General features: G+C 29.2%; 4 protein-coding genes and 1 pseudogene across 4 annotated transcripts; 2 read left to right on the plus strand and 3 right to left on the minus strand.

Moving 5' to 3' along the window:
* Positions 1–14,592: 14,592 nt before the first annotated feature.
* On the minus strand, positions 14,593–16,181 carry LOC133700252 (uncharacterized). Its single transcript, XM_062123804.1, has 2 exons — positions 15,432–16,181; positions 14,593–15,010 (listed from the first exon to the last, which is right to left on the minus strand). Exons 1-2 carry the CDS (start codon positions 15,700–15,702, stop codon positions 14,835–14,837), a joined length of 447 nt encoding a protein of 148 aa, XP_061979788.1. The 5' UTR covers positions 15,703–16,181; the 3' UTR covers positions 14,593–14,834.
* On the minus strand, positions 15,838–20,357 carry LOC133700097 (protein PTST, chloroplastic-like; annotated as a pseudogene).
* An 18,409-nt stretch (positions 20,358–38,766) lies between these two features.
* Positions 38,767–41,487, plus strand: LOC133699346 (protein C2-DOMAIN ABA-RELATED 4-like). The gene is made up of 3 exons (XM_062122583.1): positions 38,767–39,115; positions 40,083–40,178; positions 40,794–41,487. Exons 1-3 carry the CDS (start codon positions 39,005–39,007, stop codon positions 41,082–41,084), a joined length of 498 nt encoding a protein of 165 aa, XP_061978567.1. The 5' UTR covers positions 38,767–39,004; the 3' UTR covers positions 41,085–41,487.
* A 5,793-nt stretch (positions 41,488–47,280) lies between these two features.
* On the minus strand, positions 47,281–48,094 carry LOC133699347 (calcium-binding protein CML24-like). The gene has a single exon (XM_062122584.1). The coding sequence runs from the start codon at positions 47,967–47,969 to the stop codon at positions 47,496–47,498; it is 474 nt and encodes a 157-aa protein (XP_061978568.1). The 5' UTR covers positions 47,970–48,094; the 3' UTR covers positions 47,281–47,495.
* Positions 48,095–56,359: 8,265 nt separating this feature from the next.
* Positions 56,360–60,711, plus strand: LOC133698386 (probable fructokinase-6, chloroplastic). Its single transcript, XM_062121285.1, has 7 exons — positions 56,360–56,797; positions 57,389–57,597; positions 58,339–58,551; positions 58,657–58,854; positions 58,988–59,125; positions 59,673–59,789; positions 60,296–60,711. Exons 1-7 carry the CDS (start codon positions 56,653–56,655, stop codon positions 60,428–60,430), a joined length of 1,155 nt encoding a protein of 384 aa, XP_061977269.1. The 5' UTR covers positions 56,360–56,652; the 3' UTR covers positions 60,431–60,711.
* The last annotated feature ends 237 nt before the right edge of the window (positions 60,712–60,948 follow it).

Consider the following 60,948-nt stretch of genomic DNA (forward strand, 5'->3'; position numbering starts at 1 on the left):
AAAAACATGTCATTTCCACAGCAATAATCATTCATAAGATTTCAAACATGTAATTAAATTCGCAAAAGTATGTACCATATGAATTTCTTTAGATGTTTAGTTTCCAGTGTACAATAATTTCTTAATTGATCATAAACACGTGTCATTTTAACATGCACACAAATAATCAAATTGAAAAATGTTTTCCTCTATTTTCTTGTTTGGCTAAAGGTTTTAAGGCCTTGGTACCCATCTTTTTCTTTAAATATTTTTTAACACCATCATATCACCTTCACTCTTGTTACACAATCTAACCTTAATTTCCATTTACCCCAAAATTCCCTCTAAGAACCTTAATATAAGAACTTAAATTTCTATATAAAACTTACCTAAAAATGTCAAAAATTGATCTAGAAATGTGTTAATTTGTTCCTAGCTATGTTTTGTTTTTCTCCCCAAAAACTCCTTCTCCCTCAAACCTTTTGGTCTCCCCTCATTTTCCTTCTGCTGCCGCCAACTTCAGCCCTCACTCTCTCTTTAATTTTTTTTGGTGTTAAATACTCACTTAAGTCTCCTAACACTCTCAAGAATTGATTTGCATATGTTTCTCTCTACAATATCTTCGAAGGAAAGTGACAAGGAGAAAAAGTGACTTACCTCCCTTTTGTTTTTTTTTTTCTACCATCAGCCTCCCTTTTCTTCCTAGGACTGACAAGTTTTCTCTTCTTCTTTTTTGTTTGTTTTGTCCCTCACTTATTTATGTCGTACTAATTTAGTCTTTAATTCTCTATGTTTATCACATTAAACCCTACTCTTATCGTTATAAACTTAGTTCTTTTTTTGTTTATGTTTACTGTCACACTTCAAGTTAAGAATTTTATGCCTCACTAATGACCCTTTCTTCAATTATTAACTAAATTCATTCATTCCTTTTCTTCTTCCTTTTGTTTTCAGTCTCTTCCTTCCAGAGGCTTACACATTTGGCCTGATTAGGATCTTGTTTTTTGAACAACAGATACATATATAATAGGAAGGGTTTTTTTTATTGTGTAACTTAAAATTCAAAACAACTCTAAATAAATAAGAAAAAATAGCATAAATTCATGTATTAAAAACTTTAATATCATATTTTGTATTAGTAATTCATTTATAAAAGACTATAATTAGAGTATAACATGCAGTAGAGATTATAGTTATAAAACATGATTTGACCTGAAAAATTAATATGAAAAATTGTAGGTTGTAGAGCTTGATATAAATCTAGTTACTAGTTGAAATGATTAAGATTTTAACCTAGCAAAATTCATTTAGTGTAATCAGGATTTTAGTACTCAGAGTGGCCTAGCCAAACTTGGTCCAAGCCTAATTAGGTGTAAGTTAAATTCTTTTCTCATTTAGTTATCTAAAAACTTAATGCATTTATTTAACCAAATTATATTATCTAAAAACAAGAGAACTTGTGTTTTTCTAATTATGGATTACAATCGTTGTCATGTGAATATTTCAGACTTTAAATTTGATTTGTAATTTGAATATTTGAATTATATTTTTTAATTTAAACTTCTAAATCTTTAAATTGTTATTTACTTTTTGGATTAATTAAAAATTAAAATTAAGATAAAAAAAATTGTGTTGTAATTAAATTATGCTAGCTTATATCATCATCATCATCATCATCATCATCATATATATATATATATATATATATATATATATATAGAGAGAGAGAGAGAGAGAGAGAGAGAGAGAGAGAGCTGGTTTATCTAGTGATCCATGAGTTAATTCGATGACTCAATAATCTAGATATTTTCCGAGTAATTTTCCTGGCAGCGAGCAGAAATTTTATGTGCAAGGTTTCACAACAGCCAATCACATATCAAAAATAAAATAATATATATTCCCTTTCTAGACAGTGCCTGCGTATTACAATATGATATGACTTCATTCCACTATTTCTGCTCTTAATTTTTTATTTGGTATTTACAATTATTTAAATAGCTAATTAATGCTATAAAAAATGCCAGGTGGCATTTTTTTTTAATGCAGAAATTAATGTGGGCCTTGACCTGGGAAGCATTTACTCTAGATAATGTGAAGTACAGACAGGAAAATACATCTGAATTATTGATAATCCTTAAATTTTGCACATGTTAATGTCTTTAGCCAATTTATTGATCACAGGTGCAGGAAACCTCCATCAAAATCTTGGGTTTTTAAAATGAAAGAGATTAATTAACTAAAAATTATATAAAAAAGACCACTAATCAATATTAATTAGAAAAAATCGATGGGCTTTAAAACTAAAAAATAGCCAATTTAACCATTTGACTTGTCAAATAAACATGTTTTTATTTATTCAGTAACAAAGATCATTTCGGACCAATTTGTGTCTTAATAAGTGGTTGATTTCTCGCACCATTAAGGAGAAGCCAAGTCAACAAAAGATGGTGGCTGAAGCCGTTCACATCATAATTAATTACTGTGAAATAGTGCTAGCATTAGCCATTTTAAACTTTATATCTAAATATAATTCTAATTTAATGGCTCTTGGGTCAATATCTCATTCAAATAAGATGAACCAACAATTTCATGGTGTTGGGAGTTCGATATTGACCGGAGGTTCCATGTGTGATCTTGACAACCTCCACCAACAAGCACTACTCCACCTCTTTAGACCAACACAAGGGACCCTCATTGCATGAGACTAGCTTTACACCTCCACACATTAAGTGCTAGGGCTTTTCAACATCCTGTAAAATCTTCCTTTTTTCTCGATTGTTGAGGTGAACACTTTTCACCAATCTTTGCGAAGATTGCCCACTTTGATTAAAAGATGGGATTAGTTTTTTTTTCAATGATGTTTTAGAATTCAAAATATATAATCAAAAAGTTACTTAGTGTTTGAGATAATGGTTAATTAATATATTCAAGTGATTATATTTTTTTCTTTTTAATTTAAGGAATTTTAAGTTGATAATAGAAGTTTAAATACCTGAAAAAACAGTCTCAATTGAAAGGCTTAAAAACACTCCGATAATAAAGTTAGTATATTTATAGTAAAGATATAAAATGAATTAAGATAATAAATTATTTAAAATAGCCTTAAATTCAAGAAACAAAGATGTTTATTTTTGAGTTTTAAGTTGATTAATGCTCTGAAATTTATGTATATTTTATCTTAAGAGATGAAAAGTTATGAATCTTTTAACTGCATGGTTCAAGGGGTATTTATACCCCTGAACCTTGTAGTTTTCAAATAAGATAAAGACTGGAAAGTTCTCTATTTTCGACAACATTAAAGAAGACATATATCTATTATATATAATTAATGAAATAGTAAGAATAGTAGGTCCCTTAGAAGACTTTGTATACACCTATAAGTATATGAAAATTATTACCATGATATGAATAATTATTCTAGATGAAGAGGTATGATAGTTTATCACGTCTTTAATACTTATATTGTAAAAAATCATCCAGGATCATACATATAGTCTTAAAATTAGTTGATTGTAAAGTCTAAATTTTTTAGATCTAACATATTTGATAGACTCATTTTATTTTAATTTTTTTTATAAATAAAAATCTTAACAAAAAAAAATATCTCATAAATCAAACCATGCCGTGTAAGGAATCTATATGTAATTAAAAAAGAAAAAAATAATGGCGAAGGTGGTTGGTTATGACAATTGCCAACTATTTGATTGGGCAATAGCGATATTACACAATTAATAGCTTGTCAAATAGAATTGAGCTGTTATCATTAAAATCCGAAGCTTGTATGGAAACAATGAAGAGTCATAATCAAAGTTATTTAACCCCGGCTTGTTACATGAACTAGGACTTGGGTTAGGTTATTACATGGACATGTTAACCATAATTGATAGTTGTCAATTTAAAATGCATTGTTTGTTCCTAGATTATTATTTTTAAAATTAAAATGATGTTAATTTTTTTAAAATAAAAATTAAATCAAGATTTTACAAAATTAACCGAATCATGAATTAACTTGTCAGATCAATAAAATTAATTCCCAACCAATTTAATTTGAAATACAATCTAAATTATATTTTGAATCAGCGAACCGTTGAAATATTAAAATAACATATTATTTTTAAAGTTAGGAATAACTTGGAAGTTGGTAGTAAATTATTTTCTAACTTTTCTTACACAAATGTGTTTATTATTGATAAAAAAAAAAGAAAAAAAAAAGAGAAAGAGAACATGAAACAATTTGTCCCTCATCACTTGAGTGTCCTGAGAGTCATAAGTGCGTGACATGTGCGTTTTTCCATAAGTCATATACGTGTATTAATATTATTGATGAAAAAAATATCGAATATATATGTTCATAAAACTATATACTATCTAACATTAAAAAATCTATATAATATGCTTCCCTTCTTTAGTCCCTCGAACTTTTTTTTTTTTAATCAAAGAGGAGGTATACACTCGAAGAATTTTGTTGCATTTAATTAAGATTCAACTCTAAATCCAACCTCTGTGTATAAGACTGAAGCCCCCGGCCGGTTGTGCTTGAGCAAAACTGAACAGGATTTATTTTACTTCACAAAATAGGATTCAACAAAGAAAAAGACAGTGAATTTCGGATTAGAGGTGGGAATTGGTCTCAAGACCTCACAGAATGCTACTTCTCTGCTAGGAGCTTGTTTAGCTCCTGCTATGTTGTGTTGCGTTGTACAGTAAAATTAAACATATTAAATTATTTGAAAATGAAATGACATTTTTTTTATGATTCCAAACAGCGTTTTTTTTTTATTTTAGATTTTTTTTGCTTAAAATTAATTTTTTTTTAGATTATTTTAATGTGCTGTTATAAAAAATAGCTCTTAAAAAATAAAAAAATATTATTTTTCATGTATTTTTAAGAAAAAAAACACTTTGAAAAACAACCCCTACTACACTCCCAAACAACTCTTAAAATCATTCAATTATTTGATAATATAGTGCTATAGTGTTTAAGTTATAAATACAATTAAGAACAAAAGTTAGCCAACCAAATCCTCTATCCAATTGTGAGACCATGATAAAACAAATTGAACAAAACTATGTAACTCAATTCTCAAGCAAACTCAATATTAAAGGGGGAAAATGGAAACAAATCATTAAAAAAAATAATGAAAAAAATAACTTAAATCAACTCAGATTAACATGTTAAGTTAGCGATCTAGGATATGATACCAAGATAATCTCAAAGAGAGAAAAGTGAAAAATATCATGAAACCCAATATCTAATCAATCAATGTTGAAGGATGAAATTAAAAAAAATCAATTTTAAAAAAGATCGAGAAAAAAATCAAAGTCAACTTATGTTAATCTTTCAAACCAGTGATTCGGGTTATGAGGCGAGACTACATCATATAAGGCAAATCCAAAAAAATCACGAAAGCCAAGTTCCTAATCAACCAAATATCGAGGAGTGAAATTGAAATAAAAATCAATAAAAAAAGGATCCAAAATAAAACAAATAGCATTAGAAAATGAGGATTAAATTTGACATAAAAATAAAATAAAATAAAATGTTGAGGGATGAGATTGAAAAAAACAATTCAATTAAAAACAAAATAAATAGCAACCAAATAAACAGGAATCAAATTTGATATAAAAATTAAATAAAATCAAGTGCCGATGGATGAAAAAAATCAATTTTAAAAAATGATTCAAAAAAAAAAAAAGAATCAGATTTGATTAAAACAAAATGACAAGAAACTTTCAACTTTGGCAGATTAATGCTACTTATGAAGAGAGGAGAGAGAAAAGAGGAAGGAAAAGATTATCAGAGACTCACTATTACTCTTTCATGAACATGTGCCCTACCTTCGGATAGATCTCACTGAGCGGTTCTAACACAATCATAGAAGATAGTGTGGAGACACCGGAAGAGGCTGCACACACTGCCAAAGCATGACAACCTCTTCCCACATGCTAGCATGTATGTTGCACGTGTTAACAAAGTTGCTTTGCTTCTCTTTTTCAGTTCATGGATTTTTTAAAAAAAATTGATCTCTCAAGCCTTAATTGTTTTATATCAATATAATTGCATTTTATTTTACAAAACTGAAAACACGTGTCAAAATTTTTTTCTCAACAATGTGGGATCCTCATATTTAAACAAAAAAGGGTCAAGTCCAATCTAAAAAAAACTCAATATGAAATGATCAAATTAAAAAAAAAAAGAACCAAGAAAAGAAAAAGGGTTGAATCTCTCCCCTGATCGTGTAAATTCAATTCTTGATATTTGCAAGAAAATGGGGCTCAATACTTGTTTAGTGTTCAAATTCGGCTCCATAACTTCAATTGTTTTAATTCAATTCAATTTCATTTATTTTTTTCCATAACTTCAATTGTTTTAATTCAATTCAATTTCATTTATTTTTTTCCAAATCGAACATCAATCAAGAATTGGTTTCATTTCTCAACACCGCAAGCATCCAATACTGAGCTAACAGAAACAATTAACAAAAGTCAATCTTAATATAATCTAATGTAAAAGGTTCAAATTAAAAAAATCGATCATCAAAATAGAAAAAATAAGCACCGAAAAAAAAAGTGTGAATCCATTCACACGACATTCTCTTTTACAAGCTATAATAATTTTCTAATCTCTTTTAGAATTTTTTTTGTATGATATATCTTTTAATATGTTTCAATAAAAATTACATTTCTCTCTCAAAAGAGTAACTGATTTTTTAAATTCTTACTAAATATTCTTCAAATTTTAAACAGGATTTCAAAAAATAAATTCACTCTACAGAAAATTGGTATCGACAACATATTTTCTATAAATAATACGGTTAGGATGAAAAATCTTTCGGTTATCCAGACACTTTAAGCGTCGCCTAAATCAGGAATAGGAATATGACTTGAAGTAATTAAGTAACCACCTTTTTTCCAAGGTAGGGAGTGAATTATTTGTGTCACCAATAAGTGATGGCAAAGATGACGAAGATTCCAATTGTCATGGATTTATGTTGCGTCTTGTGAAATGTTATGGGTGTTTACGGTCTGGTTCGGTTCGATTTTAACTTAAAAATTCAACCGAACCGGAAAATAGTATTCATTATTAGTATTACCCGGACCGAACCGAGAACCGGTTCAAACTTAACCGGTTTTGTTCGGTTCGGGTCGGCTTTTTAGCATAAAAAACCAGAAAAACCGGATCGTGGTATTTGGATAAGCTAATCTTTATTACTGAGCTAAATTAAAGAAAAATTCGATATCAAATATCAATCTGAGCTATTAATCAGAGCAACCACTTAGAAATTCAAGAAAAGCAACCAGCAATCAAAATCTTCCACATTAAGACTGGGAAAGGGGAAAGAGGAAGGGCCAAAGGGGGGAAGGGGAAGGCTAGGAAGGGGGGATTAGGGATGGTTCTTTTTATAGATTAGGGATGGTTTTTTTATAGCTTTTTTTAAAACTAGTTTGGTTTGGTCTGGTTCAATCGATTTAAATTTTTTTATTAGTTTTTTCTATCATTTCAGTTTTTTTAGTTTAATTAGTTGATTGATTTTTTAAAACACCCCTATAAAATGTAGCTGACACTTGCTATTCTCTTTCTAGCGACGCCAAATTCTGAATTCTAAAAAAATTCTTGATAACCATTTATAAAACTGGAAAGGGAAATAGTAATTAAACCTCTTTACCAACGTTCCCAAAATCTCAAATAAACATAAATTAAGAGAGATAAAATATATTTGAAAGCTGTAACTTCAACTCATTATTTTCTCTGAAATCAATCATTAAAGGTTAATTGGATTCGAAGTACATATGAACATTTTATTATCATATAGACTAAAAATAAAATTAAGTGACCAATGAACATCATATCATAATGCTCTCTTTTCGACTGCTCGTCAACTTTTCTTTTGTAGGATTATTGATCCAATAGGATTTTGGGCTGGATTAATAAATAGCGATCGATGGACAATAAATACTAAATAGTGATAGACTAATACAAAACTTTTTTTTTTCAAAAACTTGTAAATTGGATTATGGATTTTAGTGGAATTATAATTTTTTAAAAAAATTACTTGTTATTTAACTGCATGATAAAAAAAAAATGATTGCAAAATAAAATAACAACCTAATACTGAAATGCTGTAAAAAATTAAACAACAAATGAAGATCAAAATATTTAAAATTTCAATACCAGTAATTTACTTTATTGTTTTTAATGAATTTCTTAATCAAAATAAATTTGTAATAGAAAAATACATAAAATTTGTAATAGAAAGTGACACCCACATAAGATTTATTAATAAAAACAAAAAAAATGTAAGGTTGCACATATGAAAAATCTTATAAAAATATCAATATTAAAAAAAAACAAATTTAATCGATAAAAAATTAAAAAAAAATATCACAAATAAATTATAACTACCTCTTTAAAAACAAAACACACTCAATATTATTAAAAACAATCATCACAAACTAATTAAAACATAAACCCAAAATTTATTTGAAAACAAATATCAACTAATGCATTATTTTTTAAAAATCAAAATTAAAAAAAATCAGGGCAGGCGCTGCTAGGCCTCGTAGGTTAGGCCTAGCGTCTGGCCCCATCAAGAAACGGCCTGTGCACATGCCTATATTTTTTTTAAGTTTAATGGGGCAGACGATGTGTCATCCACCCCATGCATAAAAAAAAAACTTGACATATTGCCTACATCGGCAAACGACACATCTTCTGTTTATCCCTTAAATCTGGCCACTATGATGATCGGAAAAACATGTTCCTTTGTTGTTTTACCTAAAAACTCATTTTAAACCATTTTTTTGCCCAAAATACATAGGAAAGACTCTAGAGACCTTATTAAACCAATTCATAGCCACAAAAAACATAAAAAAACCTCTTGAAATTCACTCGAAACAAAAAAAAAACCTCAACCTTAGATATGATTTTTAGGTGTTTTCAAGGTAAAAAAAACACATAATCTTAACTCTCACTATCATATGGAATCATTTGACATAAAAAAATAAAAAATAAAAAAACATCTATTTTTTAGGTGTTTTGTTGGTTGAGTTCCTCACCAACTGACATTTTTTTTTCTAAGTCAGAATCTAGCGATCTTTTCTCTCTCGTCAAACCAAAAAAGAACTAAAAAATAAGTAAAATGAAGTTTAGTATAAAAATTAAATTTTGTAAATTTTAGGGACTGGTCACTTAATAGATAAAAAAAATGATGGACTCAAATGAATTTTTGATAGAAATTTTCAATCTGCCACCTATGTTATCCGTTTTTTTCACTTCGGTCCCTTTTCTTTTAATTCAACCCTCCCTTTCAATAATAATAATAATAAAAGAAGCAAATGAGCTTTAATTTGGTCTTAAAATGACTCAATTTTGCACCAAAAAAAAAGTTTGAGGATCAAATTAAATTTTTTTAAAAATTTCACTATTGTAATCCATATAAAACACCAAGGTGAACAATACTTTTGTGAACAGTAAAAAACACCACACATTTTAGTTTTATGTATAATAAACACTGTACAGGTCTATCACTCAAATCCAAATATGCATTAGCCGTGACAAATAAATAGCAAAAGGGAAACTTTTTTTATGAATATATGAATTTAAATATGGATATGAATGAGTTATGTAACTTGAAAACACGGCAAACCATGGCAGATGTTTGGTGGTTGGCCTTTGCTGAGGCTGTGACAAATGATTACCATCTAGCACACACAACACCTCAAATATTATCACCATAATTACTTCTACCAAGAGTGAGTCTCATGAATCAGTTCTTTGTCAAATTTGCTATATAATTATATAAATTATATTTTAAAATCTTATCTAACAACTTAAATTAAATTTTGACAACACCCTTTTAGTGTTATTAAACTTTAATTTTTAGTAATTTTCAATCAAATCCATTTAATACCTTAAGTTAAGGCAGCACTTTTTTTATTGTTATTGGAATTTAATTTTTAGTAATTTTCAATCAAATTCATTTTAGATTATTACTTGGGTTTGTCTAGTAAATAACTTGGATTTAATGACTATGCCAAAACCAAAAATCTAATTAATAATAATAAAAATCATAATAATAATAAGACCCACGTTCTTTAAATATGACAACCTCTTCCAGACATAAATAACTCGGACCTGGTTGTCCTGTCAGATCCAAATATCTAATAATAATAAAAAATAATATTAATAATATTAAACTTGCATGATCCAAGTACTTATAGTTTTTAATCTCTTAAATTAAATTTATGATTTTTCTTTAATAGTTATAATATTTTTTTAATTTATTTTTAATAATATTAATTTTAAATTTTAACCTTCAAATCAAATCAAATATATAGTTGTTTTTAGCCTTATGTTATAACAACAAAAGGTTAAAGTAGGATAAAAATATGTATGGTTAAAAAACAAAGAAAAATACCTTGTAAGAACAAGGATATTTTTGCTTGGTGGAAAAAATAGAGAGGCAAATTTATGGAATGAAATTGGAAAATAACAGATAAATGCAAAAATGTTAAATAATATTATTCGACTGGTAAATCTTCTAACTAGTCCTTCCAAGGAGACCCATCTTAATTGTCAATGACGAACATGTTAGGTCATACCTCTTAATTACTTGTAGAGTCATTAATTTGCATCGCAAGATTTCATCAGTTGTAAATCATTATCCCCTGTCAATTTTAATTAAGTTGATTTGGAAATTAATCTCTGTCTCGCTGGGAAATTTGTTATAGAATTCAATCGACGCATCAGTTAATCAAGTTCGCGGCAAATAAATTAATTGATTGTTTCCCCGTCAATTCATCAAATGAAAAGATAGACTTTACAAGAGGTTGTTCGGTATTTTAGTTTAACAAACTGAGTATTTTTAAAAAATATATTTGGTATGAAATAATAATATTAAATTAATATTTTTTTTATGATTTTAATGTATTAATATTAAAAAAATTATTCTAATAAATTTTGAGTAAAAAAATATTTTTGAAAAATACTCTTAGAAGGCTACAAGCCTGAATTGACAATTTATCTAGCAAAACAGATTAAAAATTGACCCAATAATTTACAGATTAATCCAACAACTTAATAATTTTAAAAAAATATTTTCGAGTCGGTCCAGACAACTATAATAATGTGTCCTAACTTCTAGACATTGTTAACTAGAAAAGACAACGAAATTAAACAAGGTGTAACTAATACGGTGTCGAAGTCTGAATACCAGAGATCTTCTTGTAAGATTTCGTGAACTTGGATTTGAGGTTGCCCGAATGTGCCTTTCCTCGGGAGACTGCTCCTCGAGGCCTTAAGAGACATTAATCCTTTGCCTCCTCAACTTGTTCCATTATTTCCTAATTCCTATATTTAAAGATGATAAAGAATATCAATATATCAAAGTTTCTATTCTATCAGATTAGATTTAGATTAAATTTTAAATTGAATTTGATAATATCTATACCTTATTCAAAATCTATCATATAAAATAATCATTAAAAAAAATCCTAACCATTCAATTCGGGTTAATAATATATCCATTTCCTATGACTTTGGATCCCAGTTTTAAACCGTTTGGGAACGCGGTTAAATCACGTTCTAAAAAATTTTAAATTTTTTTTATTTTGCTAAAATTTAATATGATTTATATGTTTTGGATCGTTTTGATGTACTGATGTCAAAAATAATTTTTAAAAAATAAAACATGCTCTTAGAATATGTTTGATAGTGTAATAGCAGTTATATTTCAAACAACTTTTTGTGCCGAAATGCATGCCAATGATTTTTTTTATTTTTTAAAAATTATTTTTGATATTAACATATCAAAACGATTCAAAACATACAAATCATATTAAATTTTAACAAAAAAAATTAAATTTTTAAAATACAATTTGCATCGCATTCCAAAATAATTTTGTAATTTGCATAACATTTCCCTGGGGATTGAGAGGTAAAAACAATTTATTTATCTGCACTACGCCCACAACACCAAATCCTTAATATTTTACTCAGATCCTTAATTACCTGCACCAGGTAAAAATTTGAACCTGTCAACCTTCACCATGTACGAATGTTAAAGTAGCTAGGTTCTTCTACTACTATGCCATTCTTTATATATTAATTTTATTGAAATTAACTGCACAATCCTTTATGCTAATTAAAAGCTCAAGTAACTGCATCTTGTATTTTATTTTCTTATGATTAGATAAATTTTAGAGTTCTCCAAGAATAGTCACCAATACTCAATCTAGAGACACGAGAAGGAAACAAAAGGAAAAAAAATTGAACCTAAAAAAAAATATTTTTTTTATCATTCGTGCAATATTTTAGTGTTAATAATTGAATTTCAAATAAAATTCATTCTTTAAAAATAATACAAAATAAATTAGAGACCAACCCATTTGATTTAAGAGAAGAAATTTAATGTTAAAATTATATTTCTTAAAATACTTATCTACACCTCTTTTATTGAAAAATCTTTAAAGAAATAACATGATGGTAATGGGAGTAAATATAAAAACATAAAATGAATTGAATTATGATATTTGAATTTAATTTAATTATTTACTGTTTTTTTTTTCAAAATGAGTATAAGTTTAAGTTATTATTCTCGAGAATTTTCCATCAAGTACAACTTTGAACCTTAGCTTGTGATTTAGAGCTTGTTTAATGTTGTGACAACAATTATTTTTAAAAGTATTTTTAACTTGAAAAATCATTAAAATAATTTTTTTATTTTTTAAATTTTATTTTTTATTTTAATATATCAAAATAATCTGAAAACGTCAAAAAAATAAAATAAAATAAAATTTAAATTTTTTCAAAACTATTTTTGAAATACAAAAATAAACATGTTCTTAATAAAGTCACAATTAGACCATTAAAATTTAATATATTAATATTAAAAAAATTATTCTAATACTATTTTTTAAAAATACTCTTAGAAAGCTACAAGCCTGAATTGAGAATTTATCTAGCAAAGCTATCTAGGATTTTAATTCGAATAAAAACAAATATTAACTTGATTAAAGATGATTAACGTGATAAATTCACTGTAACTTAGTTGACTTAATAAATAATTGACCCAATAATTTACAGATGAACCCACCAATCTAATAATTAAAAAAAAAAAAAAAACATTTTCAAGTCGGTCAGACAACTATAATCATATGTACTAACTTCTAGACATTGTTAACTAGAAATTAGATAAGATGTGACTAATACGATGCCGAAGTCTGTATATACACCAATGACCTTCTTATAAGGTTTCGTGAACTTGGATTTATTATAGCTTTTGCCCGAATGTGCCCTTCCTCGGGAGACTGCTCCTCGATGCCTTGAGAGACATTAATCCCTTGCCTCCTCAACTTGTTCCATTATTTCCTAATTCCTATATTTAAGTATGATAATGAATATCAATGCAACAAAGTTTCTATTCTATCAAGTATTTATTATTCAATATATCAAGTTAGATTTAGATTAAATTTAAAATTGAGTTTCATAGTATTTATACCTTATCCAAAATCTATTTTATAAAATAATCCTAAAAAAATATCCTAACTATTCAAGTCGGGTTAATAATCTACCCATTTCCTATTATATAATAACCAAATTGAGAAGTGTAATTATTTATTTTTTAAGAAGTAAATAAAGAGTTTGGGTTACGTGGATGGGAGATTTCTAAATCATATTTTAAATTTGATTTACATATATATACATATATATACATATATATATATATATATATATATATATGTATATATATCCAGCCACTTAACCCACTACGCCCACTACACCAAATCCTTACTATTTTACTCAGATCCTTAATTACCTGCACCAGGTAGATTTTTGAACCTGTCAACCTTCACCATGTACGAATGTTAAAGTATAGCCAGTTGATCCATAACTTCAAATAGAATTTAATTTTAAAAAATAATACAAAATAAATCAGAGACCAACCTATCAACCCATTTGATTTAAGAGAAAAAAATTTAATGTTAAAATCAGTTTTCTTAAAATAATCATCTACACATCTCTTTTATTAAAAGATCTTTAAAGAAATAAGATAACGGTGATGAGAATAATATGAAAATAAAAAATAAATTAAATTTTATTTCTTTCAAACATCTTTTAAATATTTGAATTCAACTTAGTTATTTACTATTATTTTTTTTCAAAGTGAGTATAAGTATAAATTATTATTCTTGACAATTTTCCATCAAGTATAATTTTGAATCTGAGCTTGTAATTTAGAATTTATTTAATATTGTAATAATAATTATTTTTTACTTGAAAATTTATTAAAATAATATTTTTTTATTTTTAAAATTTTATTTTTAATATTAACACATCAAAGCGATCAAAAAATATAAAAAAAATTTCAAACTTTCTAAAAAACACTTTTAAAATACAAAAATAATCATGTTATTAATAAAATTACAATTAGAGCATTTAAGTGATATTCGTTCTCTCTCTTTTTTTTCTCCTTTGTCATTATTTATGTAATCCACTTAAATATTTTCCTAGCTGTCTCTTTTAAAAACAATAAAAATATAAAAAGGATCACTAAGATACCAATAATCAAAATTCAAGAGTCAAGATTAGATTACAAGAACAAGCAAGCATGATGCCAAAGATGCCATTCGTTTGCAAATAATGAAAACGCACATTATTTGATTTATACATAGAGAACATATATATGCTCTCATTTTTACAACATATTAATAATATTGTCTCTAGTATATGCTCCAGAAAAGCATCGAACTAGTAGAGACTTGTGAGGTAGAACTCACACCTGACCAAAGTCATAATCAGAGACATAATTAAGCATGCTGGATACTGATATTTAATTATTGTATAATTGACATTTTCAAGTACCAACCAATCCCCATATGGGAAGAAATGCAGTCATCAATGCCTTCCACCCAGATGGTTTTTTTGCTACGATGTCTGATCTCATTTCTGTCATTTGTGGTTGCAGCTGTTTCTTGCACAGCACAAAATTCCTTCCCTCTTGGGAACCTATTGGCTCCCGTGGATTCAACGCTACATGAAAAAAAAAAAAAAACGAAAATGATTTTACCCGACCTACCAATTAGTTTATTTAACATAACTACTAAAGTATATATTAAAATCTTTGAAAAAAAAAAAGCTCTTGGAATTGAACAAGTTAAACCCAATGAGATCTGATAGATTAAATCGAGAAATTTAGACTTGAAATCTAACTCAAATCGAGTTTGTTTTTAGTTTATACATGAAACTCTGTTGATCCTATATTACAATACAAAACCCAGTATTTTTTTTCTTATCAATCCTAATCGTAGATTAGTTTTCACAACTATAATTAAATTATTACCTCAATGATCAATAGTAATATCAAATAAAGAGAATAAGGAAGGAATTCAAGGCAAAAAATAAAAATAAAAAACAATTGTGAAATTTTCAAGAAAGGGTAAAGTGAAAATACCATCTGAAGGTGGATTAGCACAGTAGAGAAGGAATTTATTGACATCAAAGCCAAGAACTGGGAGCCGGCCTCCACGGGCATACGTCTTCAAAGCAGTGTCAATGACCCCAGAAACAAGATCATCCCCATTAACCACAAACCTTATAGGCCCTGCACTCCCAAGAAAATTGACACTTACCAAGAACCTATTCGTTTTGTCATCACCTTTCTTATTCTTTATCTGCTTTTTTAACATCATTTTCTCGCTCACATTTCTCTTCATCTTTTCCATTTTTGTAGCCTTTCTTTGATGAAAAAGCAAGATATATAGCTCAAAGTAAAAAGAAAAAAGAAGCTGAGGGTTTCAATTAAAAAAACAAAAAAGAAGAAGAAGATAAAACAACTAATTAATCTTGTGAGGTTTTCTTTAGGGATCAAGGCCAAGGCAACGGTAGCACCAGGCTTGCTTGCCAGAGCCAAAGTGGAAGATAAGCCCGTGAAGAGAACGAGCAAAACCTCTCTGAGAAGAAAGAGTAGAGAGAAAGTGCATCAAAAAGGTTATAGATCTTGTTTCAAACATCCAAAAAGGAATGAAAAATGAAGAAGACAGGGAGATATGCGTACTGAGGTTATCGTTTAGAAGAAGAATATAAGCATAAGAAGTGTAGGGTTTATTTATATAGAGACAAGAGAGTTGTTTTATTTGCTCTTGCTGGTTTACGTGAATCTGTTTTTGTGGCCTTTAGCAGACTATATACATTTGGTTTCGGTGAGTGTTCTAAAATAAATAAATAAAGATACAAAAACATGAAATAAATCTTTCATGTTTTAGATAGTAATCAAACATTGCATTTCCTATGAAAGAAGTCGACCGATTTGTGCTCTTGTTTAGTTACCAGCACTACTATTTAATTTTTGTGTTCTTAATTATTTCTCTTTCATTCTTTCGACAATTTAGTTAATTCTTCCCTTGATAACTATTACAACACAAGTGGACATTTGGGATTTTCCTTTTAGTACAGAGTGAGTTCATTTTTATATGTTTTCCTTAGTCGTGCTAACTACAAGATGACAACATGCAAGTTGTTCTAATTAATTGGGAATTATTATGCTAAATAGTAGATAATGTAATCTATTAACAGTAACTAACTAGGAGAGGATCGGAGGGCAAATGTAAGCTATCCTAGGCCATCCATGCCATGTCCAGCAAGCTTTATTTAATTTGTGTGGCCATGGTGCCGCTTTGCAAGATTAATTAGTAACCTTGGCATCCATCGGGAATATTACTTCACACGCAAGACGTTGCATTTTTTTAATGTCATTATTATGAGATTGTAATTAAAAATGCAAAAAAGCATAGTTAATAATAGTAAGTGAAAGCTGAAAACTTGTATATTGAATAATTGTTTTAGTATTTTTCAGCAAGTAACTACACACTTTCTTATAAAATCTAGCTTGATTAATGGTTAACGAAGTGAATTTCAACTAGAAACCTTAGCTTGTACTGAGTTTTATTTTGAATTGAATTCTTTTTAAAAAACCTAAAAAGATAGGTATTTTTTGGAGACAATTGCCACCCTCCATCCACCAAGAGCATTCATGTTGTTGCGAACTTAGTGAAAGAACCATCATACTCAGGAGATAAGTTCTCCCCTTCACTCCAACCAACGAAGGTGCCCATTTCTTGTACACTCTGAAAATAGATGAATCTTTATGAGAAGAGGCCTCCCCCAACAAATTCTTTTACATTACTCAAAATATCTTGAAATCGAAATTAGTCAGCAAAATGTCTAAGGAATATAAGGAGCTTTCTTGCATTCCTACTTCTCCCATGCCACACCAGAACGTACAAGGAAACCTCCTTGGATGGTGGTGCGGTATCCACGTCCTTTGTTTGTTCCTTCAATTTTTCTTGCACAGCTTTACAGCAACACATATACCAGTAGAACTTTTGTAAGGAAAATGATGGAAAATCGTCAGTAAAACAATAGCATCAAAAGAAACACTAGAATGCAGGCAAAGCCACAAGCAAACCATAAAAAGGATTTTTTGATGCAAAACTATATCAGGCTTTCATAAAGAACACGCCTAACCTTTCATGTATACAAACCCGTCGTTTGAGAACCCGGTTTCGCTGATCGGCTTCACTTGGTTTTTTTGAAAGTTTTTCTCTCTGAGAATCGAGCAGCAGTGCCTTCAACTGTCAAACATTATAGAACATCTGTCCGGTTTCTTTTCAAAAGGATAGACTTACAGATATGGAAACCCATGAAAATTTGTTTTGGTTCTAGTCCATGTAAGTTGAACTAACTAGAAACCAAATATTACAACGACGACCTCGGGGGGCACGTTCAATTCACAGCATAAGAGAATTCAGCAACGGGGCTGATTTCCAACACATCCTGATGAAAACTGATCACTTCTAATTACAAATGAAGCAGAGCTGTAACTAGAAATAGAACCAGACGTATAAATTGGAGAAAATGGTCAAACACGAGACAGAGAAAACAAAATAATACTGTCACTTCTCAGGTCAAATATGCTATTATATTTTTGCCCAGCACAAAAAGTAGGGACATCTATAGAAGCTACAGCTTCAACCATAAAATAAAATAAAATTGAAGCTACCACTTTATTTGAGGTCAGCGGGTTCAGATATTGTTTTTAAAAAATTATATATGTAGTTTTTAATATATTTTTTTAGTTTTAAAAAATTATTTATTAATAATAAATAAAATTAAAATTAAAAAAATAGAAACACAGATATAAATCAAAATATAGACATGACATTTATCTAGTTGTGTTTGCTAAATCTATTTATTAAAGAAATTGTTTATTCAATCAAACAATAATAAAAATAAATACACATTTAATTGATTAAATAAAATAAAATAAAAAAATATTATGCAATGTTATATATATTAAAAATATTATCAAAAAATAAATATTTTTATTTTCAAAAATAAAGTTTATCTATAAAAAATATAAATAAAACAAAACAAATCTCTTTAAAAATCAAATTCGCACAAAATATTTTTTAAAAAAAAAATCTATATCCAAAAAATATTAAATAAGCAAAAACAAAAATAATAAAAAATGAGTGATATTAATTAAAACATAAATTTAAAAATTATTTAAAAAAACATATTAAAAATAGATATCAATTAAAAAAAGAAGCAAAATAATAATAATAATAATATTTAACCCGGTTAAGTTCATGACTCGAATGATAAGTTTGACAAGTTAAGTCACGAATCTATAACCCAACACACCTTGGCCATTATAAAGGAAAAGCACAGAGGCGTGAGCAAGCCTTAAAGCCCAAGCCCGTGCGCCTGAACCTAGCTTATTTTTTTGTTATTTTTTAAAAAGATGAATGACTTGTCATTTGCTCCTATTTTTTAGAAAAAAAAAAAAACTTTGACAACTTATTGTTTGTGAGTCCAGATTTTTGTTGTCACTATGGTGGCCGGAAAAACATTGCAGTGTCTCTTTTACCCAAAAAACTCAACTTTTAAGTCATTTTAATCCCAAAAAATCTCATCAACACCCTTGCAACACCTACAAAGAAACCCATCAACCTAAAAAACCTTAAAAATAATCCAAAAAGTCAAAATCAAATCGGGTTAGATTTATCTTTCCCGACTTAGATATGTTTTTTCAACAAATATTGAGGCTCTTGGCACACCATCATCAAACTTATCTCATCGCTTGAAAACCATGAAAATCAAAAAAAATTATTTTGATGGTTGAAAATGGCTTGAATGACGACTTCTTTTATGCTGAAATCAGCGATCTCTCCCTCTCATCTCTATAATCAGGAACTAAAAAATAATACAAATAAATTTTTGTATCAAAATTAATTTTTTGAAATTTAAAATAATCTAAATTATATAAATTGCGTTATTTTTAAGGATCAAGAACTTAAGTGTATTTTTTATAAAATCTCTGGCACGCCATCCATGTTTTATGTCCTTTTTATTTCGATCACTTTTCTTGTAATTTCACCATTGCTTAAAAAATTAAAAGTAATTGGCTTTGAATTATGATGAAATCGTAGAAAATAAAACTATCAAAATGAATTATTAAAAAATAAACAATACATCCACGGTATTACGTATATCTTACTTAATAGTAAGAAAAACATGCCTTTTTGTGTTTTCTACCTATAACATGATGAGGATGCCAGGAAGTATGCACATGCTATTTTCTTATAAATCTGTCGCCTTTTAATTTAATTGTTGTATTCCTATGTATTATGCAGTTAAAAGTCATTAAAGAACGGGTATCAGTCCTACCTTGAAAGTTCTTTTGTGGTTCACTATATTGATCATTGAGTTCTAGTGGGTATAGAAAGGGAAGGTCTCTGTTTGCTGTTACATCAAAGAGAAAACTGTGTCTGAGATTATCAAATGTACCAAGAAGCCATGGAAATGTGAGCTCACCTCATCACCACTCAATGGTCGATGAAGAGGCTCTTCTGGTGAATCCTCAGATGCATTTTCTTCATCCACAGAACAACCTTCTGGCTGTGTTGACGAAGATTCCTCCAAACTAACAGGCACAGTGTAGGTTCTCCACAATACATTGCTCATCCAATTTTTCTGAGCAGAACCTCGATGATAATGTGCCAACCTTGGGTTGCCTGGCTTAATATTGCAGCCAGCCACATTATAAGTAAGCTTATGGATTCTTTCCGCTTCTAAGATTGGTGAATTCCATGAAAACCATGGCACTTGCTTGCCAATAAAACGCTTAAGATTTGCAGGCTAACATTCATTTCTACGTTCTGTGGACAAGCACCTATCCTATCTGATGAAATTCCTCAAAAAATCTGTCGAACTCATCAAGAGAAACACCAATTTCAAGTTATGAGCTTCCATGCTCTGGCACATTCATCTGATTCGTTCCTCACACTTGAATCCTCACGGCACTCTTCAAAGTCATTCTCACCTCATGCATTAAAAACAACTCATGTACACAGAGAAGCGAGAGAGAATTCAAGACTACAGTTATCCATCTTCCAAAACAGAAAAGGAACCAAAAAGAAAAAAACCTTTATCCAAAATCCAAGAGAGGCTAAGTATTGCTAAACTACAGAAATACTAGAATGATCCTAACAACACTATTTACACATAGTTGCAACTTGCAAATTCATACAAAACACATAGAATGGAAATATCAAGCAGAACATAACAACAGAATCATAATATTTAGCATAAAGATTCTAACTTTAAACAGAAAAAAATATGTTTTCTTGCATACACAAATAAATACATTACAGTGTGCTAATTAGACCATCAAGAGACAAAAACAACATGCTACTTGTAACTTCCAAGGCACCTACCAACCAAAGCAATTTGGAGGATAGAAAACAGTACAATTTGAAGAGGAAGAAAGTGAAGGAAGGGTTTTTTATTATTATTATTATTTTTTAGGGTGGCAGAGAGAGAAATAGTTAATCATGTACCATGACACGTACCATGAAACCATTAGCCCACGTGTCAGTAAGGAAGAGGTTATAATTTCTTAATCATAAATCACTAGATGAGTGGGGCAAGCAAGTGCTGCCCTTGTAGATTTTTTTTATGGGCTTTGGTCCAGTTCTCTTGAAACCAAATCCAACCTCAAAAGGTTAAGAAAATGTTTGACAAATGCCTTGTAGAATACACTAGGCTGCCCTACCCCGCGGATCTTATTTTTTTATATATAAAAATAATGTTCAAGTATGTTTAAAAAATAAAAGAAATTAAATTTAATAAGGTGATTTAATTTTAAATATATGACGGGAGAATAGAGATCAATAACAAATTATGTTTTATATATATATATATATATAAAAGATGAAACAATGGGAAAAAAATTCATGGATGTATGAAATTAGAAGGAAAAAAAAAAGGGGACACAAAGTCTTAGTGAACTCTAGGTAGGATGAAAAACATGTAATATAGGTAATAAGAGACAAGTTAACCTATGATAGCCCGCAAAACTCATGACTCAGGTCATGAGATCATGATAATTTAATAAAAAAAAACCGCAAAGTCAATTTTTTTAAAAAAAATAAAAACTAATGCTATATAATGAAATCAAAAAAAAATGTTGATCCATGCCAACCTTTCAAACTTATGAGTCCGGTTATTAAATTGAAATATCATACATGAAAAATTAGTGAAGCATAATCCTTAGCAAATTAAATGAAGAAGAATGAAACGGGAGAAAAAATTAACAACATAAAAGGATCAAAAATTAAAAAAAAATTAAAAGAATGAGAGTGAAAATCAAAATAAAAAAATTAAATTAGAGGGAAATAAAAAAAAATTTATTGGAGGGTTATATTTAAAAGAAAAATAATAAAAGAAAAAAATAATAAAAGAAGGAGGACCAAATTGAAAAAAAAATAATAATAACTTGAATTGAAGGATAAAATTAAAAACTAATAAAAATTGTATAAACGATCTAAGGGAAAAAATAGAAATTAAAAGAATAAGGATCAAATTGAAAAAAAATAATAATTGACAATTTGTAATTGAAGGACTACATTGAAAATAAATAAAACTTTCACAAAAAGGATAAGGACAAAACTAAGAAATTAAAAGAAAAAGGACATAATTTTTTTTATTGGAGGGTTAAATTTAAAGGAAAAATAACTCCAACAAAAAAAATTAAAAATTAAAAGAACGAGGATTAAATTTAAAAAAAAAATAAAACTTTTACAAAAAGATCAAGAACAAAAATTAAAAATTAAAAATTAAAAATTAAAAAAAATGCCGAAGTAGAAATATAAAAAAACAAGAAGATTAGTCTGCAATATATGAGGGAAAAGAGAGAAAATAGGGGGGTCTAACTAGTGACAAACCATTAACTTACCAGTGACATGCGTTGCATCAAAAGAAAAATGACGAGGCTTTGCATCTAAAGACATGGCAAAAGGGCAAGGTCCACTAGTTAAAAAGCACTACACGTGCTAATTAAAGTGCATGAGTGTCTCCCATATGCTAGTGTTTACAACGCATGTACCAATAAATTTTTAAATTTTAATTTTAATTTTAATAAATTTGTGTAAAAATATCATAATACCCTCAACAACAATAAAAAAAAAAAACCAGCTTGAAAAGTAAAAAATAACCCTTAACCAAAGAAGTTTTATCTTTTACTTTAAAAGCATCTAAGTAATCTCATTGTTCATTTAAAATTTAAAACCAAAACTACCCTTAGATGCCAGGCATATTTTATTGTTATAAGAGTATTCTAGTATTTTTACTATTCATTAAAAAAAGATCTTATTACCCTTTCAGCCAAGACAAATGTTATATGATTCAGGAATAAAATGGTCATTTTACTATTATAATCCGTATTAAAATATCTCTAGAGCTCCATTAAAAACATTAATTGTTTAACACCCCCTTCCCCAAGTATATTTGTTACTAGTTTATTTATGCACTATCATTGCTGCTTGGATTAAAAAAAATGAATATAAAAAAATAATATCTAGATTATAAAAAACTTCTTAGTATTATTGTTAGACTCGGTATAATAGTTTAAATTTGTAAAATCCTGAGCCAAATATTTATTTAGTCTTGATTTTAAAGTAAATTGTGTGGAATTCTACTTGAGATGACCTTGTTAACAAGAAAAATCTAAAGAAAAAACTCGAAGGAAAAAATACCTAAAGGGTCAATAAAAAAGAAGTCAAGGCATGCCCGCGCACCTAGCGCCTTTGATATTCCATCCCATATGCTAGTGTTGATGGAGGAAAAAAAACAATTTACCATTGAAATATTAGTCTCTTAATTAAAAAGCAATTTCTAGCAGGATTAATTATCTTCTATTTACGCGTGCTGATTGAGGAAAAAAGATATTTTACCATTTTCTCCTTTTAGTTTGACTTTCTACGTCTTTTAAAAAACAAATCTCCATCTAGAAAGATTTGGCCGTCTTTATTGCAACTAATTGGCTTCTAGATTTTTTATGATGGATATTGGATAGTTTTTATTTTATTTTTAGCAGTTATTTTATTGGTAGGTAGTGTTTGTTTGATAATATGGTGTAAAGTAATTTTTTTAATTAAATTATATACATATTTGTATATCAAAATTATATATAAAAAAATCACTTTAAATTATTTTTAAACTAAAAATAATTTAAAAAACAAATTTAACAACAAAAACATCCACTCACTCTCGAGTATTATTATAATATATGATAAGACATCTCACATTATTAACAAACAAAGCAAACGCCGTATGAGACCAGCTTCTACAATTCTAATTAAGCTGATAACATGAAGAAGAACAATAAAAGGCTTAGTTATTTTTTATAAATCACAATTCATTTATAATTATTTTGGATATTGATGTATTTAAGTGAGATCTAATTGAGTTAACTTTAAGAATATTTTATTTTTAAATAAACAATGTAGTCTTAGAGAAAATAATTGAAATATATTAACCCAATAATTTAGGAACTCGAATCTTAAATCAGATCAAATAACAGGCAAAAACCATCCAAATATGATAACTTTACGTATAACTATCTATAATACAAGTGGTATATTAGATAATATACTAATTATACTAAAACGAAATGGTAAATCATAGTAGCAATGGCAATTTTGTGAATGTTTTTAATTTTTTGCATTAGAAATGTTTTTCACCTGACCTGTAATAAAGAGAGTCAAATAAAAACATTAATATTTTTTATAGTTTTTAATTTTATTTAATTAAATATATGTATAAAATTTTTGATTTATTTTTTTAAAAAATAAAAGTCGAGAAGACTGGCATTTTATTTTAATTATGGTGGAAAAAGAAGACTCGATCGACGGCAAACCGTGGATGAAACGGAATAACAGATGAGAAATAATTGAAACTGAAACTGGAAAGGAATGAAAGGTCTTATCAAATGTAGAAAGAAGTCCAAATCAAATAATGAAAGCAAACTCGTCTGTTATGAGATTTACCCGCCAATCATGCATGCCTTTCTTTCCTTCCTTCCTTCCTTGTACATCGATTCTTGACCTTTAGCGGAGATTAGTCTTCGCCAGCGGTTTCAGTTGTTTTTAAAAATTATTTTTAATATTAATATATTAAAAATATACAAAAATATACAAAAATAAACAGAATAATCTAAAAGGAATAAGTGGTCGTCGTTTTATGAAAGGTGAAGATCAAAACGAGGATCTTTTCTACAAAAGTGGAGACCAGCGCCACATTTTAGAAGAGCTGCTTCCGTATGTGTAGTGTGACTCAGTTTTCAAATGTTTAATAAATGGTTTTATGAGACGTCAAGTTCGAAACTTTGTAACTCACTTTTTCTCAGGGTGATAGCCTCATTGTTCAATGAATCATTCATTACCTCCAACTCACCAGTTAGTTAGTGGTGAACATGATGATTACGAGCGCTCTCTCTCTCTCTCTCTCTCTCTCTCTCTCTCTCTCTCTCTCTCTCTCTCATTCATATTTATGAGAGAGAGAGAGAGAGAGAGAGAGAGAGATTCTTGTACCAATCTCAATAGAATAAGATTGAGAACGTGTTTGGTACTAGTGATGGTGTTGTTTTTATTTTAAATTAATTTTTTTAGATAGTTTTGAATGGTTTTAATGTTCTCACATTAAAATAAAAAATATATAATATTTTAATATATTTTAAAATAAAAAATATTTTAAAATTCAATCACTAATTAAAAAATTAAACTCTATCCATAAACTGAACAATATGATGTGAAAAGATTGCAGTCCATCCTTACCAACTCTAAGGTCTCGTTTGTTTGCTGAAAAGTAATTTCTTTTTGAAAAGTGAATTCCGGGAAAGTAAATTATTTTTTGATATTTGATAGTATAATGAAAAATAAATTGCAAAATATTTTCCAATATTTGGTTATGTCATGGAAAATAAGCTGGAAAATAACTTATTAATGTTTTATTTTTTTCAAATTTATTAAAATAATGAGGAACAAATCTTACAAATTAAAAAAATGAATGGCAATGAAATTGAAAAAAAATATAATTTCATAAATTATCTCAAATAAAATAAATAATAATCAAAATAATAGAGATCAAATCTAAAAAATAAAAAAAACTGAAAGATCAAGAAATAAAAATAATAATAATTAACATTTCATAAATTATTTCAAATAAAATAAGAAACAATAAAAAAAATGAGAACCAAATTTGATAGATAAAAAATTTCAATTAAAAAATGATAAGAGAAAAGTAAATAACAATTATAAAAACAAGGACCAAAATTAATATAAAAAATAAATTTTAAGGGATGAAATTGAAAAACAAATATTCAAAACAATATATATATAGCAATCAAAAGTTTGAGGATCAAATTTGATATAATCATCAAATAATATGATATTTCTAAATTTTCCACAACTTCCAGAAAGTGTTTTCCGCCCAATATAAAAGGAAAACACTTTCTTGGAAACCAAGCCAAATTTTCCTTTGACTGGAAAGTGTTTTCCGTTGACCGAAAAGTGTTTTTCGTTAACCAACTTTCCTAATGGTAAACAAACACAGGAAAGTTAGAAAGTGGTTTCCCGAAAACAAACGCAGCTTAATATTCGGGCAAAGTCTAAGTGAATGAACAAACAAGGATAGCCTAGGTGGTTAATGTTGTCAAGGGAGAACTTCTTGTTTTTTTAAAAATTAAATTAGCACGGTAAATTTAAAGATTTAAGAGAATGATACTATTTAAAAAAATTAGTGAAATAATATAATTTGATCTAGTTGTGTTTTTGAAGCACGACATTTAGAAGCGCAACAACTTAAAATGTCATGCTTTATAAGCACAATACCAATTAAAATTTAAACAGATCAAACAACAACAACACATAGACACTCCCCCCTCTCTTTAATAAAACCCACAGTCTCCCTCATGTGTCTCTTAAAAAACTCATTAATCACTTAGATTTTGCTCTTAAAACAACTAAATAGAATCCATCATAGTCTTTAAGCATCATTTGGTATTTTTGTGTTGAAAACTCATTGTCCCCTTTGTTGCCATCACCACTGTCGCCACTACCCCAACCATTCTTGTTGTCATATAAGCAAGGTAAACATACTACATTGTTATTAATTTGTATTTGGTTTGGTTGAAATCAAATAATTGTTGAAGTTGAATTTAGGGTTTATGGTGAATTTAAGGTTTGTTGAATCAATGATAAATTAGTTAAAAATATATTCAATTAGAGTTTATTTGATATAGTTGAACATGAAAATAGGTTTAATTAATTATTTGTTGCGTTTAATTTAGATTAAATTGGTGTATATTGTTGGAATAGACTAATAATATAGTTAAATACGCACATACATTCATGTAATAGAGCATAAATGTAGTTGAATTATGATGAATTACATGTTTCATTTAATTGTTGATAAGTTAAAGAATTTAGTATTTTCTTTGAATTAAATTAATTTGCTATAAATTTATGTTTGATTTAATGCAATTGAGCATTAAAAATATCAATTGATAATGTATTATGAATGTTTAGTTTGCTTTAACTTTAAATTTTAAGAATTTGATTGAATTTGCTATGAATTTTGCCAATTATGATTGATGTAATGCAATTTAGTTAAAATTATGTTAAATTGACTAGAATCCGATTTTTTTTATAGAATGTCTAATAATATATTTATATTATGTTATTACGGTAGTAATATTGTTTCGGAAGTGAACAATAGTATCACATACAATGACGGGAGCAGTTTATTGTTAACTAGTAATTTAGGCATGTTGTATGTAGAAATGAAATAAACTATTTTTCATGGACTTAAGGTGAAATTATAACGATATTGATGTTGAAATAATTTGGAGGTGTCCACTTGATGAACAACAATATTATCTTGTATCGATTTTGTATGATGGTAGTTTAAGACAATGATAGATTCTTTCATTCAAAATGGTTTGAGCATGATGATTATGTAAGTAATCAATCAAAATCTGTGTGTGTTCAAATTTCTGCTAGTCTTACAAATTCAGTTGGTAGAGATAAAAATAGTTTATTATCGGATGATTTGCTACAAATTATAGATGATTGTATGTTTGACAATCTTTTTGCTAATTAATATAGATTTGACTATTATGAGCCTAGTGATAATGAAAATGATGAAATTATTCCTCCTGCTCCTGAATTTGAAGATGCTTTTAGGTCTAGTTTTGTTGTTTACATGATTGGGCATTTTGTCATATAAGTATGGCAGGAGGGTCTAATTTAGAGGTTAATCAAATAATTAATAATAAAAATGAATTGATTAATGTTGTTAAACGGTGGCACATTGCACACTCGATTGAGTACTGAGTCTAATGGTTGAACTCAACATTTGTTCAATTACAATGAGTGCAAACACTATAATATAAGTGATATTTGCATGAGGGATATCATAAAATATCAATTCATTTATCGTGATCACATGATATTTTCTAAGCTTTTAACAACACCTCTTACCATTATACATGTTGAGGTGTTAGCTACCATTCAGGACAAGGATTTTATGTGACAATCATCTCTTATGAAGAGTGACAGAAACATAAGAAACCCTAACAAATTTTATCACTTCTATGGCGACCACAACCACACACTGAGGAATGTCATGCCTTGAAAAAAAAAATATAATAATTGATCTCCAGGGGATATCTCTAATAATTTATGAAGAAAACGATGCAACATGAACAAATAAAATAAAATTCTTGTGATGCAATAACTTAAATCAGAAGCTTTTCAAAAATTATATCTCCATTATATTCTGAAGTTTTGAATAAAAGAAGTAATGTTTCTCTAAATGTATATTCATATATCTAATGAAAAATCTTCACAATAAGATCTCATGTCCCTAGCAAAAAAATCTTTATAAATGAGATTTTCATGTCTCTATGAAATCTTTATGTCTTCAAATGAGTTCTCTGTGTCTCCAAACATATCTTTAATATCTCTAACAAAAATCTTCATGTAATATGGACATTGAAATCTCCACATCTTTATATAATAGCTTCTTACACAATGCTTTAATAATGTTTTTTTATTGATCACAAAGCATTCTCTATTTTTAAGAAATAATACACTTTATTGTAAGAGGAATAAACAAATTGATCAAACCCTTATCTCTCTTGCAAAAAACACTCATTTTCTTATATAGGTATGGTCACAAAAGGCTACATTCTCATACAGATATTATGTATTTTCTTTTCCTGTTTTTGTTGGTCAAAATCTTTTAAACATGTCTGTTTAAAATACTTGGGGGGAAATCATAATATAATAAAAAGAAATCAATCAACTTGGTTGGTTTGTCATTTGGTTAGGCTTTCACCTAACCAAATTGATCACGGACGTATGCTTAACCACCACTTTGACCCGAGTCACAACCTCACCTAATCTTATCTTGGCACACACCTTCATGAATTTTTTTGGGTTTTTAGAAGCCATGAACACACTTTTTTCCGGTACTTTTTCTATGCAAAACATTATTCATTTTCTATGTCAATTGCAACATTACTCACCTGACCATCTCTAATGTGCTAACTTGTCTATTTTCTTCATGACTAAACAATAACTCCATCAATGGAATAGCAATGACATCACCAATACGAGCATATCACAACATCATATGATCTAACTTTTTATTTTTCTTTTCTATGAGATAAGCTCAAGGACTGGGCATATAGAAACACGCCATCACTAGTAAGCAAAGCTAGACCTATTCTTAGCTATTAAGAACAAGTCTTAAGTCTTAGACCTGTTTGTTTGCTAAAAAGTAATTTTTTTTGGAAAGTAGATTCCTAAAAAGTGAATTATTTTTTGATATTTGGTAGTGTCATGGAAAATAAGTTAGAAAACATTTTCCAGTGTTTGGTTATGTCATGGATAATGACCTGAAAAATAACTTATTAATGTTTTTTAATTTTTAAGTTTATTAAAATAATGAAAAACAAATCTTACAAATTAAAAAGTTAAATGAGAATGAAATTGAAAAAAAAATCTAATTTCATAAATTATCTCAAATAAAATAAATAACAATCAAAATAATAGGGATCAAATCTAACAGATAAAAAAAATTAAAAGATAATAAAATTAAAATAATAATAATAATTATAATTTCATAAATTATTTCAAATAAATTAAGTAACAATCAAAAGAATGAGAATCAAATTTGATAAATAAAAAATTTTAATTAAAAAATTCATAAAAGAAAAGTAAATAACAATTATAAAAATTAAAATTAAAATTAATATAAAAATTTAAGGACGAATACCGCCATTGATTATGTTGAAAGTCTAAGTTTAAGTTAATATAAAAATAAGTACAAAGTTAATATAAAAGAATGGGGTATAGTAACTTCAAGAAGATTTAAGTTTTTTGTAATTATTCTATAAACTTAAAAATTAAAAAGTCGATGATTAATTCATTTATGAGCTCTGTTCGTTATAATTTGTACAAGTAGGCTATTTAACAATTAAAAAGAGACGCTAATGAGATATGATCATCTGTTACTAGCTAGACTGATTAATTTTTCTAAATATTTTATAGGCTGTTTTTTTAATTTCCTAATTAAAAAAAAAACAAAACAAAAACTCTATGAATCTTCAATTTAATTTGCCGTTTGCTGTACGTTATCCTGAGCCATCTTCAGCAATCCACAGATCATCATTACTCGATCGTGGCAAATAGTGCATGCATCAAATCAATTCCAGGCATCGCCATAAATGACAATGAAATCTGAAACTCTAAGCACAGTTGTTTTCCATAGAGATAGTCATCGAGGTTCAATTTAATGGCGCTATTGGGAAATGCTCAAAGTCAAGTTGCGAGAAAATTTAAGAAATACAGTAAAAAAAAAAAAAAATTAAATTTGATATAATTAGTAAATAATATAATATTTTTATTTTTTTAATAATTTTTAAAAGATATTTTTTATCTAAAATAAAAGGAAAACACCTTTTTAAAAACCAAACCAAATATTTTTTTAATTGAAAAGTGTTTTTCATGGACCAGTTTTTTTAATTATAAACAAAAACAACAAAATTTAAAAAATAATTTTTAAAAACCATTAAAAATCTTGATCATACAAGTTTCATATATAGACCACACATAGATACATGCTTCCTATAACTTTATTTTATTTTTTTTCTCAATCTCACACATTATTATCTCCTTCAACACTTACTAACTTAAATATTGAAAAGCCCTCCATTCCAACAAAGAATTGTTTTTTCAAGAACAGCCCACGTAAGAGACAAAAGATCTAAATTAACTAGAATTCTAGGAAAGTTCCGTCAAAATTTCATAAAGAAAAAGAAAAACGTGTTCAATCAATACTTGAGCTGCCTTCCTCTCAATCAATGGGGACCCAAATGTAGTTTTTGGGCATCCATTTATCTTTTTCGAAGGGACCCTCAAATGTTTGTTATATTGAAATAGTACCCAGTAATCATCTGAAATTTCTGATTGATTTCTCAAAGGGCCCCCAATCATCTGAAATTCCATGCTCAAGACATGGAATCTCTAAGCCTTCAATAATATCCCCGACAACTAAATTTTTGTCGGGGATATTATTGGGCCACCAATAATCTGTGTTGTTTATTTATTTCATAATAAATTTTATTTATTATCGAAGTCAAAGTGATTGCAAATGTATAGATTTGCATACCCATGTTTTTTTCCACAATTTTTTGAACTTCTTTCAACTATATTATTTAGCAATAATATTCCTATAATACCTAGATTGGTCCAATTTTGATAGCAAATAGATCTTTTACTGTATTAATATTGTATGTAATGATTTTATCGAAACATTATGCTAATTGCTACAATTACTTTTATTCTTATTATTTTTGTTGTGTATAAATAAAAATATTAAAAAATCAAATCTCCATGAATGACTGATGTTTATTGATCCAAATATTAAAGAGTGTATGCTATAATATTAAAAACCTAAATTATTTCCTTGCTAGCTCAAAACATATTTTATCAACTAAAACATGCTCGTTCACCCATTGATATTGGTCAAAATGAATTAAAAAAAAATATTATGATAGAAAAACAATAATGGATATGTGTATATTATATATTATATTCTCGATATTTATTCATGTAATATAGATAATATTTATTTTTTTAATTTCACTTCTCAACAAAAAAAAATACTCAATATATCTCATAAAAACTTTTACCGCAGCATTTTTTATAAATTGTTATCGATTCTAATAAATAAAAAAACAAATATTAATTTTAAATTCAAATTAAATAAATAATCAAGTTTGAAAATTTCAAAGTTTGTAAGTTAGACCAGTTTTAACAATAATAATAAATGGTAATTTATAGCCTGAATATTTTTTATTATACTTTTAAAAAAATTAATCCTCCCATACATCAACATGTAAACTTATGCTAAAACTAATCCAATAATACTCCCCGTTGCTGTTCAAAAGAAAAAAAAAAAGAAAAACTCAATTTTAGGGAAAATTCCATCAAATTTTCATAAGAAAAAAGGAACAACTTGTTCAATCAATGGTTGAGCTGCTTTCCTCTGTCGATCGAAGGGACCCAAATATATTTCCATCAAATGTTTCTTCCCGAAGAACCCTCTTGGTAAATTACATCACGACAGGGCTAAAATGTTTGTAATCATCTGATATTTTTGATTGATTTCTCAAAGGGCCACCAGTAATCTTAACCCATGTTCAAGGCACGGAGTCCTCAGGGAGTGTTTGTTTACGATGGTTGATTTGTTCTTCAAATTATTTTTTATTTAAAAAAATAGAGGTGAGTAAAAAACCTAATAAACCGATTAAACCAAAAAACTAAAAAAATTAACTGAAAAAACCGAACTGAAAAAAAAATCAATTAAACTGATTAGAATATTTAAAAAAAAATCCGGTTTGATTTCGGTTTTGTAATGTAGAAACTGATTAACCCAAACCGAACTAATTCAACCAACATTTAGACCCACTATAAAAGAAAACCCTAAAACTAAACTTCATAGCTCACAATATTCCTGACAATCCTTGAGCTCTTAGCCGCCTCCTCTCCCAAATATCTTTCAAGGTGTCCCTCTCTCACCACTCTCCTTCTCTAATTCTCTCATTATTTTTAGTCAAGCTGTTATGGTTCTTGGCAATTAGTCTCCATCCCTAACCCCATTCATTCTAACTCAAGAATTTCTATTTTAAATCTGAGTTTCTACTTTTTTCTGTTCATGTGTAAGCTATTCCATGCGATGTCTTTCACAAAGGTACAAAGATTTTATAATAGATAAAGCTAGTGAATCTTTTCTTTCCTCATATCAGCTGCTAGTGCTACTCTTGCTGTCTTCAATTAGCTTTAAAGCTTCTTCACCTTTTGCGCTTAGCACTTTCACCGGATAGTATCGGTTTTTTCAATTTTTTCCTTAATTAATCGAACCGAATCAACCCGAAAATGGTCTGTTTGAACCGGTTTCGATTATGAATTTAAAAAAAATTGATTTTGTTGGTTTTTTAAGTAAAAACCGAACCGAACCGAACCGAAAATGCTCACTCCTATAAAAAAATATTAAATTAATTTTTAGTTATTTTTAATTATTTTTATGAGCTAATATAAAAAATTTTAAAATATATTTTTAATTAAAAACATTTTTAAAAACATTTTTAACTATATTACCAAAAACACAAGCCTCTAATGACATCCCCAACAGTGCTGATTGTTACAAGCCTTACAATTTAACAGTATCACCATTCATAGTACTTGTTAACTTGATAGCAGGTTGATTTTTAATTTATTGACTTGTAATCTCATGTGGTACATCACGTCTTTTATTATTATATTTTGTTTTATTACAGCCAAATTACCATGAATAAATTTAGAGATTTGTTTTTTCACAATAACATCATTTTAATAAATTTTTTAGCAAAAGTAAAATAATTTTATCTTATCATGCCCTTCAAAAGCATAAAATTTAGGAAATATCATTATGTTTAAGCATAGTTATAGCTTGTAAGAATTACAACAACTTAACAAGTCATGATTTTGAAACGTAGAATCTTAACATGTTGAAGTGTGATATATTATAAAATTTAAGTTTATTTTCCAATAAAAAAAATAGAGATAAATAGTATAACTCTCCTTTCTATATATATAAAAAAGAAACTCATCAATCACTTGTTTTTTTATCCTTAAAACACCAAAAAATCAAATGTATCTTAGTCTCCAAACATTATAGGATGTTTTCCTCTTCAAAATCCATCAATCACTTTCTAGTCATGCAATCAAGATAAACATGCTACAGCACATACTATATTGCTATTAATTATATGGGTTTTATATGTAATATGTGTTTGATTTAGTTGAAATGAAATTAATGATTAAGGTTTAGGTTGAATTTAGGGTTCGATGAATTAATAATATATTAGCTATGAATGCTATCAATTAGGGTTGATTTGATGTAGTTGAACATGAAAATAACATCAATAAGAAATTAAGACTTCCAATGAATTATGCATTGCATTAAATTTTGGATAAGTTATTGAATTAGAAAATTTGTGTAACTTGGTTGGAATAAGCTAATAATGTTAGGGTTGACGCTTGACAAGTTCATGCAACAAAGCATGAATGAGGTAGAATTTTGATAAATTATATGTTGCGTTGAATAGTTGATAAGTTGTTGAATTTGATATTTTGTTTGAATTATTTGAATTTGCTATGAATTGGCAATTGCTCTAGTTGTTTGCACTAGAGGATGAACATATGGATATCAGCGGTCCTGTTGATATTTTTGAGATAGTTAAGCTATATTTTCCAGATCGAGTAATGCGACAATTCAATTACAGACAACACATTCTAGTTAACATCGATATGAGTGATGCGTTGTATGTCATAAATCATCAATGGGATACACAGAGAAATGATATATTTACATAGATGCATCCTATAATTAACTACGAAGGAGTATATGATTTGATAAATGGGTATCACATGTTGGGTCATTACATCTAATCCCGAGCAAGTTCCTCCACCTATAGACATGCAATATGAGCAATATAACGGATTTAAAATACCATAAGTAATCAAGCCTTTTTAGAATTGATATATGTTAAACAATTTATTTTATTTATGGATACTTTAATTTAATATCAATATTTTATTAATATTAAGTTAGCTTATTGCTATTGAAGGGTCAAGAGAACGCATCCAGCATCCAGCATCCAATACGAGTGATGGTTTAATGTTTGTTGCTATGCTCTTGAGAACTTTGGGGATATGTTAACTCTTGATGAAGTAGTGGCAGAGAACGAGGTCACTCGGGCATAAGCAGGAGCATGATGCATTCGTGCTATTAATAAGCCCAAATTACCTAGTAGACGACATAAACATAGATAGATAGATGTGTTATATTGATATATTTTTGGGATTTCAATTGATAAAATATTGCATTGTTTAAGTATTTCATATTTCTCGTGTATTTTTATTTATTTGTATTTGTCTCAAGAAAAAATTCTCATATATAATAGTACATAAATGTGGTGGATGAAAATAATTGAGATTTGTGTTTTGAGTGAAAAGCTTAAAGCTACTTGTGATTATGAAACATGAAAATCTTGTTGCGTTTAATTATTGCGGTTATTAAGAGGTATTTCTAAGTGAAATACAACTTTGGGTAGAGTTCTTAAATAGAAGAAACTCTATCAGAATTTTGTTAAAATTAAAGAATGTCTTACTCTTTAAAATCAATAACTAAATTAAATGTAAGATCAACAAACTAAATAATCATTTAAATTTGAGTTATTATGCAATTCAATGATAAATCTCATAAGAACCCTTTTTGTTAGATGCATGGGATTTTTGTTGCTAGATTTTCATGGAATGACTGAGAATGACTACTGGAATTCAATTGATATCACGGTTTTGAAACGTGATATTTAATTGTGTCATGTTTTTAAAACTTGGTATATAATTGATATCAAATTTCTCAATCATGATTTTTATTTGTCATGACTCTTGAAATATAATATTAATTTCATGTCGTGTTTCTAAAATACAAGATATATTAAATATCACATTTCATAATTATAATATTTCCAAACTGTACTACTTCGCCGAGACTTTTTATTGTCATGTAAATTAACCAAATCATTTTATTTGTTATGTTAATAGCCCAGGATAGCCAACTGTAGATCTAAATATATTCAACATAGCCACATCGAGTTAGCCATTGGTCATTTGTTTGAAATAGAAGGAGGGTGGGCTTGTGCATGAACCTAGCCATTTGCTCCCTGGGATTGAAATTGACGTTCCAACAGTCAACAATGGAGGACTAATCTTCATATATTAATTTTCCTGGCTTGGAAATTTGAGCTCAAACTTGAGATCTTGGCTACCTTAGTTATAAGAAGCTGGTCCTCCATTGTTGACTGTTGGGACCTCAATTTCAATCCGAGGGAGCAAATGGCTGCACCAACCCACCCTGATTTATTGATTTTTTTTATGCCAAGTGAATTTGATATTGATTTTGTTTTATTTAATCTAAACCCATTCATTGTTACCAAGAATATCTATCAATTAATTGAAAAAAAAGTTATTTTAATGAATTTAAAATGAAAATTTAAAAGTATATATCATCATTTAAGGTTTTTTTTTTCTTGTCTTTGAAATCCTAGCAAAAGAGAGAGTATCTACCTTTTTAACACTACTTTTATAAATTAATTAACGATTCTTTGGATTTTTTTACTTCGATTTGACTTACAGTAAAAAAAAAAAAAATAGTATTACAGTTGGAAATATAAGCAATATAACACTCGATCCAATAACTATCAATTTTTTTTTATTAGAGAATTTGTTTTGAGACAGTTAAGAGTATTTTTTAATATTCTACTAAAACATATAGATAGACATTTATTAATTCTCTGTCTCTAATATTTAAGTCTTTTCTCTATTCAAAAATAGTAATCAAATATATATTACCTATAAATAATTAAATATATTTACATGTATTTTTCTGTTTCTATATATAGGCTTGCTCCCTGAATTTACAAAGGAGAATATCTTTTTGAAATTTGAATGAAATCTCATCCTCAATCTTGCCTTTGTATTTGAGACTTTGAATAAGAATATTACTAATAATTAGTTGTTAAAATAATTTTGTTTTAATATAATGATCATACTAAATATTATTTCCTAATTTGACTATCCAAAAATCCGGTGCATTAAATATATAATAAACCTCATAAATCCAATCTGTGGAAATCTAGCGATAAATTAGCATTATTCATTCGAAAAAATAATTCTAGATAAATATTATTGTGAGATGGATAGCATTTCAGTTTTAAAATTTTTTAAATATTAATTGGTTTTATCCGCATGAACATCTTTTCCTTTGTAGTTGTTTCTTCATCTGAGAGTTATACCAAATTTTATTACTTTATCTATTTTTAAATTGTATTCATATTTTTTTATCCAATTACATTTAATTTTAAAAAATAATATAATAAAAATAAATGAGTTGACATAATATTTAATATTTTTTAATTCATGTGAGAAGTCTAATAATTGTTTATATATATATCCTTTTGAGAAGAAGGTAAAAAAACCAAGAAGGTAAAAAAAATATTTGTAATTTCCTTTTCCTTTATTTTCTATAAGAAATATTTTTGTGTCGATGTGATTAACAAAAACAGCAAGATATGTTGTCCCGGAGTTTAAGAAAATATGTCAATTTCCATGATTTCTCAAGTTTTAATTTTGTATTAAATATTAAAAAAGCTTTTTCCTTTGAATATATTAAAATAATATAAAATAAAATCCCTTACGCCCTCAATTACAGAAGAAAAATTACTTAAATGACACGGGCAGCCACCAATATCGAACTCCCACATGCTCCTTTTTGACCAAGTGAAGGCTCTCCATGGATGATGACCAATAAAGAACGTGGCATGATAAAAGCATTGATTTGAACGAACTCTTGCATAACATATTAAATAAACAACAACAACAATTAATTAATTAACAATATTTTAGTTGACTCATAGAATAGAATGATATTCATTTCAATAGTATTTTTTTTAATTTTATATTTTATTTATTAAAGATTGAACTTTATAGTTTATTATTATGATTTCATTTTTATAAAATTATCAATATCTCATGACTCGAGATTGTAGCTAGCCCAATTGACTCGAGTTTTTTTTTTTAATTTTATCCTTTAACGTTGAATTGATTATGAATTATATTTCATAATTTAATTTGATTTGATTTTTATGATATTATCTTAATCCAATGACTTGAGTCATGTGTTTTGCGGATTAACTCGGGTAGATTCAGATCATTTTATTATGTCCTATTTTTTAATTGATTTTTTTTCATTTTCATCAGTCAGCGATGAGTTTATTGGAAAATTTCATTTCATAATTTATTTTGATTTTTTTTATGAGGTTTATCACAGTCTTATGACCTTAGCTAACCCAATTGAATCGGGCTTTTTTTCTGTTTATTTTCTATGAAGTTATTTCGATCTCATGACTCGATTTACAGATTTGGCAGGTTAACAGAGGCTAATTTTTTAATTAATTTTTTTCAATTCCTTTCTTCAACACTGGGTTAATTGAGAATTAAAATTTATAATTTGTTTTGATTTGCTTTATATGAGGTTATCATAGTCTCATGATCTGAATTGTGAATTTGACAGATTAATTCAGGTTGACCTAGATCGATTCAATATGCTGTTGTTTCAATATTTTTATATAAAAAAATATTGTCATGAATTTTTGTAAGTCAAATTATATTTTAACTTGTCGTCTGGGTTGTCTTTGAACCCATCAAATCGATTAAGTCATATCAAGTCAACCTCTACACTGTTTGAGGTTTTTTGTACTAGAAAAACATTAGCAATGCTCGGATTATTTCTTTTGTATGTTTAAAAGAATTTTAATCCAATCCGCAAAGTAGCGTAAAATTTAACTTCATCTAATAAGTTAATCAGAGAAAAAACTAATTAAAATATGTTGAATTTTTAAAAGATTTTACAAAATAATATTATTTTTATTTATTATAAAATAAATAAAAAATTAATCTAATTTCACTTGAGTGGCCACGTAATTTGTGATCTCATACTTGCCCCAAATCAACTTTGATGTAGGATTTAAAAACTATGCTAATATCATGTTTTATTTTAAATTATTTTAATATTAATTTGTCCAAACTCGGATAATTTTTAGTTAATTAACTAGTAATAAAATTGTTAATTGATCAGTGGCGGCTCAATTGCTTCAATCAAATCGAGCTGAAAACCAAACCGGACAAAAAATAATGAATTCATTTATTTATTTGGAAAATCAAACCACGTAATTTTAACCTTTTAGAGATAGAGATCCAATAACGTTTGATATCTTATTCACATTTTATACCTTGTGGTAAAAAGCTAACATGGCATCGACACCTTCCTAGAGTCAAGACATCAAGCTGTTTTCGGACATAAATACAAGAGCAACCATCATTCAGGCCACCCACTTCAGATCTCCACTTGCAAGACACAAGAACCATAGACAAAATCTCCCGTCTTAGCCTCAGTTTTCTTGCTGAAACGAATCATTACTTGCTCTCTTGTTTTGTTTGATCTTTTTAAGTAATGGAGAACTTGATGGGCTTGCTTAGAATTCATGTGATTAGAGGGGTCAACCTTGCTGTAAGAGATGTCTGTAGCAGTGACCCTTATGTTGTGGTCAAGATGGGCAAACAGGTATTACATATGTTCTCTTGGACTGGTTCTTGTGTATCTTTGCTCATTTCTTGCATCATTTTGACTTCTGAATTCTGTTCTGTTGGGTTTTCTTGTTTTTTGATTGGTTTTTATGTTTGGTTGCTCTGATATTTGACGTTATGAGTTACTTGGGAGTGGCTGTACAAAGGGTTTTACCACTTTCTGTGGTGCTGGTGTTAATCATAGGTTTATTGAGTTATTAAGGTTAATTGGTATTTAAGACTCATGAACTGATCCTGTTGCTGTTGCGCTTGGATGACTGCTCTTCTTGTTATTATCATCTCTATTCAAATTCAAGGGGATCCGGGAAAAAGAATTTTCTTTTCCCGAATCCTAAAACTCAACCAGCAATAAACTTAAAAGTATTCTTGTTGTTGACTCTGGTTTTTGAGTCCTGTTTTTACCCTTCGAAGTTTCAGCTGATCTGTTGTTAACCTCGTCACTCTTATCAATTTCATAGATGAAGATCAGCAAGTTGACTTTTAAAATGAAAAGTTCTTGCACTATGCAGTCTAACGTTTCAAGAAGTTAAAGTTGTACACCATAATCTTTTCAGATTTGTTAGAAATTCTTGATTTTCTATATTATGGTCAAGTTGCAGAGCCTTTTCCCACTTGAGATTTCCCCTCACTAAAAGTTTCTCTTGTTATTTAATTACTCATTTCCTATAAGAAAAAAAGGCCGGTTTCAATAATTAAATTATGTTTCATCATCAAAATAGAAAGATAATTATAAACAAACAAAATGTATGGCTGCGTCTTTTTCGTTCTCAGTACTAGTTGTTAAAAAGAAATGGAAATAAAATATTTATGTTGGTCTCTTATAATTTGCAGTGGTTAGATTTTTGTCCTGTGCTTGCGGAACCTTGCTATAACACCAAGAATCTTGGATTTTTCTGTCTTTTTTTTTTCCTGAATTGATGTTTATAATATATGTTCTCTTGCAGAAACTGAAGACTCGCGTTATAAAGAAAAATATCAATCCTGAGTGGAACGATGATTTGACTCTTTCTATTGTGGATCCAAAACTTCCAGTCTCGATTGTGAGTATACTTGTTTTTTCGCTTGATATAATATGCTTGACTATATTGATAGGAAATGATGGCACCTAGTTGGAAAGGAAGCAGTTGTAGCAAAGATGGAAGGACTGAAAGTTTGAAGTGGCTTTTCGGTGTGTTTGGCACTTAAAGAACTCATGTGTCGTGGTTTAGCAGGCATCGAATATGCTTAGCTTTGACATTAAGATTGTAAATAAAATAGAATCATGAAGGTAACAGTATGAAGTTTCAAAAACATTTGACCACAAATCATTAAATTAAAGAGAATTTAGACAATAAATTCTTGTCGCAACAGTAACGCGCATTTAGAGCCGACATGCTTGAAGTTTCACTTGTTTTTCCTTGCCGTATCCTTCTGTGTTTTGACACAATAACTTATAGGTTACTTGCTGTAGATGGATTGATTTAACAAGACACAGAATTCCCTTTCTTGTTGCATTTGAGTGCAAAAGGTATTTAATTTGCCATCAGCATGCAACGGATTAGCAGTATGAAATGCATTACATTACTCTAAAAAGGGCAGATTTTGCAAGCTTTTGATTGCCATGCGCTGTTGATTGATTTTTTTGTGATGAAATGCTTCTTTTGGTGCAACTGCAGAGAGTGTATGACAAAGACACATTCAGCTTAGATGATAAGATGGGAGATGCAGAATTTGACATCAGTCAATTCATAGAAGTCGTAAAGATGCGATTGGATAACCTCCCTAGTGGAACCATAATAAGAAAAATTCAACCAAGCAGGGAAAATTGCCTAGCTGAAGAGAGCTGCATTGTCTGGGCTAATGGCAAAGTGGTTCAGAACCTGTTTCTTAGACTGAAGCATGTGGAGACTGGTGAAGTTGAACTCCAGCTAGAGTGGATTGATATCCCTGGTTCAAGGGGATTGTAGATTGCGCCTTCTGTGTTCTTAAGGTCTGCAATAATAGTGTACAGTTAGACCTCAGAACAGTCCGCCGGTCAGCCGTGGACAAGTTTGTTTGTGATGTTTATTGCAATGCGTGGAGATCAAATATGTAACTTGAATTAGAAGTGAGATTTTGCTATTTATATGTTTTGTATTTCCTAATCTGTTGCTATAAAAACTCCGCCGGAGACGGTTTCTTGTGCCATTGTGAGTTTTTCTAGCAAAACAAGGAAAATAAGGAATTTTTCTGGGCAGTGAACATTCTTGAATGGCTCCTGTTGTCGTGTAATGCATATTTATTAAACTCCGTAAACCAGGTTTGACTTGGGAGGTTGACCCAGAAACTTGTGACATCATGAAATTCTAATTTATATAAATTTCTAATCTAGTTCATGTGTAAGAGCGTTCTCCATTAATCTTGGGTGGCTCACCTTATCCGTTCCCTGTCCTTAGTTATACATATTTAAAAAGAGGGATTAGAAGCTCCTTCCTTTGGTGCGGTTTATGAAATGCTTTCCACAATCAAAGCTTCAATGTTTAGAGCTGCTTCGGTATTTAGATATTCAGACGAGGCCTCAAATTCAAAAATAACACTATGGGTTACAAAATTTCAAAGCTATTAAACATTTCCCGACTTTGGCTGTAGGTTAGACTAGTTAATCCATATTATTGTAAAAAACTTGCAGTAAATATTGATGAATATTATAATAGAGGAGAAATCAAAATGAATACAAGATTTAACATGGTTCAATGATTCACTTATATCTACATAAATAAAGAGTTTTTTTATTTTTATTATATCGAAATAGAATTACATAACATAACATATATTTATAATAAATCTTAAACTATCCAAAAAAAAAAAAAAACTTAGCATCCCAATAAATTCTAATTATGCAAGAAGTATTAATAACTCTTTCTAATACCCTTGTAGAAATGTTTCACCTGCACCTACTAACCTATTAATCATCTCTGATACGCACCACATTGACATCTACTTTAAGCCATAAACTAAACACATATAAATTTGTTTTATTTTTTAAATAACCAAAAGGACAAACTTAATAACTTAGCAGGTCCACTGAGAAAACTTACCATTGGATGTCTCCAAGGCCACTGTAGTTTCCAACTGGGCCATTGTTGTTCATAGCATTGATTTAATGATCCATCCTTTAGTTGGATTTCTACAAAACCTCACCATCAATCACATACCAAAGAATTGATGTTGCTATGGAATATTCCCGTTCCTTATCTATGTAAGAAAAAAAATTATTTCTTTTAAGTTTTCCATAACTCTTTTTTCTTAATGAATATTCCATAAATCTTATGAGGAGAAGAGTGTTTTGTTTTGATGGAGGATTTCCTTTCTTTTATTCAAAGGTTAAGTGATAAATTGTATCGAGTGGTTTTGTTGGTCATGCTTACCCGACTGATTTTTATTAAATTATAGAAAAAATACAAAAAAAAAAAACAATCAGTGTGGATATATCTGTTTATCCACATGTACACTTTTTTTTTTTTTAAAAAAAAAAGGATGGATTTTAAGGAACTGAAGATGACAAGTATGTCCTCACCAGTTTTCTTGTTGTGCTGAAAGAGTCAGGGATATCTGCTAACAAAACAATGTGGTGTTGCTCTACAGCACAGAAGATGACCAGTATATTATTTGCGAAGTCCTTTACTGTAAAATTTATGAAAGAAGTAGAAATTGCTTTAACCTTATCACACAAAATAAAAATAAAATTGTGAAATAACATTCTAGCAGAAACGGGTTTAAAACGCGGCACCTCTGATCCTTCTGCTCTTGATTTCTTCACCTCCCTGCAAGACTGACATTTCACATGGGGAATCTGCAGTTTTACCTGGAAGTAGAAATATTGACATCTGCAGATTTACATTTCCCTTGTTTTTTTTTTGTACCGAAAGAAACTCGATGTGTTGTTTCATGATCAACTTTTCGGTGTTATGCTGAGAAACAAGCACTTGGAGAAGTAAGCCAGGAGCTGATGGACACTAAGCTGTTTGGGAGATTAGCGGGAAAATAGTGCCGAAGAGAAGGGAGGGTTTTGAGGATGCCTCAGAAACATAAGCATGGAGACTCTTTCTGAGGTTTCTCTACCAAGAAACAGATTCCAAGAAGTGAAGGCTAATATATTGGAAGCAGCAGGTTTTCAGGAGGCAGCAGAGAGGGAAATAACAGAAATCATGAGGGAGAATCCATCTATGAGCAACCTTACCTCAAGATTGTATTGGCATTCATTGAAGGTTATTCATGGTTATTTATTAAAAACAAATACATTTTCTGCATTACCTTGCAGCATCTGGTCCTCTTTTATATGATTTGTGCTGCAGCGGTAGGTGAGAGCAGCTGTGTGTTAGCTGAAGAACGACTGCTGCAGAGAAATTAATCTGATTTTAACCCTTGCACTAGTTTTATCTAAGCTAAGATAAGGGGATTGCCATCTGTTTTAGTACACATGTATTTTGCGATGGTACACCTCTTTTAAGGGTTATCTACATGGGTCGACCCGGCCAGCTAGGATAATTTATAAAAAAGGATCAAAACTAATATAATAATAATATTTTTTTTAATTTACTATACATAAATTATAAACACAAAAATTACATGATTTAGTTTTATACAAATAACATGCTACAAAGTTACAAAAATAGAAAGATCTTTGTACGAGGTAGAAGACTAAGAGAAATGTTAAATTGAATCAAAACTATAAAATTAATTTTATTTTTATAATGCATCTACTATTTATGCAAAACATAAATATAAACATGCAAAATTTATAAGAAACAATAGTTAAAATAAAGTGTTATTTATGTTTTGCATTTTTTTTTGAAATAAAGTGAAGTACAAAAAATTAATAATAAATAAAGATTCTCACATATTTATTTTAATTGTATTCGTTGTTCTTTCAATAATTAGAAATTATCAATTAGTATATTTATTGTGAATCTTTCAATAATTTTATTTTTTATTTAAATAACTAAATAATTTATAAGAAAATCATCTTTTATTTTATTGTGAAATCTTGTTTAAACAATTTCTATTATCTAAAAAGTTTGTTCAATAATTTGTTGAAAGAAGAATAGTTAAAATAAATCAAATCAATCTGTTAACTCGTATGTAAATTGTTAATTTTTTCATTTTCTATCAATCCTTGGCATAGTTTAACAATCGATAACAAGTTCTTTATAATTAATATTGGCAGTGTCAATATTTTCCTGTTTAATTTTTACAATCTAAGTAAGCAGTCACTCTATAATCAATGCAAAACATCATAAATTCTTAAGAGCAAAACTTGAGTCAAATGTTGAAAATTATATTAGAAAATTTAATATATTCATCAAATAATTTTAAAAAATAATCTAGATGCAAAAATCTGCAATTTCTTGGAAGTAAATACAATTAATTTTATCTTTCTAATAAATCCTAGAAACATCTTCATCTAGCACTTTCTCTTTCAATCAATAATATGTCATTTATTCCGTATAAGATCATAATGGTTGGCGAATTCTAGAAGAAATGAAAATGATGTTTTAATCATGTACTTATAGTTAATTGAATCTAGAGCAAAATTGTTTTAATCTTTCCAACTTATATTTCTGGAACTGGCAGACTGTAGTGTCGGCTTTTAGAGTGCCTTCGTTAGAAAGGACGTAGGCAGTGAAGATATATATATCAGCTTCTTTTTCTGTCAAGTCTAATTAACTATCAAAATCATCAGCTAATTTGCTCTATAATTCTCAATAGCAAAATTAAACCAGAACCCTAAATTTTCAATAATATATCACTCAAATCAGTAGATTATAGATTAAAAAAAATAGAATATGGAGATGCCATAGACTAAATAACACCAACTCATGCATATATTTACAATAAAACAAAGTATTTAAGCCTTTAACAAAAATCTCTAAATATCTACTTGTAAAAACTGTGTTGAAACCTATGGGGCAAAAAAAAAAGCAAAAGGAAGAAGTTAACTTGCCTTAAATTGAACTTGAATCGGAGTTTTTTGTTGTATCTTAGGAAGAAGCAGCTTCAATAGAAGGATTTAGGCCAAGGGAAAACAGGAGAAGAAGGGATTTTTATCTTTCCCTAGCTCTGTCTCTAGACCCAACTCAATACTTAGATCACTATTTAGGCAAGTGACCTGCAAGTCAGCAGTCCATCCAAGGTATGATTTTTTTTTCAGATTTGATGTTGTTCTGATAAAAAACGGAAAAAAAAAAGATTCAAAGTAAAACCTAGTTTAGATACGCTCTGGATTGGCGAGTTATAGAGTTGTTTATAAGAAGAATGACAGAATGTTTCCGTTATAAAATGTTTCATTCTTGTTTCTATATATTTTATAGTCTCTTAATTTAGGTTTCCAATTGAAGTTCTTGCATCTCATTCATCTCTGGGTCTATCTTGTAACTGGTGTTGTAGAGGTGCCGACTCATCTTAAACTCGGACAGTCTCCGGAAGAAAATAGCTTCGCAAATACTGTGGTTCATGCTCCGGGCAAGATGGCAAGCCCCCTGTTGTTCAAGTGGTCCTGTGCTTTGGTCTCATAAAACATCTACCAGTTTTAGGGAATGCACTCTTGCCAATATCTACCTAAAATTCTTGATACGAATCTAAACATAAACTCTATATAAAAGGGCACTCAAATCCCTTAGAATATCCGCTAGGGAAGCGTGCCCTGAAAGACACCTGCTGCAGCACCACTCAGAGAAGCAAGAATCCCACCCCACAAAAACTGCCTCGAAGAAGTGCCGTAAAAGACACCTGCTGCATCACCCCTCAGAGAAGCAAGAATCCCACCCCACCACTCAAAGAAGCAAGAAAAATATCCCGTGTAAATATTTACTGGGTTTGGAAGAGGTTCATTGAATTAAAAAATTAGTTGTAATACTTGTAAATTAATTGAATAACTGATCTAGTTTACTAAAAAAATTATGAATTCAAGTGTCACAAATCTCAAAACCACTACAAGTTTACCTGATTTTTAACTTCAAGACATCAAGAGATTAATTAAGGTATCAATAAACATAAACTGATCTGGATACTTAGTGATGGTTCTTGAGCATTCTTGCATCTCTCTCCATCCAAAGAGAGCTCAAGATAGCATTAGTGCCTATCCTACTAATCCAAGTGTCGCCCGACATTAGTGCTGGTAGCAAACGCTTCACACCCTACGAGGGACAAGAGATTTCTTGCCGGCCTAGTCAAGGTAAGAATCTTTAAAATAAATCTTAATTAACCTCTCAATTATACTTGTACTGAAGTCAGTCTGCTGAAGGCACAAGTTATGACTCGATCCCCACCAGCTATGCTCAAATTTTAAAGCTTCAAAAATATCTTATATTATTTTTTTATATATACTCTATTAAAGCTGGAAATTCAATTTCAACACCGGAAAACCTGTTTTCACCAACACAGAGATATCATAAATCCAAAACCAACCAGCTACATCATTATATTTGTTTGCATCAGCCAATCAAAACTACCAAATAATTAAGCAGCTGGAAAAAGGAAAAAAACAATTCCTTTGAAGATAAAGTAACTAGTAAGTAGTGGAGCCAAACCAATCACGCGTTGAGCTCAGCATTGCATTATGAAGCAACCATAAATAATATTTTTTCTTAATAAAAATTTTAGAAAAATCTTTTTAGTGGGATTTATGTAGAATTATTGCGTGTTGATAAATAAATAATTCTAAATCTACTGTTGGAGTAAAACATAGAATGCATACACAAAAAATAAAAAATAAAAATAGTTCTCCTAATTTCCACCAATCCCATCGCAAAAGTTTCATGAAGAACTATAAAACTTAATCAACAAATAATATACCATAATTAATTTCCTGATAAATCTAAATTTAACAAGAGAGTTCCAATTCTACTTGATTCCAAATTTTTCTATCCCTCCTTGGTAAATCTTATCTTGGCCTTAATCATGCTTACCGAAGAAACAGTTCTAACCTAGCTGGTAGAGATGAGATATTTTTAATTATCTAAAGATCATGTCAAATCTAAAAAAAAAAAAATTAAAACCAGTAATAAAATATATAAGCATCATAAGAAAATATCCAAATAAATAAATCAAAAGATTAAAAACTAAGGTTCCTAATTATCTCAAATCATGTGTTTCATCAAGAACAATTACCTGCAATAATCCCAATTAAAATTAAAATTAGCTACTAAATTCCACTATTATTTTTTCTGTTCTTGCAAATTCAACCTACCTCAAAACAGAAAAAAGCAACGATGGAGTTGAAACAAAAATAAAATAAAACCCCAAACTAGCACCACTAATTACCCTAATTGTTTTAAAGACTACTCCTAAAACGTTGAACCAAGTCTAAGATAGAAAATAAAACATGGTAATTAATTAATTTACGCTAACCCTTTAGTCATCATCTTCTTAAACTCTTCAAAATTAACATTACCATCACCATCTTCATCAACTTCACGTATCATCTTACGACAATCACTCAAGCTACACTTCAACCCCAACATCTTCATTACGGAGTGCAACTCATCAACTGAAATCAGTCCATTCTTGTTCGTATCGTATAAATCAAAAGCATCCCTCAATTCTTTACTGTCATTGCCACCACTATCGCCATGTCCACCATTCTGGATGAAGTCGACAAACTCATCAAGATCAATGTAGCCATCACCATCTTTGTCGAATTCTTGCATTATCAACTCGACCTCCGATGGTGATATCTTGGTACCCAGCTCGCTGAGGTTGTCTACAACTTCACTGCAAGAAATCTTTCCATCACCGTTTTTGTCGAACTTGTTGAATACCTTCCTTATGTCGTCCATGGAACCGAAGGCTGTTGGGTTTCTTGATTTTGCCATTGTACAAAAAGGAAAAGAGAGAGGAGAAGAAAAGACAGAGACTTTGGTTTTGCAGCTGCTATAGGAGGAAAGGAGGAAAGGAGGAAAAGAGTGTTTTCTCTCTCTTGGTGTGTATTGAGCAGATCAAGAAGCGTTTTATATATGAATTGTGGGGTTGTTTGACTTCAACGCGGCTTTCACGCGCTTTAGAAGCTTTTTCTTATTTATTTTTTTAATTTTGCAAGTGACCAAATATGTACTTTTTGCAGAGTGGTGGAGAACAATTGGTGTGGTTGATCTTTTGAAAGAAAGTTAGGAGTTACGACACGTTTTTTTAAAAATTTAAATGTTTTTAGTTTTAATTTATTTTTAATACGATGATAATATTAAAAATAAATTTTTTAAAATAAAAAAATATAATATTATAAAAATTATTATAAAAAAACAAAAACTACATTAAAAAACACTATCCTTTATTTTAAGAAGCTCTCCTAATTTCCACCACTCCCATCACAAAAGTTTCATGAAGAAAGTACCTACATCTAGGAATAATCATTCAAATGAAAACCAAAATGTATAAAATTTCATCAACAAATAATATACCATAATTAATTTCCTGGTAAATCTAAATTTAAGAAGAGAACTTACTCAGAAAAAATTGAATTATTAGGTTATTAAATTAATCTATGAATTGTTGATTCTAAAATTATTAAAATAATGAGTTATATTGTAAAATCATATGATTTTACAAGTTAATATTTATCATATAAAATCATTTAAAAATAATAAAATAATAAAATTATACTAAAATCAAGTAAAATCATGATTTTACTATTAACTTTAAGATTTTATAATAATTCTAAATTTTCAATTCTTATCTTCCTCGTTATACTTACTAATGAGCCCCACGTGCATTTATATCCATGAATTCTTTCTTTAATCAATAATATAAGGTTGGAAAAAATATAATCTTGCTTAAATCAGTTCTAACAAATAAAAAATTATTTATTATAAGATAAAACTTTAAAAAAATTTATTCAAAAAGAATTTTTTTACAAATAAGAGTAACAGACCATACTTTAAAGTCCGATCCATCATGTATTTAACAAACAATATTTAAAACTTATGAAAGTATAACAATATTTAAAAGAAATCATAACAATATCTAAAAATAATGTATTATTTATCAATGCAAAAGACATCACATAATCTAAACCGTTACATATGGTCATGTGTTTAAAAAAAGCATTGGAATATATGTTTAAAAGAGCATTGGAATTGTTGGTACCTAACAACATGGTATAGTTGTGAGGACATAGTTATTTTTAATGTTTTTTTCTTGAATACAGGGTTTTACCAATCACTTCCAACTTTTTTTTGCAGGTCTTAGAATATTTTGATTTTATCATGTAAGAACAAATACATCATATTTTTATTAATGGAATCACTTATTGTTTATATGAACCATGTATGAAAAAAATTATTTACTATTTTATTATTTATTTTTACAATTTAAGTTTACATTGTGTTTTAATTTCGTGTTATTTAAAAAAAAGTATTTTTAACGATTGATTCTTTTATTTTTATTAAAATGGAGCTATTTTGTTTTCTTTTTAATTCTTGATATTGACCTGTTCGGATTTAATTGAACCACTGGAGTTGCTAAGAACCCGATGGAATTAACTAAATTCTATAAAGTCAAATCTTATCGGAACTCAAAACCGGATTTATATTGGGTTTTGTATTACAAGTTTTTAAATCATCTCATTGGTTCGGCGAGGTTCAACAACCACGAGGTATTTGTCAAAAGTATTATTATGGACAATTAAGTCTTATATGTTGACAAATAATATTCATTAATTTTCATTAATTAGGAGGACAGCCATTAGGATCTTAATTTACGAAAAAAAAACTTTTGCTTTGCAAATGAGGCCATATATGTTCTCCTCTCTCAAGATATAGAATCACTATAAGGTTTCAATTTCAATTAAAAAATTGTTAAGGGGCTAATTATATTAAAATTTTTGTTTTGTGACTACTTGTTCCCTGGCAGGACGGAGAAGGAAACAATAAATAAATAAATAGTCGTTTAGACGAAATTTGGGGATTTCCTATGGGCGTAATATTTTGTTACCTAAATTAAATTTTTTGTATTTCAATGAATTTGAGATTAAAGCATCTGATACCCTTCTTCTTTGAGATTTTTTTTTCTTTTATATAGTAAATCTTTGATATGATTATAATATTGATGAATATTTAATGCTGTCCTTAGAAGGAAATTATTTTTTCTTTTTATTAACATGAGTGTTCAGGTTAGCTTGCGTGTATTTCGACTAATCCCACGAGCTCTGAAGTTAACGACCATGTAAACATTTGGTGACCATGACCATCATATTAGCAACCATAAAACTAGAGGTGGCCAGGAAATTTGCTATTGATGGGGACTCTTAACTATTCACACGTGAAGAAAATTAATTGGATATAATTATAGAAGTCTTGATGGAGATTTTAATTGAAAGGATGAAAGGTAAAATAAATTATATTTAATTATATTGATCAATGTTGTGCATGTGAAATTAAATTTCTTATAATCCCACTTATTCTGTAAATTCTCTTGGAAATATTTCATAAAGATTAACCATGTGATCATATTTGTGTTACAGATGCTCAAATCTGGGGTTGAGAATGATGGAATAGAATTTGAAATGGAATGTTTTTATGTTTTGGGACAATCCCACCATAAATTCCTTACTTTAGGGACTAAAATGAAAAATCACCTTTAACCTTTTTTTCTGAAGGAAGCGTGTGGTTGCTAAAGAAAACCATTCTGTATTTGATCAGAGGAATGCATCAATCATCATCGTGATTAGATTCCCTTTTATACGCATATAAATATCTGCGAACAAATCGTATGGTTTGGGTATGGGAATCGGAGGCCGTGGTATCACTTTACAAATCCATCATAAATCACTATCTTCGATTTAGCTATGAATAGACTACACCCAACGAAATTAAAAATAAATAAATAAATAAATAATTTTCACAATTGTTATCATCCCATTTGACCATGTTTTTATATATTTTGAGAAAATAGAAAAAATATTCAAAAATATATCTTTTTAGCTAATTTTATTATTTTCTTCATTTCATTTAATTCTTGTGTGTCAAAAAAAAATCTTGAAAATCATAAAAAAAATACAAAAAAATAACTGGGATTTGAAAGTGAACCCTAAAATTATAACTAAGGCATGGCATCTAGAATAGGAAGAACAGCCAGCCCACTATAAAACACTTGGTGCTGCTTGTCCACAATCCACAATGAAGTCTTTTTGCAGTCAAAAGGCAAATGTCTTGGCCTTTGGAGGCTGCGAACAGACATGCTTCTGTTGAGTCATGTTCTCAGCCCTTACGTTGATTTCCATCATCCAAATTCCTTGCTTTCTCCGAAGCATATATTTATCAAAGTCTGCTTAGGTTAACTTTTGCCTTGTGTTTTCTTGCTGTAATCAATGCTAAATGGCCAGAGATCTAGTTCATATGCTACAAAAATCGAAGAATGGCCTTTTAGAAAGGGGAAAAGGATTTTCCAAAATAATAAAAATACTATAATACATAACACTAATAATTGCTCAACGCACGCGTAATCCTATTTGTTTATGTGCCTTAAAAGCGTGTAATCAATCATGTTGAAGCAAAGAAACGAAGCAAGTGAGAAGGAAATCATCAATGAGGTCTCTTTTTTTTTTGTTTGCGGCCATGCCACTATGCTGAGGAGTTTTGGTCGTTATGGCAGTTTGAGTCAGGTTCTCAAAAGGAACTGAAAGCTAGCTTCTTGGATTCTAGAAAAAGTAAAAGTCTGCTCCAGCGGGTGCTTGATTAACAAATCCAGGCGAAAGCTTATTAATTTTTGCCTCGATTATTAATTGTTGTATATATAATAGTTTTTATGATTATAGTTTAGAAAAATTTATTTAATAAAAAAAACTATAAACTATTGTTTTTCATAATAAAGTTGCTAGTCTTTCTATGTAACATTGGACAAAACACTGGGCCTTTTATTGCAGCATGTTTTTTATGATGTTCACTGTGATATGTTGATGATGTTCACCACCCTCCAATTTATTAATAAGCCCCGTTTCTTTGTTGGAAAGTAGTTTTATTTTGAAAAATAAATTTCAAGAAAATAAATTCCAGAAAAGTGAATTATTTTCTGATATTTGGTAGTGTAATGAAAAATAAGTTGGAATACACTTTCCAGTGTTTGGTTATGTCATGGAAAATGAGCTAGAAAATAACTTATTAATGTTTTATTTTCTCAAGTTTATTAAAATAATGAGAAACAAATCTTACAAATTAAAAGGTTGAATGAGGATGAAATTGAAAAAAAATATAATTTCATAAATTATCTCAAATAAAATAAATAATAATCAAAATAATAGAAATCAAATCTAAAAAATAAAATAAAAATAAAATATGAAGAAATTAAAATAATAATAATTAACAATTCATAAATTATTTCAAATAAAATAAGTAACAATCAAAAGAATGAAGATCAAATTTGATAAATAAAAAATTTCAATAAGAAAATAAAAAGGGAAAAGCAAATAACAATTATAAAAATAAGGATCAAGGTTTGAGGATCAAATTTGATATAATCAGCAAATAATAACATTTCTAAATTTTTCACAAGTTCCGCAAAGTGTTTTCCGCCCAAATTTTCCAGGAAAATATTTTCCTGAAAACCAAGCCAAATTTTTCTTTGACGGGAAAGTGTTTTCCGTTGACCAACTTTTCTAATGGTAAACAAACACAAGAAAGTTTGGAAAGTGATTTTCTGGAAATCACTTTTCGAAAAACAAACACAGCCAAAAGAGAAAACACTTTTATAAAAACCAAGCCAAATTTTTTTTTGAATGAAAAGTAGTTTTTGTTGACCGGAAAATGTTTTTCGTTGACCAATTTTTTTAATGATAAATAAATATAGAAAAGTATGAGAAATGTTTTTTCAAAAACTATTTTTTAAAAATAAATATCATTTAAGAAAAAATTTAAAAAAAAAATTCATCATCCTACAGTAAGAGGACCACCATGATAACGCGTCGTCCGAAAGCATTTAATTACCAGCTCAACTGGGTTGCCGCCGGCAACCAGCAGGTGCACTTTCTGAACAACCTAGATGAATTGACTGTATCCAGACTCAAAGCCAGGAGATAACAGAGTGGCGTCTCTAACTTTTTTGATATCAAAGCGCGTAAATCCTCGAAGCAAACTATGTGAAAAGGATGCCTGTCTGTTGCCCTCTTAGAAAACAGACTGGTGACACCTTAGAGCCAGTCAACCCCATGAGTGTTTTGGGCAGGAGCAACAACAGAGACTAGAGAGAGATGTGATGGGCGTACGTTCTTTAGTGATAGTTTTAGAACGTGTTTTGCAGTCTGGTTGTTGTGAGTGTTTTTTAAATAAATTTTCGTATTAAAATGTATGATAATGATATTTTTTTATTTTTTTAAAATTATTTTTGATATCAGCACATCAAAACGTACAAACTATATTAAATTTTAATAAAAAAAAAAATTCAAATTTTTTAAAAACGCAGCCGCAACCACTTTCCAAACAGGACCTTAATTTTGAGCAGCGGAGCTGTTGTTAAGGAGTTATTGTTTATGGGTATAAGTTATTTTTTAAAATATTTTTTATTTTAAAATATTAAAATTGATATAAAAATATAAGAATAATATTAATTTAAAATAAATAAATAAAATTCAAAAATACTTTTTAACCTTGGTGTCAAAAACTGCTAAAGAGTTAAAACAAAATATATTTATAGACTGGGCAGTCATTATTACTTTTGGGATATTCTGAGATGAGTTGTTATTAATCCATCTAGTCTTTGTTCTCACACCCAGCACGTAGACGACCAAGGAAGGAAAAGAGGCAGGGTCATTGGTTTTCGGGTTCACTTAAGAGTCATCTAGTCATAAATAATTTGAAAAAAAAATTAAATTTTATTTAAAAAATCAATATAATTATAGTATTAAAAACAAAAATAATTTAATAAAACAAACTAGTTATTAAAATATTAAATCAAACCACTTATAACTTTTCTAATATTTGAGAGATTAACAAAGGTGTTGGACATTGTACTTGATATTCAAATGTAAATCAATTAATTGTTGAATTGATAATAAATTAATTTATTTAATTTATTAAATCCTATTTTATTTAGGATTATGATTTATATTTGGGTCAACCTAATGGGTCACATACCTAAGAACTATTGATTGTAAATTAAAATTGGATAATTAATCAAGTGTAACTTGATTATAAATAAGTTTTAAAAACTAAGGGTTATAATGTAATTAATACAATGAATTATAATTCAAGATCTAAAAAAAATCAAATAAGGACTCGATTGAATTAATTTCTAAAATTATCTTGGAATAATATACGTGATATTTTTTAAGAGAAAAATTGATATTTTATCATTTACATGGTTTTCATGTTTCCCTATAAATAGAATGTTATGTTTCTTATTTTACTACAATACATAAATACTTAAATATAAAAGAAAAGAGTTAACACTAAAGGTATAACAATTCCTCTCTCCTAAAAGGCTTTAAGATTTTTTATTGATGGTTCGTGTGAATTATCGTTAGAAGTCGAATACTTGTATGACTTGTGGTTTTCAACAACTCAGCTTTGAAATAATTAATTAAAGCCAAAAGGAACATATGATCTTTGTATAAATTATAAACAACTCTAGATCTGTCTAACTAGATCGTTGGAATTCTTAAAAAAAATTAAATTTACCATTTTCATTACATGTATATGTTTCAGGAAACCAACAAGTTATTCAACACTTATTAACAAAATCTAGCATGGCTAAATCACCATAGCCATATCTACAAAACAGTGTTTATTGGAACAATTTTTTGCTTTTAAAAAATATAGTTATTTTTTTTAATTTTATTCTACAACAACTTAATCTTTTATTTATTTAGTTTTTTTTCAATTTCATTCTTAAATATTTTATTGTTTGAAAATTGAACTTTACATTTTTTTTTTCAATTTGCTTTATATAGAATTGTTATGATCTCATGGATTCAGTTTTTTTTCTCGATTTAAACTTTCAATATTGAATATGTTGGAATTGATTTTATAATTTTTTTATTTTTTTCTATAAAGTTATTCTGATTTTATGAAGTAAGTTGCGAGTTTGACAAGTTAACCCGAGTTGGCTCAAGTCTTTTTTTAAAATCTTTTTCTTAATTGATTTTTTTTAATTTCATCCTTTAACATTAAATTGATTGAGAATGTGGCTTTAATTTTTTTTTTGGGGGCTACTTAGGTCTCATGATTCAGATTACATGTTTGGCAAGTTAACCTGAGTTTATTCAAGTCATTTTTTTGTCGTTTTTTAATTGGTTATTTTTCAATTTTATCCTTTTATATTAGGTTGATCATGAAATGAGTTTCATAAAGTTTTTTTAATTTGCTTTTTATGAAGTTATCATAGTCTTATAACTTGAATTGTGAATTTGATAGGTTAACCTATTAAATTGATTTAATATGTTGTCGTATCAATATTATTTTTTTAAAAAATATATGTCTAATATGTCACTATATTAATATTTAAAAAATTAAAAAAATATAAGTTGTTTCATATTTCTAGTCACTACCAAAAATCTTATTTCCTAAATGCAGGCTATGGTTCACTTTTATGGATATTTTCTTCTTCTTCTTCTTCTTGCAGTAAATTATTCCCATAGATAGTCTCTAACTTTGATTATAAGTTTTATTTATGTAACTAATTAGAGGATATCAAACCCATTATCACAATGAAATGGACTGTAAAGATTAGGCCTTAGCAATTGAGAAATTATCTAAAAATAAATGAATAATGTGTAAGTTTCTTATATTTAATTTTTCCTTTTTATACATAAAATGAGTGCTATTATGCCTTTCAAAATATAATAAAAAAAATAAATAAACCACCTTAAAAAATAAGTTTTTTTTTATCTAAATTATAATTATTAAATTTAACTTAATAGTTTGACCTTGAAAACTCATAATCTAGAATTTAACTTGAATTGAATTTTAAGTTAAATCATATTTGCTCGATAAAAACCGGTTGATTTAATCAAATTCAATTAGATCAAAACAATATTTATTTTTAATAATATATTTTTAATAAAAATAATTAATTCGGTATCCAATTTGAATGATCCAATAAACTATAGTTTTTTGCAAAGTCAATCCTCGAACTAAAAACCATTTGACTTCAAGTATAACTCTCAAACAATGTATAATCTGAACATCTCTAATCGCAATATGACCATTCAACCTAAAAAACTGAAGAAGAAGCACACAACCTTTTATGTAAATCAATAATGAGTTTTTTCTAAACAAGAGCAATTCCATAAATTAGATGGATATAATTCTTTTAAGTGACAACATAGCAAAACAAGAGTAACTGAAGTAGTCTTGTCCAAAAACTACAAACTGACACCACAGCAAACTACTTCACTCCCTTGCATCCTCCGCTCAAATCTCAAACACCATAGTTTTTATCCAACAACACTCCCTATACGCCTCGTAACACCTCCTATCTCTCCCTAACAACTAAGAACCAATACCCAGCCGGCTGATCAGATCAAAAAAGAAAAGCAACCAAATTTTGCTTCAAGTTTTGATTTTGAGGTGCATGGCTGCTCTCCACTCTACTGCTTTTTGTTTAGGTGGTGTGGCTTTGTCTTCTCGTCAAGAACTTTGTTTCAGACGTGGGAATGTTAAAGCCTCAACTTTTTCTTGCCCCCCTTTGGTTTCCATTCCTCGATTGAGCTTCCAAAGTAAGAAATTTTGTTTCTTGGAACCAGAGATTAGTTTACTTTATCTTGAGTTTTGATGCACGTCAATGTGTTTTTCTTTAATGGGTTCTTCACAATCAGTCTAAATCTCACGGGTTCTAGTTGGAAATGAGTGCCCATGTCTTGTGAATTGAAGTTTTGGATTCCATCGGTTTTAGTCTCATAATAGAAAATTGGACATCAAGGTGAATCTCAAGCTTTGATTTTTCCTTTTCTTTTTTTTTTGGTAAGTGATCAATTCAAAAGAGTCCATAGACAATCTTTTTAGCTTTTAGGGACCTTATAAAGTCTCGGTCTTGTAGATGCCATATCATGAAGGGCTCAAGTTCTCTAATTGCTTTATTCTACCATTTTGTGAAATGAATTCTGCTGGAAGAACAAGAGGAAATAATTAATGTTTTGCCTTTATAGTGCAAATTCCCTAAGGCATCAGCTTCTTTACCAAATTCATTTCATTTCTGCTTTTACTATCTATTTGGAAATATGAAACTTTTCTTTTTATGTTTCCAACTTGTTATAACTTTTTATGATACTCCTGGCTCTTTCTTTTGCTTCCTATTTTATGTAATCCAGGTAAAGCATTCGGAGGTGATGGTTCACCAGAAACGAAAGACTCCTCTCTTGTGGTTTGTTTTGGGGAAATGCTAATTGACTTTGTCCCAACCATTAGTGGACTTTCATTGTCTGATGCACCGGCATTTAAGAAGGCTCCAGGAGGTGCGCCTGCTAATGTTGCTGTTGGTATTGCTCGACTTGGTGGCTCGTCGGCATTTATAGGGAAGGTACCATTGTAACAATAATGATCAATGTTTCTGGCAATGATTAGAAAATAAGAAAGCAAGGATGAAGTCGTTTTTCAGATGCCCATGTAGCCAATTTGTTGAGGAGTTGATAAAAAAAATCTGCCAACGGGTTTTTTGATTCTCTGGGGCTTGGTAATTTAGGATTGTAGTATTCAAGTTAGAATCCTATTATAGTGTCATTTATGTTTCCCTTCTCCTTCTTTAATGCTTTGAGACACAGAACTCCTTTTCTTGTTACACATACATTATTTATGTTTAATAGAAAGTTAAGTTGCAAAGCTGATTTCAGGAGTTTCCTGAGTTTATCTGACATAACAAGTTTATCTAGCATCCACTATCCACAAACATACGTCCTAGGCATTCATGTTATATGAAGGTGAAAAGCTGTCATCCACCTCTCCGAGGTTGAATTAAAGTCCTTTGCATAGAGCTATGGATAGCTGGAGATAGAATCAATCTGTAAATGCAAGGAGCTGTCAAACAACAATTTTCCTCGTTAACAACTTAGTTCTATTGATCATTCTTTCAACCTAGTGCATTCTTGACAAAATATTACCTGTTCCCTCTTCGTTCTAAAATTTAACAGCGCGTCAGTTTTGTAGCATGCCATACCCTGCTTATATTATCTTATTGACATATATTTTTCACAAAAATTAACCATAGAAATTTTATCTGTCATCGATCCTCTCAGATCTTGAATCTTTTGTACGACATGCACAGGTTGGTGAAGATGAGTTTGGATACATGCTCGCGGAAATATTAAAGGAGAATAATGTGAACAATGAAGGGATGCGTTTCGATCCTGGTGCACGGACTGCTTTAGCTTTTGTTACATTAAGAAGTGACGGGGAACGTGAATTCATGTTTTACCGTAATCCTAGTGCAGATATGTTACTTCAAGAAGCTGAACTTGATTTAGATTTGATTAGAAAGGTATGCAAGGGTTTATACTTGTAGTATTTATTTAAAACTTAAAAGCACAAAAAATCCTTTGTTACATAAAAAAATCATTTTTCTCCTTTTTATGTACCTTGGCAGGCAAAAATATTTCATTATGGCTCCATAAGTCTTATAACAGAGCCATGCAAGTCAGCCCACATTGCAGCAGCAAAAGTTGCTAAGGATGCAGGTGTTTTTTTGTCCTACGATCCTAACCTGAGGCTTCCACTATGGCCTTCTGCTGAGAGTGCCAGAGAAGGGATCCTGAGCATTTGGGACACTGCTGATATTATCAAGGTAACATGCCATCTTGAGTAGATAAATTACCTTATTGTTGTTGGCAATTTTTTTGCTTCCCCTAATTTAGAGGCATGGTGTAATGCAGATAGAAATATCACTCTGATGGTCACATCTTGTTTATGTCTTCCAGATAAGTGAAGAAGAGATATCTTTCTTGACTAAAGGAGAAGATCCATATGATGATGCTGTTGTTCAGAAGCTATTCCATCCAAATCTTAAATTGCTTCTTGTCACCGAGGGACCGGAGGGTTGCAGGTATTACACCAAAGTAAGTACCAGAAATCTAGTCTTTAAAAATTTACTTTTGACACTTACAAGACCATCCCATGTGCTCCTATCCCATGCATGTCAATGAGAAATAGTTCCTGTGCTATTGCTTTGAGTTTGGATGATGACAGGAATTGAAATAAGAATGCACATCCAACACTCCAATCACATGTTACTTACAGGAACTTAAAAGAATTGAAAAAAAGAGGAAAGGAGGCATGAGAGAGATCGATCTAAATATTGCAATATAGAGTGAATTGGAGATTTTTGAATATTGTGACGGACCTTTTTCTTATCAACTTTTCCATAAAACTGCAATTTGAGAAAACCTTATCTGCCTATAAAAGTTTTCTTTGCTGATGGCAGCTCTAAAAGGCTGTCTTTCAAGAGGATTTGACTCATAAATTAAGTGAAAATGCACTGTGATTTTTAAAACTAATTGGCCTAATATAGTGCTAATGCCTTGTGATATTTCCCTCCTATATTGGAGATAATGTTTTCTTTTAATATCTCTGTGACTAAATTTTCATTATCTTATATGTTTTCAGGAGTTCAGTGGGAGAGTGAAGGGTTTAAAGGTGGATGCTGTGGACACCACTGGTGCTGGGGATGCTTTTGTTGCTGGAATATTGTCACAACTAGCTAAGGATCTCTCCTTGCTCCAGGTAATGCCATTAACAATTAGATTAAAGAAATGGTAGTATCTTCAGGTCAATACTGCTGTGCGTGTGCAAGCACAAATTTACACATGCATTTGGTATCTTCGTCATGATGCAGTTTAGTTTGTCGATATGTATTGCATAATCCTAGCTTTGTGTCAACCATATAACCATTATAAAGTGCTTTCTTCCATTGTATTGAAGAAACTTGATCTTCAGCTGTACTTGGAAGGTATGATATTTGATAGGGAGTTAGTTATAATCATGCAAGGAATTCATAGAGCTGGACAATGTCAAGAACTTCTCCAAATTGATAATTTCCCCCTTTCAGATCATCTGAAAAAAACCAGTTTTCTATGTATGCATGGTTTCCGGTCCCATCCAGGTTATTGTTGTGCAAACTAGTGCAAGTCATGCTTAGTTTTCACAGTTATGCTTTTAAACAACAGTGTACTTTATCTTTTAACTTTATAATGCACTTTCACACTGATCGACTTCTTTTAATCTTTAAGAATGAGGACCGATTGAAAGAAGCTCTCAAGTTTGCGAATGCCTGTGGTGCATTGACTGTGAAGGAGAGAGGTGCCATTCCAGCTTTGCCAACCAGAGAAGCTGTGAACAGTGCCATCATTCAGCTTGTTGGATAGAGTTTTTGTGATCTCTGTGATTACGTAACAAGTTCCATGCCAATTCTTTCGATCGTTCGACAGTTCTTGCAATGATGGATGGTGCTAGAGTAGGATCTATTTACTCCAATAACTTGCAACATAGCTACCCAGCTCAGTGTTGTAACATGCAAGTTTTACCACAATCTGTTGAGTGAAATCATTTCAATCCTGGGGATCACATCAACCCCCCTGTATCGCACCATATTGTAAACATTCAGCTGAGGTACATCGCCAATAAAATAAAATTTATAATTTTGTGATGTCTTGCCTTTCTCTGCAATTTATGTCTCTCCCTGCTAGTAAAGGCTTCTTGACGAGTAAGGCCTGCAAAATTTTGATTAAAGTCTATTAGGCTGTCATCTTATAAACAGAAAAATAAACAAAAAATTCTGACAAGAACGGTCAAGTTTCATGATTGAAGTATAATCCTTATTTTTCTTCCCACTGGCTTCCTGTAAGAAATCCTCGCCTTGGTATGACTCACATCTGCACAACTG

Source organism: Populus nigra, chromosome 7 (assembly GCF_951802175.1).
Source record: "Populus nigra chromosome 7, ddPopNigr1.1, whole genome shotgun sequence".
NCBI lineage: Eukaryota > Viridiplantae > Streptophyta > Magnoliopsida > Malpighiales > Salicaceae > Populus > Populus nigra.

Excerpts from the sequence above, each read along its gene's own strand:
- LOC133699346 (XM_062122583.1), top strand. The coding sequence starts at position 39,005 with ATGGAGAACTTGATGGGCTTGCTTAGAATTCATGTGATTAGAGGGGTC. Across the intron at positions 39,116-40,082 it reads TGGTCAAGATGGGCAAACAG|AAACTGAAGACTCGCGTTAT; the intron begins GTATTACATATG and ends GTTCTCTTGCAG. Across the intron at positions 40,179-40,793 it reads CAAAACTTCCAGTCTCGATT|AGAGTGTATGACAAAGACAC; the intron begins GTGAGTATACTT and ends GTGCAACTGCAG.
- LOC133698386 (XM_062121285.1), top strand. The coding sequence starts at position 56,653 with ATGGCTGCTCTCCACTCTACTGCTTTTTGTTTAGGTGGTGTGGCTTTG. Across the intron at positions 58,552-58,656 it reads ATTTAGATTTGATTAGAAAG|GCAAAAATATTTCATTATGG; the intron begins GTATGCAAGGGT and ends GTACCTTGGCAG. Across the intron at positions 58,855-58,987 it reads ACACTGCTGATATTATCAAG|ATAAGTGAAGAAGAGATATC; the intron begins GTAACATGCCAT and ends TATGTCTTCCAG.
- LOC133699347 (XM_062122584.1), bottom strand. The coding sequence starts at position 47,969 with ATGGCAAAATCAAGAAACCCAACAGCCTTCGGTTCCATGGACGACATA.
- LOC133700252 (XM_062123804.1), bottom strand. The coding sequence starts at position 15,702 with ATGGAAAAGATGAAGAGAAATGTGAGCGAGAAAATGATGTTAAAAAAG. Across the intron at positions 15,011-15,431 it reads TGCTAATCCACCTTCAGATG|CGTTGAATCCACGGGAGCCA; the intron begins GTATTTTCACTT and ends TTTTTCATGTAG.